Source organism: Humulus lupulus, chromosome 2, assembly GCF_963169125.1.
Source record: "Humulus lupulus chromosome 2, drHumLupu1.1, whole genome shotgun sequence".
NCBI classification, from domain to species: domain Eukaryota; kingdom Viridiplantae; phylum Streptophyta; class Magnoliopsida; order Rosales; family Cannabaceae; genus Humulus; species Humulus lupulus.
Window position 1 is genome coordinate 60,784,191 of NC_084794.1, and position 72,089 is coordinate 60,856,279.

Sequence of the window (72,089 nt, forward strand, 5' to 3'; positions counted from 1 at the left end):
GCTCACCAATTAACCTCTTAGGGAAGTCCTCCAGAATTCGGAGTCCTCCAAGAGACTCCTCAAATTAGCATTCAAACTCAGTAAGTCCAAAAAACATATCACCTGAGGACTACCATTAAGGGGCATTCATTGGTGGACTTCAACACGAAGTGTACAGGAACAAATGAAGTGCTCAAGGAGGCCCTACCCGTTGGGCCTATATAGAAGTTATATGTAGACGGGTTGTCCGACAAAAATGGGGCCAGAGCAGGTCTAATCTTGGTATCCTTCGAGGGACGCAAGATTCATAGTGCCTTGAGATTTGGATTCAACGCCTCAAATAATGAAGCTGAGTATGAAGCCCTTTTAGCTGAATTATGAGTTGCCCAAGATCTTAAAGCTGAGGGAATCGAAGTCTACAATGATTCTCAACTAGTTGTGAACCAGGTCCTCAGAGAGTACCAAGCTCGAGGAACCAAGATGGTTGCCTACCAGTCCAATGCCCATGAAATGCTACACAGCTTCAAGAAAGTTATCATCTGACAAGTTCCACGGAATCAAAACTCTAGCATCGATCCTCTAGCCAAGCTAGCCACTACAAGGATGTGGAGATGCTCAATGTGGTCCCGATTGACTACTTGGCTTCTCCAAGCATCATAAATCTTAGGGAAGTGCAAACAGTCCAGCCTTAGCACAGTTGGATGGAGCAAAATATCTTGTCTCCGAAGAACTACCGCATGATAGAAAAGTGGTTGAGAAGTTACTTTATCAAGCTCCTCGGTACGTGATCATGGACAAAAAATTATACAAGCGAGGATATTCATTGCCATTACTCTGGTGTGTGTCTGAGCAGGAAGCAAATGTCATCCTCCAAGAAGTGCATGAAGCCTTCTATGGGGATCACGTTGTGGGGCAAAGCCTTGCCAAAAAGATTCTGCAACAAGGATATTTCTGGCCTACGATGAACAGTGATTCGATGGATTATGTCGAGAGATGCGACAAATGCCAACAATATGCTAACATCCCCCAAGCTCCTCCTAATGAGCTCACTCAGATGATAAATTCGTGGCCTTTTGCGATATGGAGCATTGACCTGATAGGCTCCTTGCCCACGGGAAAGAGAGGAATGAAGTACGCAATTGTGGCAATCAACTACTTCACGAAATGGTCGAAGCTGAGCCTCTCGCTATTATCACCTCCAAATAGGCAATGGACTTCGTCATCAAGAATATAGTTTGCCGCTATGGGCTCCCAAGGAAGGCAATCTTCGACAACGGCCTACAATTCGACAGTGAATAATTCAGTGATTTTTGCAAAAGGCATGGAGTTGTCAAGAGCTTCTCCTCTATAGCCTATCCTAAAGCAAACGAACATGTGGAAGCTGTCAACAAGATGCTTAAGGTAAATTTAAAGAAAAGGCTAGAACAGGCGAAATGCGCTTGGCCCGATGAATTTCCTAGAGTACTATGGAGTATCGTATGACTGCTAGGACATCCACTGCCCATTCACCATTCTCCATGGCCTACGGGTATGAAGCTATGATCCTAGTCGAGGTTTCCATCTCCACACACTGATGAACTACATACGACACAATTACCTGTAACACCCTAAGTTGCTAATAAGGTTTAGGACCTTGATTAGCGTGCCTGGAGGGCAATAAGTGAATTAATATGACAATATATGAATTTAAAGGAATATGTGATTAGAATGCATGTTTAGGTGGTATAAATATGCATGTGGGCCCCGTTTGCATGATAGGGGTAAAGTGGTAATTTTAGCCCGTTGAGGGCATAAATGTGATAATTATATTATGTGGTTTGTACCATGTGGGTGTGGTGATATTAATGTGATGCACGTGCCGAGACGGTCTTAGAGAGCTAGATAACTCAGAAGTCACAACGGGATTTTATACCCGGCTCGGGAGGAGCCTAGGGGTACTTTGGGGAAATTTTGTGAGTTGAGTTGAGAAATTGTGGTTAATAGCTATTGGTGATTGAGTAACCTGGGTAACCGTTAGTAACTGTTGAGGGTAACAGATTTTAGGTGAGGAAAGTGGTAGATTTGCAAGGAATATGAAATGTCTAGGATGACCTTAAGGTTTAGTTAGAAGAAGAGTTAGAAGGAAGGGCAAGATGGTCTTTTGGCAGGAATATAGATTGTTTCAGCTGAAGGGATAATGATTCACGAAAAAACACTTAGCTAGAAATTGGGTTTATGCTGAATTTGGGAGAAAGGGCTAGAAAGGAAGGGAAGCAAGAAGGCAGGTGAATTCTTGAAACCTAGAAGGGAATTAAGGGAGTTTGAGGCAACCAAATTCAGATTTAAGCAAGGATTGATCAAACGTAAGAATTGTGCTCTGTCTTTGTTGAAATTAAGCTTGAATTTACAGAGATTATGTAACGCCCCAACTCTTGGGACCGTTACGGTGTGCCTTGTAAACAGTGCTAAACTCGCTAATCGAGTTGTTTGGCCAAAAACGTGAACTAAGTATGATTAGCGGTTTAGGGATTAAACATTTTGGTTAAGATGTAACGTTTCACTAGAACGTTTAATTTATACATTGGGATCCCGAAAATATAATTTCAGAGTTTATTACAGAAAATACTTACAACAGGACGTTCTAAGCGGCAAAACAGGGTTCAACCCTAGTTCCACTTTAAACCTCGGCCGTGGCAGACGAGCAGCTGCATATGTACACGTCATCACCTAAGCTCTCCAACTCAAGGATGGTCCAGCTTCCTCTTGCCTTTACCTACACCACGTGGCACCCGTGAGCCAAAGCCCAGCAAGAAAACACAATATAACATGATATAATATCAACTAGAACCATAGTAACCATTTGGAACCAATGGTCCATCCAGATAGGTGACAATAGCCAAAAGTCACAATAATGAGCATCGCTCCCTCTAGTCGCGTGACGATAGGGTCACCATGGCTCAACTGATAAGTGTTCCTTCATAAGCTTGGTTAGGATAGGTGCATGGTGATTAGTCACCAACATAACCCCCCTCACGACTCTAGAGTCGAAACTATGGACAACGTCCCTTAGCCATGTGACAAATGGTCACCGGGGTCATATACCTTGGCTATAGTCATCTGGTCGTAGACCAGGCAAGCGCTTATAGTTCTCATTGACCTTCCGGTCGGTCTAGCATTAATACCCCATATGAGTCATTCAATGCCGACCTCGATTAGATCCAATCTTTAATCGACTCGGCGCTCACAGCGCACTGCCATTTCTGACCCTCGGGTCGGTAAAACACGACCAGTGCTCAGCCCGTGGTGAACTCAACTAATAAGTCACAGCTTCACAGACGGATCTGACACCATTGTCGATTCTGACTAATAAGTCAGCGCCATACACAGGTAAGCCATGCCACCAAACATATATCACATGTCCAATGTCCATAAACAAGGTGTTTAGCATGCTTACTAACAGATACTAGTACAATTAGGACTATGCATTAACACAGAGGCTCAAGCTCTGAACGATATCACATCCAGTAAACAAAGCATGTCCTATTCACATGTTTCTTATGCATCATATGCAATATATTCAACCATCCAACATGCACCAATAACAGCCATGCATGTCACGTTTAATAGTCAACCAACATGCATCAAGAATAGCCATGCATGTCACGTTTAATAGTCAACCAACATGCATCAAGAATAGCCATGCATGTCACACATAATAATCAACCGACATGCATCAATGATAACCACGCATGTCATACTCAGTAATCAACCAACATGCATCATAATATCCATGCATGTCACGTTTACACAGGGTGCAGTTTTCTTACCTCAAAGTCGAGCTAGAACGATTTAAAGAACGACCCTTGAGAACGATCAACTTTTAGTCCTTTAGCGGTCACCTAGCCATAACCAAATATAAGGTATCATCAATAAAAACGATCAACATAAGTTCCCAAATCAATATCTAGCCTCCGGGACATCAATCCCCACTTAACCGGGTACTAGGTTTAACCCCGAGGCCTATGGCTTGAATCCCCAAGCTAAAAACATGTTTTTGGTCAAAATGGCCTTAAGGGCCGTGGCCCTCCCCTGCTGCGCCGCGGCGTGCCCTCAAACAGAAAGGCTCCCCCCTGCCAGACGCCAAGGGCCCCGGCGCACTACAGCTGCGCCGCGGCGCTCAGCCCAGACCAGGCAAAAAACCAGCACGCGAACTCAGAATTTGCCCCTACGTTTTCCCTTAGAACCACCCCCTCAAATTAGCCCAAAACCTCTTCCAAACACTCATTCAAACCTCTAGACATCACCCATAACCTCCCCTCATCAAAACCCAATCTTATCACCCATCAAAACCCCTTTAAATCCAAACTTCCAACAAGAAATCAAAGCTGAAAAACCAAAGAAGAAAACAGAGTATCACCTGAATTTAATGACTAAAACTCACCTCTAACACGGTTTTGAATCCCCTTCAATGGTTGAAACAAATCCCCTAGCTTCCACCTTTGATTTCCTAGCTCAAAACCCCAAGGTGGCTCTCAAAACTTGGAAGAGAGATGGAGGAGAGTTTGTACGGGAGAGAGAGGAAGAGAGGATGAGGATGGCTCTGTTTTTTATTCTGCCTTCTACAGCCTACTAAACCTCATGTATATCCAAGCCAAATGACCTAAATGCCCCTAGGTCATTTAAAGGCTTCTAAGCACTCCCAAGGGTAAAATCGTCCTTTACAACCTATACCGTTAATCATAATTAACGCTCTCCAATTCCCGCTATTCTCAATATTCTCAGACATCAATAAATCATATCTCATTACCCTTTAATTCCCGGTAATGCTCTAATCATTAAACTCACCCCGAGACTCACCCCGAGCCCCGAGCTTAAACCCGTTATGACTAGACCGAACACTTACATCTCATGATCGTCTCATGTCGAATAGCTCGAACCAACCCACCTTATAATGTGGCTATATTAATTAATCACAATCATGCACCCAGAATATACAATTACGCCCACAGTGGCCAAATTACCAAAATACCCTCACAATAATAAATTCTCCCATATGCATGCATTCACCATCATATAATAATATAATTTACGTAGATATGCATATAATCATTAAATACTATAATAGATCAGTTATGGCCCTCCCGGCCTCCTAATCAAGGTCCTAAACCTTATTAGGGAATTTGGGACATTACAGATTAAGTATGGGAACCTAAAAGAGATGTGGCTGGTTTTACTTGAAATTCAGTAGGATAATCAAAAGAAAAGGGGGGCTTGAAGTTGGAATTGAGAAGAGCTCAAGCTGAGTTTTGATTGAGGTAAGAGTTCTAACATGTTTACATTCTGTTTCTGATGTGGTTTAAGATGTTAGAGGCAAGGTGCATATTTTTCAAGCTATGGTTTAAGTCTTAGAAGCTATAGTTTAGGTTTCTGAAATTTGAAACCTAAGAGTGGATTTTTGGGTGTGATTGTGTGATTGAGTTTGCTTATGATGTTTATAGGTTGTTGAATGGTCTATTTGGGGTTTTGAATTGGTTTTGGGGCTTAGGTATGAGTTTGGGATGAATTGGGAGTGTTTTGGCTCGGGGAAATGCAGGGGAAAAACCCAGATTTCTGGGTTCGCGAAGGAGCGCCGCGGCCCTATTCTTGGGCGCTGCGGCGCGAGGCTGTTTCTGGGAAGGGGGAGTGCTCTCTGACTTGCTGGGCGCCGCGGCCCTCTAGGGCAGCGCTAGGCTATTTTCAGAACTTGGGATTTTGCAATTTTGAGCTTTTGCTCCGAGGGTTCGGGGGATGTTTCCGACGTATTGTTTAAGGAATTTGGGGATTCCAAGAGTGTGGGATCGGTCCCGGGAAGTGGTTTTGGATTGGTTAGTATTAAAGGATGTTTTATATGTGTTGTGACTAGGTCTTTGGAGAGGCTCGGGTTAGAAGACCGTGCTCGCGACCTTGGGGCATCAGAAAGCTTGGGATACAGGTAAGAAAACTGTAGCACCCGTAGAGCAGGGCTTGGGCCCATAGAATTGTTGCAGGGCGCGGCCCTAAATTGTATCATTGCTATGATGTAGCTTAAGATGAATAATTTTATATTTGATTATTATTTGAGAATGCTAAATGTGGTAAAAGCATAATGAACGGCGAAGGGTCGGGAACGGCAAAAGGCCGAGAATGGCAGCGGGGCCGGGAATACCACTTGGCACACGGAGTGCTCGTGGTTAGGGTGAGACCCCAATGGATACATGGGATATCCTTACGGTGTAGACTGAGATCCCAGGCTTTGGTGATGCCTCTGGGACGGCATGGCCGTATATGTGTTAGATTTCATGGACTGTCTGACTAGATATGAGCTATCTGCTATAGTGACTGTATATTATGCATATCTTATGTGCTGTTTGAGTTTTCTTGCTGGGCTTCGGCTCACGGGTGCTCTGTGTTGCAGGTAAGGGCAAAGATAAAGTCAACCAACCATGAGTACGGAGAACGTGGGGGCGGCGCGTACATGTTTGGCCTGCCCGACTGCTTTGGTTGGGGATATTTTTTAGAAATGGCTATACAACCCTAGTTTTGATGGTTAACTACTTATAAACTTGTTTTGAGTTGTAAATATTTTATAAACCGAGTTCTGGGATCCTGAATGTTAAACTCTTGAACTTTTAATGAAGTAGAGTACTTTTAAAGATTACAGCCTTATTTTTTTTGTTTAAATCACACTTTTGTTCTAAAAACCTCGCTTAGCGAGTTAATTGCACATTTTAAACTCACTTAGTAACGGCTCTAAGGTAGTAGGGCGTTACACTACCAATCACGCTTTACTTCAAGAATCATTGGACCTAGTTGAAGAGCTCCATGAAGTTGCTCAAATCTGAGTAGCTTCTTACCAACATAAGGTTGCCTAGTACTTTAATTATAAAGTGAAGGATAGAAATTTTGAGGTCGGGGACTTGGTGATGCGACGAGTTTTTCTCGCAACCTCATATCCAAGTGTTGGAGTGTTGGGCTCAAATTGAGAAGGTCCTTACCAAGTCGAAAGCACTATCTGTCCTAGGACATACAAATTGTGTTGACTGGATGGGGAGTTGATCCCTCACGCCTGGAATGTCAAGCACCTCTATCGGTATTACCAGTAATGCAAGCAGTTCTACACATTTTTGTATTTTATTACTCATGTAGCCCACAAAAAAATTAATGAAAATTATGTGCACAAAACACGATAGATGAAATTCAAGAAATATGCTTGTATTCATGTTTTATGTAAATCTTACCACTCGAGGATGCACTCGCTCACAGACCCGGACAAGTGAACGAAGACCTCAGTCTCTGATCACTTGGGGGGCATAAGGAAGGAGTGAAGTCACCCTGCGAGAATTGCTGCTCACAAAGTAAGACCTAGGGAACTAAATAAGAGGCACCTGCATGGGGTACCTTGGAGTAAACCTAGTGTCACAAAGCTTGTGAGAGTTCCCACGAAAAGTAAGACCTAGGGAACTTAGTGAGAGGAACCTATACGGAGTACCTTAGAATAAACCTAGTGTCACAAGGCTTACGAGGAGTAATAGACCTACAAAACTAATCAAAATGAACCTATATGGGGTACTTTAGAATAAGTCTAGTGCCATAAAATCCAAAAGACTAAGCCCGAGAACTCAGTTTACTTCCCAAGGACCAAGAGCCCAAGAAATAAAGCTAAGTTCCCAAGGACTAGAATAAGGACTGACAACTCCCAAGTTGTCTAAAACTTGGGCACACAAGTACCGAGTTGGCTGAAACTAGGGCCCACGAACATAGCGGATAAAAACAGGTTAAATAAAGTCGATTTGTTCGTGATAGTACATTACGAAAGGAAATTGATAAGACCTTGTACATTTCTAAGTCCAATTTGCATTATTACTAAATGATGTATGTAACGTGTAAGAGTAAAAAAGGCAAAAAAAGGTAAGCAAAGTAGAGCATAAAAGCCATTCAAAAAGAGAATATGCATAACACTACTCGGGGGCTCGAGCATTAAATTGTTTATACCCCAAAAAAGAGTGGCTTGCTAGCCTAAAAATAATAAGTTAACAAATCAGGAGACCAGCTTAGTCCTGCCCCAGGGGAACCTCCTCAACCATATCAATGGTTGGATTGGGATCGGAGAACCTGTCCACGATAATAGCAAGCAGCTGCAACTGTAACACCCAACATTTTCATAATACATTTTTTATATAAATAAGAGTTTTCAATACATAAAATGTACAACTTTACTAAGGTGTAAAGTTGTACATTTTATGTATTGAAAACTCTGATTTATATAAAAAATGTATTATGAAACTTCGCTGTCCTTAATTCCTAAGGTGGCCAATCCTTCTCGAGCTATTGATTATAGGCCAATTGCTTGCGGCACTACATTATATAAATGTATAGCTAAGCTTATTTTCTCTCGTTTGGCGTTGGTCCTCCCTGCGATTGTTCAGTCGAACCATGGGGCGTTTATTAGGGGTCGCTCAATAGCTCATAATATCATGATCTTTCAAGATCTTATTAAAAATTATGGTCGGGCTGTTACTTCTCCAATATGTGCCATAAAGATTGATTTTAGCAAGGCTTATAACACGGTAGATTGGCAATTCCTTGAGGACCTCTTAAATGCTCTTTGTTTTCCTATGAAGTTTATAGGTTGGATTATGAAGTGTTTGAGAAATACTTCTTATTCGTTACTCATGAATGGTCGGGTGCAAGGGAAATTCAAGGGTAAGAAGGGGCTGCGTCAGGGGGATCCAATGTCACCTCTATTATTTGTTCTTATCATGGAATATTTGACTCGGAGACTTCAACTTGCTGCTCTCGATCCTTCATTCAGATTTCACCCTATGTGCAAGAGTTTAAAGCTTATCAATCTCTGTTTTGCTGATGACTTGATCCTCTTTTGTAAGGGTACTCACTCGACTATTTTTACTCTCAAAGTTGCGCTTGATGATTTCAGTTCAGCCACTGGTTTGACCATAAATTCAGCCAAGTCTCAAATCTTTTTTGGCGGAGTTTCTTCTATTGTGAGAACCTTCATTTCTCAGGAGATGAATCTTATGGTAGGTTCCTTTCCGCTCAATTACCTTGGGGTTCCTATGAGGCCTACTAAATGGCGTCATGAGGACTGTGATATAATTTTGCAAAAAATCAGATTAAGGCTTAACTCTTGGTCTAGTAGACACCTCTCCTATGCAGGTCGGATGCAGCTTATCCATTCAGTTTTATTTGGCCTCCGTAACTATTGGATGAGTATCTTTGTTTTACCTCAAAGTGTGGTCAAGGAAATTGAGAAATTGTGTCGCAGCTTCCTTTGGGGTAGTGCTGGTCTGAGAAGTAAACCTCATCTAGCTTCTTGGAAGAAGGTTTGCCTTCCTAAAGCTTATGGCGGTCTTGGTTTCCGAGATGGTGCTCTTTGGAATAGAGCTATTCTTGCCAAGTATATTTGGGCTTTATCTGAGCAGCCTAAGATTTTATGGGTGAAATGGGTTAACTCTATATATTTGAAAGGTTTCAATTTTTGGAGTTATACTGTGAAATCTGATTGTAGCTGGTATTGGCGGAAGCTGTGTCGCATAAGGGAGAAGTTTGGTCTCTCTGAGATTCAGGCAGCTGGTAGATTTGGGAAGTTTCAGCCATCCAAGTTGTATAATTTGGCTCTAAACCAGCAGATTGTTAGTTACTGTTCGGCGGTCTGGTGTAAGCTCACTTTACCTAAGCATAGGTTCATGCTTTGGCAAGTGATTAATGAGCAGCTTCTCACTCGGGATAATCTTTTGAAGCTGCATATTATGGTGCCTGTTCATCTGTGTCCAGTTTGTGGTTGCTTTCCTGAAAGTCACCATCATCTGTTCTTCTCTTGTTGTCTCTCTAAACAGGTGCTTCAGCTTCTGTTTAACTGGTTTGGCTTCTCTGCCTGGCCGAGTGACTACACCAGTTGGAGTGCTTGGCTTGGTAGACCTCGGCGTGGTCTGTTGGCAGCAATCCTTAATCTTGCTGTTGCTGCAACTGTTTACAGCATTTGGAGGAATAGGAATAGAAGCTTATTTGATGACTATTCTTTGTCAGCTAACTGTCTTGTAAATGAGATTAAATGTGTAGTTAAATATAGAATTTACTTGGTTAATTTTAGAAATTTTTCAATCCCAGAGCAGTCCTTTTTAAGGCATTTACAATGTAATTAGAGTTGGGGTTGTGGTTCTGTTTTAATTTCGGTCTTGTAGTGCTTTGCACAGTGCTTGTACAGCTTGTTTGTTCAATGAAGCTCTTCCTTCTTGATCAAAAAAATGTACAACTTTACAAATATAAGAAATAGTAATGGGAAAATAATGTTTAAAGCGTGATTTTATGTTATTAACGAGATTAAAGAGAGAGGGGGAGACTTGAGTAGTCATGTATTGGACCCAAATTTCATATAATTTAAATTGGGAATTTTTATAAAAATAAGAAAGTTTTGCCAAATGGCTTATTTGAAAATAATTTTAATATTTTGGGTCCAAATGTAATTTCAAGAAAAAAAAAGACTTCAGCCTTATTTTTCCCGTAGCCTCTCTCTCTTTCTCCTTAAAAAAATTATTTTCTTTCTCTCTCCTTCTCTATCTTTTTCTTTCTCTCTTTTTCCTCTCTGGTGTGCTACTATTGCCAATGAAGAACGACCATTTTTCGACCACCACATATAGACACGCGCCTGACCAGAATGTACAAAATCCTCCGAACTATCGACCATGCAGGAATCTAGAACTCACTCTTCGGTTAAGCACCTCAACCAATTGATTTAAGTTCGGTCACCGCGCGACTTCAAAGTTGCGATCCGACCACCTCGAGCATCTGTTAGTTGATTCGTCACCACCATCGTGTTCCTCATGTTATAGGCTTCAAAACCCAATAAATTCTTCCCACTTTTATCATAATAGGGTGGCAGGCCCACCACGATCTACTGTTGACTTAAGGTCAAAACTTAATTTTTGAGGTTCCAGAGTTCGTTTTGAGCTTCAGAAATTATCGTTTAGCTTGTTTTGAAACTCCAATCATTGTGGTATAATTTCTTTGACCAATATATTGTGATTAATTAGAGTAATTGTTATTAGGTGTATTTATTATATATATATATATTCTTGATGCACTAGATATTTTCTATAATTATATTGGTTGTCAGGGATTCTATGTATTTTTTATACAGGCTTTGATTTTGGGATTGTCCATTTTATAGTCGTTGTGCTGCCAAATTTTCTAGAAAATAATAGGCGCTTAATATATTGGAAAAAGAGATATTTTATTGATTTTATATAAATATGGAAATTATTATGAATACTAAATTTTAATAATTTATTTTTATTATTTTGTTTGGTAAAACAAGAATATAATTTTTATATATGTAATGTGTGATTTATGGTTAAACTATTATTTAACAGTTATTATGATGTATTAATATTTTGGTTAACATTTGAATACAAAGATGATATAAAATATTATTTTCATACAATTATTAATATTTGTAAGAACATTGAATTTTGTAGAAATTATATTTATTTTATCAATGTGAGATTTTATGGCTAATAAATAGTAATATAAATATTTATATTTATATTTATATTGATCATTACAATTTTATGTAAAAAAAATATGATTTCTTTTAATAAAATGATTATTTGAATAAATTATTTTATGTTAAAAATATATACATTCACATACATATTGTTATTGAGGTATTTTGTTATTTATGTTATAATAGATGTGATGTAGAAAACTTATTAGCATTATAATGATAATAATAATTATTATCATTGATGTGGTTTCTGGTATTGTTAATATACACTATCAATAGTGTATATTTACGATTTTGATATAATTTAATAAATTATGTACCTTGAATAGGATTTGTATGGATTGTATTGATTGACTCTTGGTGAGGAGTTTTAAAATATGCTAAGGAACTAAGGTAAGTAAATTTCACCTTTTGTGCTTAAGTGTGAGATGCATGACTACATTGATTGTGTATGTCTGATGAGTTAAGTATGGGATGATGATTCATATGATGAGTATGTGATGAATGGTTATATGAGTTATGTGTTGTATGAATATCATAATGGATTGTATGATATATAATAGATGAATTTCGTGATATGTGAAAGTTGTCTTAGTTGGTTAAGTTTCATCTGAGTTATGTGCAAGTATGTGTTCTCATGTTATTGAATATGTGTATTACCTTCTATGCTCATGATTTTGTTACATGTTATGATATATGAAGCCTTTAAGTTTTTAGGCTGAAAACCTTAGACCTGAGTCATAGTTGTACGTTAAGGTATAACAACGCCACCAACCCAAAGGTTCATATATTATGACTAGAGATGTTTTGAGTCATATGAGATGTGATAGAGAGCCTTGATTGAATACCATCAAACATAAATCATGAACATTGGCATTTCAGCATCAGCATGTATGTCTGGCATGTACAGTTATGTGATACATTATTATGTGATATAAGACCATGCATAAGAATATGAGAAAAGTTATGAAATTCCTTGAAAAGTCTTATGTAAAGTTAAACATTCTAATGACAACAAGGCTTAAGCAAAGTGATAATAAGATGTTAAAAAGGGTGCCATTGTTTCGATGAAGCAATTAAGTAAGTTCAGTAAAGAAGACGGAGGTCTATAAGGCTTATAGTGGCAGCCTACTAGTGCGGGCTAGGTCAAAGTTGATCATTTAGATATGTTTGTCATGTTCTTGTCTTTCTCCTCCATTTGTATGTGTAATAAGTATGACATCTATGGCAACGATGAAATGAGTAATACAATGATCCCAGCTGCGATGATGGCTAGCCGGAGGAGAACCCATGGGATTTTATATTATATGTGTAACAAGTCCTGTAGGGATTGGCTAAATAATGGGCCCATAAAAATGTGAAAGTAAAAGAAAAAGCATAAAGTAAAGTTTGAAGGTGCATAATCAATAAATGAAATGCATAAGTATTATAAGTTAGCATATAAGTATATGTTCACTTCAAACTCACGACATTCATGTGTATATGTATGCATGAGATTTACTTACTGAGCGTTGGCTCATTTTGTTATTTTCCAAACTTTTTCCAGGTGTGGCTTTAGATGTTAGGCAACTTGTGGAGCACAGACTCAGTAGCAATGCAATAGTGGTTTAGGGTTTTTTTTTTTTATTGTTATATTTAAATGTAAAATATTCATATGTGTAATAGTTTCTATTAATAAGATTATATAAAAAAAAATTAATTTTTTATGTATTTCATAGTATCATTATATTTAATTCATTTGGTCAAGTGCTTAACATACTCTTAAACCACGGTATTACAAGTATGTGGCAGGTGTACCCTACCTTAGGGTCGTCACAGCAGCAGTCTGCGCCTGGATACGCTTCTCAAAAAGCACTCGAGCCTTGTCTGCATCACCCGTAAATCTGAGATCCATGTCCCAGTTGAAGGACCAACAAAGGAAAAACTAGTCTCTGCAGCGAAATTCATATTATCACCAAGAGCCTACTTTTCTTGTCGCAGAGTGATGGCCGCCTCCCCCGCTCGAGCGGCTTCACCTTGAGCTATGGCGGCCTCATCCTTAACCTTGGCAACATCCAGCTTGGCAATTTGGGCATCCTTCTTGACTATTTTTAGTTCCCTCACAACCTGTGTGGCTTCCTCTCGAGCCTTGGCCGCCATCTCTTCGTCTGCTCGAGCTTTTTCCAAGGCCTTAGCAGCCACCTCCTCGAATGCCCAAGCCTTCTTCTGAGCTTTGACCACCTCCTCTTCGGATAACCAAGCCTTCTCCTGGACCTTCTCCTCAAGCACCTGGGCCTTGTCTTTTTCCAAACAGGCCTCCTTCTTAAAGGCACTGGAAGTCTCCCCAAGCATTGAGGAGTGAACTTTCTCCTCATCTAAAGATGCCTGTAACCAGGCTACTTCCGCAATGGGCATGCTAGACTGAGCCTTCAGTATGGCTATCCTATCCTGGGCCCAGTGGAGTGTATATGATTTCTCCATCATGATGTTCCCCAGACATTGAAACATCATGGCTGCCTGAAAACGAGACAAGGTGTTAACCAAGGCAAAAACAAGATACATAACTTGAAAAGTGGAGAAAATGTGTAACGCCCTGGATAGCCAAGACCGTTACACTGTGTGTTTATAAAGTGCTAGACTTGTTAATCAAGCCATTTAATTAAAAAACGTGTTATTGAAACTATAAAGGCACTAGGGTCAAAAAAAATTGGTCTCAAAAGTCACATTTTTCATTAGGAAACGTTCCCTGTTTACACGGGATCCCAAAAATATTAAGATTAAAAACCATTTACAAAATACATAAGGTTTAAATACAATATCAAGCCATATTAAGGCAAAACAGACAGTTAGGCAATCCCTGTCCTGATCCACTCCTCGACCATGGCGATCGAACAGCTGGCTATGTACATTCAACCTCGCAGCTCTCCATCTCAGGATTGGTCCAACTTGCCCTTGCCTTTACATGCACCACGTAGCACCCATGAGCCAAGGCCCAGCAAGAAAACACAACAACAGAGCATAAACAATCAGCAGACAAATCAATATCTCATATTGCATCACACATTCTCAACCATATAATCATACAGTATAATCAAGTATTCAACACACTAGCACATTAACTCGTGTCATATAACAGTTCACAAATGATAACTAGAGCTAGCGCCCTCAGGCCGCTCCCTCCGTTATCCCACTGAATCTGGCCCGCTTAAACCGAGCTCAGTGAATAATAAGCTGTCCTCGGCTACCAGTGGCCAAGCCGCGCCTTGTGCGCAAATGTTATGTACAGCACCCTTAGGCCGCTATCACATGTCCCATGGCATAATACCATCATTGACATAATACAAATATCGGGAGCACTTAGTCCCATCACAAACATATAACCGGGTGCAGTTTTCTTACCTTTCAATTCGCTAGCTTTGATCACTCGACTCCTTGAGCACGATCCCTCTTGAGCCCTAGCGCTCACCTAAACACAACCATAGGCCAAAGTCATCATCAAACCTCAAGTCCAAAACCTAGCCTCGGGGCCAATCCCGAGCCCCCGGGAAGTCCTAGTTCCACTAAACAAGGTGGTGGAATCAAACCCCAAACCCTTGGTAAAAAACCCTTGCAAACAACCCTAAAATCCCCTTCTGAAAACAAGGCAGCGCTACAGCGCTCTTAGGAGGGTGCTACAGCGCTACAAACAGAAGAAAATCCCCTCAGCATGCATGGCCTAACGCTACAGTGCCCAAAGGCTAGCGCTGTAGCGCTAGTCACAGACAGACACCACCTCAGTTTTCCTTCCTGCGATTTCCTCGAACCAAACTCAACCAAAACTTCTCCAAACCTTCACCAAACTCAAAAACAACCTTATGAACATACGCCACTCATCCCAAGCACCCCAAATACCCAAAACCCAAATACATGCATCCCTAATCTCAAAATTCACCATAGCTGACCCTAAGTTCAGAAACCCAGCTGAAACCAGTCAAAACATCAGAGTTACAAGCTTAGAATTCATACCTTTAATGGGATTTTGATTTCAATACAACCTCTACACCTCCTTAGCTTGCTCTTCCTCAACCTTTGCCCTGAGTTCCCTAAAGTTCCCATCAAACTCGGCTTACACACTATAGTTCAAAAACCAAAACCAAAAACTGAAGAAACTACAAAACCTTACCTCAAGTGTTAGGGTGTTCTTGCTAAACCTCTGCCAATTCTCCAAGCCTAGCTTAGGATTCTTGATGCTCAGCCGAACTTAGCTCCTCCCTGAGCTTTGCCTCAAAAATACTCAAGAAACTGATGAAGAAAGCATAAACCGACCTTAGGAACTCTCTGTTTTCTCCCTTTCCTTTTTCTTCCTTTTCCTTCTTTTCTTTTCAAACTTCTATACTTTTCTACAACTTCCACTAACATAAAGCCTTAGTAACACTTAACTCCTGTAAGCCAAATTACTAGTATGCCCTCCCTTTTAATTCTAACCCTTTAATCCTCTTAGGGGCATTTTAGTCATTTTACCAAATTCCCGCTAACTCCTCGAGTGTCTCTAATATTCCCCGCTTAATTCCTGATACCTAATTAATCTCCAATTATATTCCTCGATGTCAAAATAGACTCCAATATACTCACTGAATTCCCACTTATACCCCCAAGGCTCACCCCAAGCCGGGTATAAATCCCCACCATGACTTTTTCGCTACTTTGCTCACTAGGATCGTCTCGAGTCACAGATCACAGATATATCCACATAATAATGTGGTCTCAACAATTATCACATATATCAATACAGTTATGCCCATAATGGCCAAAATTACGATTATGCCCTTCTAACCTAATCAGGGCCTACATACATACTAATACACATAGTCATGCATCTCAAATATTCAAATAGTCATATAACATACTTTAAATCATAATCATGCATTTACTCATCAAAGTTACTCATAATTCCCATTATGCCCTCTAGGCACACTAATCAAGGCCCTTAAGCCTTATTAGCGAATTTGGGTCGTTACAAAATGTTTCCTTAACAATGGCATGTTTGTAGGAGGAGATGAGTGAGGCCTCATTATCATTGCCTAGCTGGGTGAACCTTTAAGCGGTCAGTTTGCACATTGTGGAACTGACCCCCTAGAGAAGCTCTGTCGCCAAAAAAGCAACGAAAGAGTTGAGCTTCTCGGCAAATAGGCTTTCCAATTGAGCACGCCCAATTGGAGGTTCTCAAGGTTTCTCCTTTGGAGGCTTCATCTGGCAGATGTATGCGCCCATCTCGTGCACCAGGGCGTTAACCTCCTCCAACCAAGCCTGAAAATACGCCAACATGACGTTATACTCCTCGAGAAGCTCCCCCTCAAAGTGTTCTGGATAAACAAGAAAGCGGGGAGGTTTGCTCACCTCCATGGAGTTAACTGGTATGGAGCCTCACGAGCTTCAGCTGCTTGAGGAACCTCGGCACCGTGTGACTCTCCCGAAGATATCTCCAAGACCGGAGAATTTGTTGCTTCACGTGGTGGGAGATCGGATACAACCACTTGCTTCCTCTTCCGTGGTGGAGAATGTTATGCCACCTCTGAATACCTTTTCGCTTCCCCGGTCGAAGATTCTCCAGCTCCTGAGAGAATCTAGTTACCACCAACAATGAGGCGGCCAAAGTCCATTTGGTATGCAAAGAGAAGAAAAGGTGTTAGCATTCACGGAAAACCAAATAAAAACAAACATAATAATAATAATAACAATAAAAGATTGTCAAGAGCGTGTGGGCTTCTCGGGAAGCCCCACCGCTTAATGGCTCCTCCAGACGAAGCACCAAGTGTGCAAAGGCCCTCATTTGTAGCCCCCATCTCCCGAGTGGTGTTTGTCGCATACTGGAAAAACCATGATGGACAGAAAGATGTCACGTCGTTGAGAAGCATGAAGCCTCAAGGAGGCAAACGAATTTTTGGCTGGTAGAGGTAACAATCGATAAGGTATTGGTAATCTTGGTACCCCTTCTGAGTCCAGCAGCAATCTTGAGTGAGACCACAATGGATAAGTGAAGGAGAAACCCATACATGCTCAAGACTTACCTCATCCCTAACAAACCTAGCATTAAAAACAAGGATGGGAGATTTACCTTAATCCATGGAAGAGGACTCAATCCCTGCTTAGAGATCCTCCTCGATCTCATGATCAAGGCAAGCCTTTTAGGTTGCTTGGATCGCCCAAGAACTCTCACGACGTTTCTTTGCTAACTGTTTGTTGTACTGGGCCCGAGCCACCGCATCCACCCGATCAATGTGGATCGCAGCTTATGCTCGAGACCTTGTGGAGTTCAAGAACCTGGTCAAGTCCAGGTTATTGATGCGCTACCCCTCTTGGTGAAGCCCTACCCATATCAGTTCTCTACAGTTACTAATTGACTTAGCTCCAACTCCTCATCCAGAAGATCTTTCATCAGCTGCAGACGGTCCTAGTAGACCTGGAAGAGTGGTGTACGGAGGAAAGGGCCTAAATGGGGAAACGAAACTAAGTCTAAAAATTTCCACAATAATCAGCGAGGGAAAGCTTGAAGAGTAACAAGAAAACTTACCAACCCTAGAGAAGTCCAGGAGTAGGGTAGGGTTGGAGTGGAGCGGGAAACCACTGGTGAAAAAAAGTGGTCTTTGAAGTCCAGAGCGTGACTCTCATTTTGGTGAGAAGCCATATACTTGAACTAGGAGTACTTCATCAAAGTGTAGAACCTGTCCAAGTCACTTCCCTTCTTCTTAAGGTATGCTCGGAAGCTGTATAGATATAAAATTTATGTCAGAGAAAGGTCGAACCAATGCTGGCGCTAATACAATACATGCCCGTGAGGACCCTGTACCCATTGGGGATCAGCTGAGGAAAGGTGCAATCCCCACGTACTTCAAAAAATTAACGAAGTATTGGTTCAATGGAAGAGTTGCTCCCGCATGAAGGTGCGATCAACTCCAAGCCCCGAGCTCGTAAACGCTCCAGTGGGACCTCTCCGTCTCCTGACAAAGAAGGACAAGATATTCGTCAGCCAAAATCCCATAGTATGACCTGATGCTAGCGAGAGCATCCAGATTCTTCAATTTGATCGGGAACTGCTCCGTCTCAAATCCTGAGGCCTTGTATTGGGACACTTCGTTATGAATTGGAACAATGTTTGCCTCTGCCTCGGTTAATGTAGCATGCCAGGAGTGCAATAATTGATTTAACTATGTTATTACGTGGATTAAATGATTATGCGATTAGAAATGCATGTTTAGGTTAATTAAATATGAATGTTGGCCCATTTTGGTTAATAGGGGCATATTTGTAAGTTTAGCTCGTTGAGGGCATAATTATGATAATATGTGTGTTATGAATGGAACCACAGTATTGTGGAGATATATTTGTGATGTGTGATCCGAAACAGTTCTAGGGAGTGGAATAGCGGAATAGTCACATCGGAGTCGAATGCCCGGCTCAGGGTGAGCCTAGGGATATTTTGGGGATATAGTACGTGTTTGGGATTATCGGGTAGTGATTTGGCGATTATTTAAGTATGTCGGGGATTAAATGGGGAATTGTAGGAACACTCGAGGAATTAGCGGGATGCAGCAAAAGACAATTTTTCCCTTGGTGGTATTAGAAAGCCAGGATTGGTCTTGGGGACAAATTGGTGATTTCACAGTTGGGGGATAGACTTGGTTTGTCCTAGGATACTAGAACTAACCAGAAATAGAAGGCAGAAGAAAAACAAAAACTCTCTCAAGTTAATCTATCTCTCTCCCACATTCTCTTGCTCTATCTCTCCCCTTTGGTGTATGTGGGAACCTTGTGGAATTCTTTGGAAAACTAGTTGAAGGTTGGAGGAATTTGAAGCTTGTAGTGATTGGAATTAGCTCTGGTAGAATCATCAATTGAGGTAAGAATTTCTGGTACTGAATTATTAAGTTTCCTACTATGATTTTCAAGATTTGTTTAGGTTCAAACCATAAGTCTGATTCTGGATTTTGGGAATTCTAAGGGTTAGCTTTTCAGGTGTTTATGCTGATTAGGTTACCTTGATACGAATTCTAGGTTTAATTCTAGGTAGAGGGGCTTAATTGAGTGCGAATTAGTAAGTTTGGCTTAGGAAAACGTAGTGAAAATGCATGGAATTTCTGGGTTTTGGGCCTCGAGTCGCGACCCTGTTCTTCAGACGCCGCGGCTCAAATGGAGTGCATCGCGGCCCGTGTCCCCTAAAATAGAGCCCAAGGCTCTCTCACTGGTAGCACGCCGTGCCCTAATTGGTTGGGTCGTGGCTCAAAAATGGAATTATGGGCAAAACAGGGTTTTAAGCTCAGGAACCCAAATGTAAGGGCTCGGGAATGATTCTACTACCCAGTTTAGTAGAATTCGAGGTCCCGAAGGCTAGAATATTAATATGAAGTTCTTGATTGGTTAGGGCTTGATAGATGTATGTTTATTGATGTCTTGTGACTAGGTTTTACGTCAAGGCTCGGGTTTAGGGGATCGTGCTCAGGATCGCATTAATCAGTCAGCTCGGGACACGGGTAAGAAAATTGTTTGTACCCATAGAGCAGGGCATGGCCCTATTATTTGTGTTTAATGTGTGTGTGAATACCTGTAAATGTTATGCTATGATGTGCATGATTATGGATGAATGACAAAGGTCAGGAACGGCGAAGGCTGAGAACGGAAAAGACCAGGAATGGCGAAGGCCGGGGACAGCAAAGGCCAGGGACAGCAAAGGTCAGGATCGACATTAAGCATGTTGAATGCAGGCTGCTAGGGCAAGACCCTCTAAGGGTGTTGTACTCACCTGCTCGGTGAAGACCATGAACCCAGTGCCTAGTAAAGTACCTGGGTTGGCGTAGGCCGCTATATGTTTAATATGTTATCTGTTTAAGTTGTTTATTACTAGATTGAATTGTGATATGCTATGTGTTGAGTTTTTTTGTTGGGCCTCAGCTCACGGGTGCTCTATGGTGCAGGTAAGGGCAAAGGAAAGGTCGACCAACCATGAGTTGGAGAGCGTGGCGTGGCGTACCACAACCAGGGTTGTTTTGAGAAATATACTGTAAATGGTTTGTTTTGTCGCTTAAGTCGACTATATCTTAACCTTTGAATTGTAATACATTTTTGAAACAGTATTTTGGGATCTCGATGTATAACCTTTATGACTTTAATGAATGTCCAAATCTTTTATAATTAACGTTCGTCAAATGAGTCTTTATTTTGATTTAATCACACTTTTCAACCTAAAACCTCAATTAACGAGCTAATGACACATTTATAAATCACATGGTAATGGCTCTAAGGTAGTATGGCGTTACTATTAACCTGCACACTATTACCAATGGCATCTCCGCCACTAGAGCAACCTCCATCATAGCCTAGCGTTCTACTGCTCTGGCCTCCTCAGGGTCCTGACTTTGTTCTCGGGTCATCAACTCTAATTCTCTTGGAGTTGTCGAATGCATAAAAACCATGTTGGTGCAATTCTCGGAGCTCCTCGGACATCTAAAACAAAAACCTAGCATATAGCGCCCTGACCTAAGGAAAAATGGTCAAAAGACGAGAATATCCTAAGACACGAGAATATCAGGGGTAGAAAAAATAATGAAGAATTTCTAAAATAGGAGTGTCCCCGAAGCATCAAGGTGTCCCCGGAAACACCACCGAGACTCAAGAACACAGCCGATTAACGGCCAAAATCTGGAAATTTTCCAGAAAATCACATTTATGGCAAAAGTGTGAGAGACAGGACCACTTACGATTGGTCGTGACACCAAAACAGGCCAAAATGGCACAAAATAAGACGCAAATAGCCTACTCCTAGTTAGCTCATCATCCCAACACACGATAAAAAACTCAAAACCAATACCCAAAGAATCAAAGGAAGCAAACATAAAAATGGAAGTTTCAAGTGAATGCACTTACTCGATATGTACCAAAGATAGGTGTTAATTCAAGTGTGTACGTGAAGGTATGGCCTCTGATTAAACTAGAAATATCGGTGTCCCCTCCAACTATCCAGAATCGAAGAATAAGAAAAAAGGATTGTGAGTTGGTTCTTTGGGAAATGAGTTTTCAGCTCTCTGGAAGACGAAAGGTTTAAGTGAAAATGAAAGAGTGAAGGGAAAACTTTGGGAGGCAACATTTAAATTCAAACCCAAAACATGGGCAAAACTCTACTCAATGCCCAGTCATTGATCACCTAGGGAGTAGGTGCTCAAGCACGATCCAATGGTCACAAAAATCGAGGCAGAGATTGTACTCGAAAAGGGCGAAAAGACGTCTCGGGTATGGATAAGACCCTTCATTAAATGGCATCGATTGATGGACCCAATAGTAGGGAGACAACACATGGCACTCCCTTTTTTGGAAACGTCAGGCCTTAAGGATTCTCAACAATCACGACCCAAGGACGGATTCCACAGGAAATTTTCTGACTAAGTGTCCACTATCCCAAGAACGAGTGAAGACTTGGGGGAAAATGTTGTTCGTGTTTTCACCAAATGACATGTAGCACGAATCAAGAGTAATTGGGGCTTCCCGAAAGCTGGTTAATGTTCTACAGAGCCAATTTAAGGGTCCGCGAGAGTTAAGACCAATGCTCATCACGGTTCAACACCACCGAAGGAGTAAGTCCTCAAGTGAGCATTGCCTCCCGAGAACCTTGTCAAGGGACAACGCTCCAAGCCTCACAACAAGATTGCCAATTTTATTATCTCCCCTCCAGACATGTGAGAACCTTTCTCCGGACATAGATGATAGTTGCCAGGTGTCCAGCACAACGACCCTGGACCCGAGACAGCCTTCTAACACCCACTGTCACACGGATCGTGGTGTCAACTTTGTACAATCAGCAAAGAGGATGTCTCATGACGCCGCCTGACATGAGAAAACGTGCAACTACCACCCTAACACTGCCAGGGACGCCTTCCCTAATAAAGTAGTGGGCTAGAATTCCTCATATTGGGCCCACTGAGATATGCTGGGGCCCGCCAGCTTATTAAGTAGCAGAATGTGTATCTATTTCATAACTAAACTCCATTAAGGGAGAATTGTAATCAACTCCCATTAATGAGCTTAAATTCCCCAGCTGTCTATAAATAGGGCTAGGGTGCACATTGTAATGGATCTGATTCTAATTTTTAGAGTGAGCACAAATGCTGCTTGAAAACCTCCAAGAGAACTTGAAACTTGCAAGTTCTTCATCATCCTAATACAAGTGACTCATGAACTAGGGTTAATTAATAATCTGAACCACGTAAAGTATGTGTTCTTTCTTTTCTTTAAGCTTTTTTTGAATTAGTTGTTAGCGAAAAAGTCGGTCATCACTTTATATTTCAATATTCTTAATAGTTTTATAACACACTATCGATAATTCGAGCAAGTTGCACTCCAAGAGAGAGGAAAACTTAGCCCAACCATACTTGTTTTTCATCGGACAACCATTCTAGTAGAAGAAGTAACGAATCTAGTAGCTTTTTGGTTACCATTGGTAGTTTCAGTCAAAATATGTCCTACATTGATGATCAATCAGTGTGATCATGCAAGTTCAGTGATTACATTTTAATCAACCAAAAAAAAACTTCTTCTAGTTTGAAATAAAGTTCTCACAACTAAATTAAATAATAAAAGACTATTCTTAAAAAAAATCTAACAAAATACAAAAACATAATATAGAGTAACAAAAAAGTATCCAATCCTTTCTTAAAATAAGTATAAATACAAACACTATACAATATACTATCTAAAATCATTTTATTAAGCTAAAAACGTATCTAAAATTAGTACTGACAGTTCTCAAAACATATAACTAAACAACAGTCAGCAACTAATTCACTTACTAAACAAGTATCAACAACCAACCAATTTAAAAGCATTCATTAATATTCAACCCAAATAGTATACCAATACATTCCCAACAATATCTATTATATAATTTAACATCTAAATACTTAATTATCATTTTCAAAATTTTCTAGTAACTTTAAGATTGAAACAACTATCAAAGCAAAAGCAACAACAGAAGTAACAACAACATAAGATTACGTATTACTTCTCAAAACATGTCTTTTAATTTGGTTAACAATTTGCCAGGCAATTGCAAAAAATTAGCAGTAGCAATAGAAAGAGATGGAAAACAAAACCAAATTTGCATAAATAAATAAATAAAAGAATACTAGTTAAATATGTCACATCTATAACAAAAATAGAAGATAAAGATGATGACAACTATTGACGTGGTTTTTTGTTAGCTGAAAATTAAGAAATTTTAAAAGGAGAGAATTAGACTTGTGATAAACCGTAAATAATGAACATATGCTTTTACGTGGTTCAGTGGTTAAAATTCACCTAGTCCACGAGTCAGTATTATTATTGTATGTATCTCAAGAGAATTGTTTATGACAATTTCTCCAGAATTTCGGTATGCAAAAAGCTTTGTCCCTTCTCTTGTTCATTCACTCTCTATTTATAGGCAATGAATGAACAAGTTTGGGTAACTTACAAAATCAGTTAACTGCCCATTATTACATTGATTACATTAATCGTCTGATTTATTACATTTAATATGTGAAACTGTAATAATACATTTATGAATATAATTCCCGAATCTTCAGGGATTCGTATCTGCGCCTCTCTGTCTATCAGTCGCGAGCTGAAGTCTTATTGCGCGAGCTCAAACGTCCCCACCTCGTAACTTACAAAAATGTTTAATTGCTCATTATTACATTGATTACATTAATTGCCTCATTTATTACATTTAATATGTGAAACCCTAATAATACATTTATGGATATAAATCTCGAATCTTCAGGGATTCGTGTCTGGGCCTCTTTGTCTATCAATCGCGAGCTAAAGTCTTATTGCGAGAGCTCAAACGTTCCAGGATAGTTCAACCTACTTTCAAGGTTATACGATCTAGGTTTTGGTGACCTCAGGATCTACCTAAATGATCTCCTTGATTCATCGACGACTTTTGCTTGGGGCGACCTAAGCATTTGCACCATGATCATGGAGTTAAAGAAGGCCTTATTAAATGTTGCACAACTGTACCGCGAACAACACACGTCAGCTCGTATTTTTTAAGTACAACAACAATGAAATAAAATTATGAAGCCCATATTAGTGGCAAAAGAGGAGTTGTGTTACATTGACGAAGACAAAGAAAAAAATCATCAACAACGGAGAATTGTGGATCGACGACCATAGAAAGGAAGGAAGATAAGTGAGAGTGAGGTTTTTAAAAAATTAATAAGATATTCATGTTATAAAAAAAAATAGTATATTGTTTTGAAAAAAGATGTGAAACATATACATATTCCTTAATACATTAATCTTATAAGTATTAGTATATGTAAGTGTAATTTTTTCTATATTTAAACTCAATTAGAAATTTTGTTAATTTTTTAAATACCAATATTTTTAATATTTTACTATCTTGTTTTGAAAAATACACATGAATTTAAATAAAAAAAATTACACCAAATATGAGATTTTTTTTTAAAAAAATTAAAATATGGCAGTGTTTTTGCCTTAAGTATTTTATGGCATATTTTTTTTGTTTACATTTTTATGGGAGTTTTTTTCCCATATATTTGTAAAATTTTATTTGTATTCTATATTTTATCTTTTATACATCTTTAGTAGCTAGTTTTGAAATGTTTTGAGATCAATTTTTATAATTTTAATCTATTTGTATTATTTTTTTTATCATTCATATTTTATAAAATATTTTTTTTACATAATTCTTTGAAAAAAAAAAACTAAAACTTTTATCACCATACTTTTTATTCCCATTTCTTCATCTTTTCTTCCATTTTTTATCTTCTTCAATTAACATTTTATCTGCAATAATTGGTTACTACTATCAAAACAATTTTTTTTTTTTTTGTGATGGTAATCATATGACACTGTCAATTTTTTTAGTTATGTGTGGTAACTGGTTACAACTATAAAAATCAATTTTGTTTTTTAAGTGGTGTTGTAGTAACTGGTTACAACTATAAAAATAATTTTGATTTTTTTAGTAATGTACCATTATCAAAATACCAACTAAATTGTAACTGGTTATTTAGTGAGATTTGGAAGAAAAAAAAACTGATATGAAAAAAAAATTAAATTGATCATGAAGGTAACTGGTTACAACTAAGTCTGAAAAAAATATGAAAAAAAAACAAAATCAGATGCGATTGTAACCAATTAAAAAAATCAGATATAAATAAAATGAATCAGTCGTCATAGTATCTGGTTACTTAAATAGATTTGGAAAAAAAAACAGAAAAATCAAATATAAAATGCAAAATCAGATTTGAAATAGCAAAATCATATGTGAAAAAGAAGAAGAAGAAAGAAAGAAGAAGAACTTGAGAGGCGAGGTGCGTCGCCGTCGAGGGCAACAGCAGAAGCGGCATCACCAGCGAATGTCTGAGATGAGGGAACTGAATGGGGGAGGAGAGAGAGGAAGAAAGGAGGAGGTAGAGAGATATGATGAGGGAGAAAGGAGAGAGTGGGAGAGAGTACACAATTAGGTTTAATATAATTTATTTTTTTATATTTTATGAAATTACCCTATTGTAAACTTTTTTCAGAAAAAAAAAACTTATCATTTATAATTATTTTTTTCTCCTAAATATAAAAACTATATTTATTTTTTTCGTAAACTTCTCATTTAAATATTTATCATATTCAGGAATAGACCATGTACTAAAAAGTACAAAAGGGTCCTTGACCCCGCAAATTTTAAAAAATTAAAATTTTACGTGTAACTTTTATCATAATTTTTATTTGCCCCCTCTCAAAGCTCTATTTTTTTTTAAATCATTTTTTTTTATTTGGCCTCCCTCAATGTTTGGCTCTGGTTATCAATCTCCACAATTAAATCCACCCATTTGACTTTGTTTTTAAACTTTTGTTTGAAAAAAGAAAAAAAGAAAGACTTTGCTTAATGCTGACAAAGGTTTGAATGAAAAATAATAATAGTCATAATCACTCTCGGAAAGAGGAGGACAAAAACAAAAATAGTACTTAACAGTAGAAGGAAGAGAGTGAAAGGCATCATTGTTATGGCACACACAAACATGGACCATATTCCTTCAGCCTATATTAATTTGTATGGAAAAGTCAAAACTGTTAAAAACAGAGAAAATATATCTGACGACTCAGTTGGCTCTGAAGACTCAACTGGCTCTGGTTCATTTCTTTCAATCAAAACATCAAATATCTCCAAGGAGTCATGAATGATGATACATGACCATGATTTTTGACTGGCTTTCCACTAAAAAATATATATATAAAAATAATAATAGCATTATCTTAAACAACTTATAAATTACATTAAAATACAAAATTAGAAAACGTCATTAATTTCAACCGTACATGTTAGATAGAGGTTTAAAGATTTAATATTTGAAGACGAATAAGCAATAATTGGCGGAAAAGATTAGCTTGGCTAGAAAAGACTACAAAAACTAACTATTCTTTTTCCTCAACAAAAAAGTTTGTACCCTTTTAATCTTGTATAACCATACACTCCAATGTCAAGTTCTCCGTACTTTTCATTTTGACTTTTTTATATAGGCTAGAAGTAGATCTTTTCTTTGAAATTTCTTGGTCTTTTATCTATTCGAGTTTTGGTAAATTTTTCAGTTTTGTTTACTTCCAAGTTCCATCTCATTCTAAGATCCAAGACAATAAACCCATTTGTCAACCACACATATTTTTCTCCAAGTTCCAATTTTTGTCTGAGTACTAGAGCTTCTGTTCTGTTCTGGTCTGGTCTGGGTTTCTCTCTTCGAAACTAAAAGAGCTAGGTAGCTTTTCTTACCAATCCTTTCTGTTTCTGATATTATTGTTCTTTTTTTTCAATTTTTTTGGATTATTTTCTTCTACTTTTGTTTTATGTTTCTGGGTATTTATTGATTGACGCTTCTTTTTTCTTCTTCAATTGTTTTTCTTTATAGGGACAGGATTAGGATTCCATTGTATTATCAAGAGGGTCACCAAGTTTTGGGGATTTAATGCTTTTGGTTGTGCCATTAAAAATCTTTCTAGCTTGGCGGTGAAAGGTTTTGGAGGAGTGGTCTTCCTTTCACCAAAGAAAGGTTTTTTTTTGTCTTTGTGATTATTTTGTGGCTTTGCTTCTTCTATGGCTATGGCAGATGTTAAATCTGTGTTTCCGGAGTTTGAAGGGGAAGATAAATTAATTGCTGCGGCTAAACACATATCTAGGGAACTGAGCTCCAATAAGAGACTTACAGCTGAAGCTAGGAGAATTTTGATTAATCTTGGTGCCCAGTTGTCATCCATTTCCTTAACCGATGAGACAAAGAGTGAGAAGGTTTCTGAGATTAAAATGATTGAAAATCAACTTGATGCTGTTCAAGAGAAGGTTAGGAGTTGGGAAGCAGATCAATCTATGATATGGGATTCTGGGATGAATGAGTTTTATGAGTATCTAGATGCTGCTGAGGAAGCTAGAAAATTGACTGTAAGATTAGAGACGATGTCTTTGAATCTAGATGAGGGTGGTCATGAAAAGAATGAACTACAAAGAAAGTCTTATGATGTTCTTCAAACAGCAATGGATAGACTTGAGGAGGAGTTTAGATACATACTTGTTCAGAGTAACCAACCCTTTGAGCCTGAACACATGTCTTTTCGTTCTAGTGAGGAGGACACTCTGGATGAGAGCTCCATGAACTCTTTTGGGGATGATTCAATTGAGGAATCTCTTCAAAGAGATAGTCTCAGCAGAATGTCTGATGAATTCATTGTGGATCTGATTAATCCTGATGTGGTTCCTGAGCTTAGAAGTATTGTGAATTTGATGTTCAACTCGAAATACGATCATGAAAGCAGTCAAGCATATATTAGTGTCCGAAAGGATGCTCTGGATGAGTGCTTGTTCATCCTTGAGATGGAGAAACTGAGCATTGAGGATGTGATCAGAACTGAGTGGGGTAGTTTGAATTCTAAGATCAGGAGGTGGATTCGCGCTATGAAAATCTTTGTTCGGGTTTATCTAGCGAGTGAGAAATTGTTATGTGATCAGATTTTTGGGGAGCTTGGTCCCATCAGTTCAGTTTGTTTTGCTGAATTATCAAAGACCTCAATGTTGCAGCTTCTGAATTTTGCAGAAGCCATGTCTATTGGCCCTCAACAACCAGAGAAGTTACTTCGGATTATTGACATGTATGAGGTGCTTGCTGATCTTATTCCCGACATAGAAGCCTGTTACATGGGAGAAGCTGGTTCTTCCATAATCATGGAGTGTCATGAGGTTCTAAGCAGATTGGGGGACTGTGTGAAGGCGACTTTCATTGAATTCAAGAATGCCATTGCATCTAACCACTCTGCAAATCTTATATCAGGAGGGGGAATCCATCCTCTGACCAGATATGTCATGAACTACTTAAGGATGCTTACTGACTACAGTGACACCCTGAACTTGCTTTTTAGGAATATTGATGAAGAAGGTGATCACTTTACAATATCGTCTCCTGAAGGTAGTCCAACTTATAGAGAAGAGGAGAGTAAAACCAGACTTTCCCCATTGGCTCAGAACTTAATGTCAGTAAGTGAAGTTCTTGAACGCAACCTTGAATCCAGGTCCAAGTTATACAAGGATGTTTCGTTGCAACATTTGTTCTTAATGAACAACATCCATTATATGACTCAGAAGGTTAAAGGATCTGAACTAAGGCCTATATTTGGAGATGGTTGGATTAGAAATCACAACTGGAAATTCCAACACCATGAAATGGACTACCAGAGAACTAGTTGGGGTCCAATCCTTTCTTTGTTGAAGGATGAAGGAATACAAAATCCTGGTTTGAATTCCGTCTCAAAGGTTGTTATCAAGGAGAGGTTCAGGAGCTTTTATCTTGCTTTTGAGGAAATTTACAGGACTCAATCAGCATGGATTATTCCTGATGGTGAGCTTAGAGAAGACCTGCGAATCTCGGCATCTCTTAAAGTAATCCAGGCTTACAGGACATTCGAGGGAAGGCATGCTACTCACATAAGTGACAAGTACATCAAGTACAATGCTGATGATTTGGAGAAATATCTTTTGGATCTGTTTGAGGGATCACCTAAAACATTACACTGTCCAAGCAGAAGGTGATTTTGCTTGCATAATGAATACATAAACTTGTGCTGTTATTCAAATAGAGAAAAGGATTTTGTGTCCAGCTTTTGCTAGCTCTTGTTTGATAAATAAACAGGGTTAGGCTCAGTGTAGTCTTGTCACCCCCCAATTAAGAACAAGGGGGGATATGTTACCATATTAGTTCCATATACTTGATTTTGTATGGTTTAAAAATTTACTCTCATCATTTGTTTATTCATATTTGATCCATCCAATAATATTTGGGACTGTCTAACCGGCTTGGACAAGTTTATGAAATTTGCTTGTTCTTTGTTTCCTTGTTTTGTTTTGTTTTTTTTATTTGAGAAGCCAGCTTTAGTTACAAGAAAACATACAAAGGAGAATGTATGAAATGTCTGTCTAAACCAGGTATATAGATGCAATGACACCAAACTATTGGTATCACTCGACTTAGAGAAGGCAGGTTACAAGACTAAGTCAAAGACTAGGTTCAACGACCTAAATGCAAAAATCTATAGCCTCAAATTTTTGCTTTACTTTATGTAAAAGAAAAAATGCCTCAAAAAAATTTCCAAGATCTCAAAATGCTAATATAACTAAGCCCTTAGAAAATGTTAAGCCGGCCCTGGCTGTAGGGGACAAATTGAAGGCCACTTGGGTACAAATTGAAGCCAACTTGGTATTTGAACAATAAATGCACATACCCAAGTGGGTTTACTTACATGTGATCAAGTAGATACTTCATGTAGTTTTCAAAAGTCGTGACTACGGTAATAATAGTTACGTCCAAACCGAGGAAGGAGAGTGAAAAATAATCAACTAGTATTTGTAATTTTCATGTGGGTAAACACTCGACAAAAAAGGTAGTTTCTGTTTGGATAGCCATAAATGGACTGAAGATATATAATATATGCCTTGAACAATGAATTGGAGCTAAAAACTAGTCACGGTCTTGTGGCTGGGAGAGTCCCATCAGCATGGGACCTTAGAAGATGAGGTTGAGTTAACTTTCTTTATGGTGCACATGGCCTACAAAACCTACTTTTGCTTGCCTGCATTTATGTTTTTAAACCATGTAGATATCCGCAGTGCTCAGTCAAATTTTAATGGTCCAACATGTTGATTTGCCTCATTGAAAATGCCAAGAGGGCACCACAACTAACCAACTTGGACAAAGATAAGTCTGACTTTGGCGGATAGAAAATAAATAGATAAAAAATGAGATGACATGACAGTGGTTTCAGTGAGCTTTTAAACAATTCTTATGGTTTAAATATTTGGGAGACTAGTTTTTTTCAGCGTGGAGGAAAAATTGTGCCAATGAAAGTTTTGACTCTTCACGTGAAACGGACTTATTGCTAACCATTTAATTGGACCAAAAAGTTGGGAGGAAACATATTTTGATGTTGAACTTGAATTGAAAATTTTGTTTTCATTAGGCAACTTTGAGCTCCATTTCGTTTGATTGGCGTTTCAGCATCCAGAATATTGAAAATCTATAAGTAGAAATTTAAGCTAATAGAAAAGTATAATTTCAAAAGGAGTGTGAACAGGTTGTCATTACGTACCTTTAAAGCATTATACTAATATAATAGTATCGCATACATACACATGCATATACGTAATATATAATATGAAGAACAGAGTATTGACCCATGAAATGTAAGCTCAAAGCTAAACAAATATGCATGTCACAACTTTTTCTACACAAATGATAACGAAAGCTTACAGTGATGAAAAAAAAAAAAAAAACTACCCCTACATCACAGGACGTCTCCTTTCTCTTTTCCTGGATTTAACATAGAAGTTAGTAATTTACACGTACGGTCAAACTATTTCCCTCTCCTCTTCCCTACCAAATGAGAAAGAAAAAAAAAAGAGCTCCATCAGCATGTATTTCACAATCTTTATCACAGAATGAGTGGCAATGCAAAACCTCCTTTGATCGACAACAATCAACCAGTTCCAATTACTGACAGCTCATAAAGCCCAGAACGGTTTCCGAGCTGCCACAGAACCTGAATTTCCCCCAGAGGACTCTCTGCTGTTTTCCTCAGAGCCATCATCGTCATCATCATCATCATCGTCACCATATTCCAATAGCTTTACCAAAGTATCTGAAATAATTAAAAGTATAAGATAAATTTGCTGAAATACTTGAATCCACACACATTGGAATACAACCTGACATAAAGGACTCTTGTTATCCATCCAAGATTACCACACTTTATGCAATGTTAAACTAAACAACAAAAAAGAGTTACACACATACCGGGCACAGAATCAGATTTTGTTTTGTTTAGGATATTGGTCTTCTCTGGTGCTTTCACAGAAGATGATGAAGCAAATTTTGGTGGCGGAGGTGGAGGAGCCATGGTTCTTGATGGGGGAGGTGGCATCCCACATGATGCCGTCATTGATGCTAATATCTTTGGAGCTGGCATAGTTGACACATTTCTAACATCCACATCTGCTGACACTTGAGCTGATTTCGAAAATTCTGAACCCTGCAGAGTTAGAAGGAAAAAAAAGAAAAAAAAACACTGACTACCTTAAATTCTGTAGATAATAGAAGCTTTTACGTTGATTACATAACTTAAAATCTGAAGTTAATACGGAGCCACACTAGAAGAATTTTTTTTTATCAGAAATATGTACAAGTAAACACACACATGCATAGATAAATTTCATAAATCATAAGCTGAAGCTAAGCATATAGATACAACATGTAAGAGAAAATGGAACTGAAAAGAGTAACACATCATAAGTGCAATGCTTGAGTGAAATATAATATATATATATATCATCTCTCATCTGAACCCTAGTATTGTAATATCATACCAAAAAAGCACGCTGATTTTCTGTCAGTATGCGAGATAGCTAAATTTTCTAAAATAAACAGCTACATTTTTAAGAGTATTAAACCATCGAAGCTAGGAACTAAGAAATACTTCACTCTAGCAAAGGCTATGAGCTCATTTAGAAGCGCTTTCTTGACACTGCTTATGTGCATTTTTCAATATAAACTGTTCATATCTTCATGCACAGAACACTTTTGATTGTTAAAATACTTTTGGCAAAAGAGAAACTCCCCAACCTCACACACTAAAAAGTACTTCCTGTAACTTTCATGATTTTTTTTTTTTTGAAAGTAAGCTTCCCACCTAACCCTACAATATTTAGGGGCTAGGAAACTATAGCAATTGCTATGTGGATGTCCAAAAGGGACGCAAACCTCAAATCTTGTGGGAGCAAACTACATGCCTCTGACCATTTGAGCTACCCCTCGTAGGTCTATGAGAATAACTTTTTAAACATTGTCTAATCTTTAGAAAATGTTTCTCTTAAACTTTTTGTCAAACTAATTCGCAGAAGGTACTATCTTAGCAATGCCAAAAGAAGCTTTTTAATAGCTTTAATATTAATGGCGCTAGAATAACAAATGTGGCTGAGGATGACTACTCAAACATATCACTCATTTTGAAACCACCGAATTCTATGAAAATAATAAGAGGTAGCCCTTAACTGTGACAAAACCACTTGTCTGTCCATCCTATAGATGAGTTCCCCAACGTGTAAAATATGGATTGTGATTGCTCATCAAGAAAGCAAACGTTGGACACATAGCAAATGAGAGAATAGAGAATATACAATTTTACTAACAAATCACCAAACTAAAACAATCAGCATGAAAGCTATAATTAGCTGCTGATAAACACTTGAGTACTGCCTCTTCAGTGGCACCTCCAGAAATAAATACCCTGAAACAATACAAACCAATAGTCCAAAAGAGAGGTCCACTATCGGCAAGTTAGCTCGACAGAAGGTCAGAGAAAATACCTGGAATAGTGAGTACTGCAAGTCAGCACAAAACAATATTATAATAAATCAACAGGAAATACAGATTAAATTAATTAAAATTTAAGACACTAACAAGATAATATGTGGACTAAAGAGAAACTTATAAAATAATATGTGGACTTAATATTCATTATGTTGTAATAATAAATAACATGTATGCTGCTATGGATACTAAATTTGGGGTGATTAACCAGTAGGTCCCACTAATATTACCCAAAATAAAACTCCCGAAATTCAAAAATACTCTTTCTAGAAAATTCAATGCCAATTTGTCGTCATAAATTCAAATACCAAAAAATGCTACTTTAAGCAATGTAAGAAACAAGGTTTTCATTGACAAACTTTTAACCTGCATTATTTTAACGTCATTAGAGCACATAAACTATGACAGTAACCTAGCAAAGTAGACTGAATTAAAAAAATTATAAAGTTTAAGTTTTGAATCATCAATTCAACCTTTAAAAAATTGAGAATTCCACAAGTTTTTCCCTTTTAACTCTTTGTCCGTATTTTTCCTCTTAAGGTTATTTAAAATGTTAACACCTAAGCTTACATTTCATAGCTGCACTAAAAGACCCAGATACAGAAAATGGATAGGTACCTGAATGGGCTTTGCAGAACCTTTTGAACCAATCGGTAGTTCCTGAAACTTTCGCTTCTGGGGAAGTCGTTTCTCCTTGTCAGAGTTGGAAATGTGCAACATAGGTTCACTTGGTTCTGATGTTGTGGGGGTAGCAGTAGAACTAACAGGAGAAGTTGACTGTCTAAGTGCTAGGGCTACTTGTTGCAAAGGTGTGGCTTGAGGATATATCCCACCATATCCACTATAGCTTGTTCCTCCAGAAAATAAAGGCGGTGAATGGCTAACTGAGTCTACCTGAGACTGATCACAGTTTAACAACCCTCCAGATTGAGATGCCTTCCCTTGAGGAAAAACAGAAGAGATCCCAATGGTTCTAACTGAGGAAACTGGAGGTACTGGAGAAACAGCCATAGTTGAAGTTGTCAAACCAGCAGTTGAACTTGTACTTGCTTCTAAATTACTCATAGAATTCTGGACTCCAGCCAACAACTTCTGTGGTGGGGGAACAGCCCTATATACCTGCTGTGGGGGTGGAACAGCACTATAAACCTTAGAAGAAGAAACCCTATAACAGTAAGAAAATGGTCAAAAGTTATCTCCAATACACTATAAATGTACGGCAAAAACAAAATGATATCCATGAGCAATATCTACATAACACCCACAAGCCAGTGGATCCTTATAACAAAAATTTAGTACCCGGAGAAGAGTCACTCAGTGGGTGAACCAGATACTTGATAAAACTATTTGAAAGACAGCTAAATGCTTTATATAAATAAATACATTTAAAAAAAAAATTAAACCTAATATGCTCCATGTTAATGTTAAATGCACCTTACTCGGGAAAATATACATACCAAGCTTACCCATGCTATGATCAGAATACACCTAGGTATTACTCATTAGTAAAAGATGCTAACCTGGAAACACCACATTCTACACTGATGGTATCCAAAAGGTTTTCTGACAAACGCCTAGCATCTTCAAGACTTTTAGAACTGTGGCTTGACAAGAACAAATGCAGCTGTGGCTCTTCTGAAAAAAAAAACCAAAGAAAGCACACTAGTTACACCAAATATAATACGCTCCACAGCAATAGTACAAATTAAAGTCATATTGCATGAGTTAGTACCTTCAACAAGCAGGCTTTCAGTACTTCCCGAACCTCGACCTCTGAGGATGACCGTAGCTCCTGTTTCATTCATAATGTGATTTATATATTGGTCCTGTATGTACAAAACCAAACCACCACCAACACAAAAACAATCCTCCCAATTGTATGGAGATGTCAGAGAAAGCTCCAAAGATTAGAATCTCTTATCTTCATCATGTACATTAAAACTATAAAATTAATTTAAAACATAATACCAAGTAAAAATGCAGGAAATACTAAATGTTATAAATAGCCTTATGGCAGAGATCTCAAACAGTATGTCTGAAGAGAACCTGTACTGATAGGATGTATTACAGTAGAGTATATGAAAAAGGTAATTTATTTCTATTACAACTTTTAGAAACAGAGGGGGGAACCATAGCCAATATGCTAATAATGGAGAAGAAACTGCCAAATCCATCAAATTATGGTCAAAATATTATAGGAATTGGAAAATGAAGGGAGGAAAGGGAACTCACATTTGGGCCACGAATACGAGCAGCAATGTTCAATGAAGGGTCCGCATCAAAACCCAAAAATATGGACATGCTCAGTGCATGAGTGCCCTGATTCAAAGAGAAGAATATTAATCATCATTACACCTTAGCATATAGAAGCTGTTAAGGTGATGCAAACGTACCTTTGTTCCATTGCTCAATGGATGAAGGGTGGAACTTACTGCCTGTACATTTTGATCCGGTTTCAGCATTTCTTCCACCATGGCAGCTGCACGATCAACAGCTAAAATTCGCTCAGCCGTGTCTTTTAACTGCAAAAGACATCATTGTAACAAAACCAAAAGCATTTTCATTTCATTATCAGTATTAAAAAATAAAATTTTAAACCATATGTTGTTGCTGAAACATGAAACAGTGGTTCATGTACTGATATCTTTCACTCTGGTAGATAGAAGGTATGATCATATCCAATTATAGACTAATAAAATAACTTACAGAGGTCATCCCATCAGAAGCTTAAACAATTTCTACTATGTACAACATTGTGGTCAATCATAAACAAGCACAGCTGCCATAAAAAGATGAATAAAAATAAAAAGTATTTTCAGAGTGATAAACCCATACATGAGCCCCAGCAGAGATGTGAAGATATAATGGCTTTTCACCATCACTAGGTGCATTTGGCAGACGATACTTGCCCCTGCAAAGGCAATTAAGTGGATGAATTACCCGCAAGATACATGACCATGAAAGCATGAGAGTTCCCTCGGACTTTTAAGAAACTACAAACCTGGTTATCACCACAGCACCAGTGCACCTCTGAATCTGCAAGTCAAGTATCATGATCCATTAATGTCTAACAAATACACTGAATTGAATTAAAAGAGCACCTATTAATGGTGAATAAATTAATCTCTAAAAAAGCTTGAAATAATCACCTCCTCTTGTGTCTGGCGTTTAGTGAGCTTGTAGCGAACAGTAGACTCTGCGTCATTTATTACAATTTCTCGTGCTATTAACTCATCTTGGATCTTTGGCTGAATAGAAAACATTTAAAACATATAAATATTTAATAAACAAATGTAGAATACAAACAAAAACAATGCTAAAAGTTTCGAATAAGAAAATATGTAATACGGTACAAAAAGATCAGCACAGCATTTGCAAACATGAAATTTGCTCAACATAAATATATATATATATATATTTATGTGTGTGTGTGTTTCATTCAAATAATAACTGGTGAAAATGAACTGATTTGACATATGCAATACGGTACAAATAGAAAATAAGAAGGTAAAATCCAAAGAAGTCACTTAACCAGAATACTATCATCATGATACCTAGAAAGTTCAAAACATGCACAACTAAGAAAGTAAATCACACACAGGATTCAACTAGAATAACAAGGCCAAGATTCTGCTAAATGCACATGAAAAAAAAGAACATATTTAATAATCCCTAGTTTCCTACAGCTATAATCTCATCCACTATCCAATAAATCCCAACATACCCAAATTCCTAAAAAAACTACTTTTCTGGGTAAAATTAATCACTGTTAAGTGTTACCTATTGCCAAAATTTACATGCATAATCAACCAATGAAAACACTAAAAGGCTTAAACTATCTAGGATTTTCCACAGCAAGAACTATATTACAAATAGCGAATTTAAAAAGTGAAATGCCGAACATAAAATCGCGTCTCTAAAGGAAAATCTGGGATCTTACTTGAACTATCTTTGGGACCATAGCAGCAATATGTTGCTGTATCAAAGGCGGTGGAATCACCTGGGACACATTACTACAGCTAGCCACAAGTGGGTTCACCAATAGAGCAGATGAAACAGGAGTTGCGCCAGGAATTGTAACCCCACCGCCCAGAGATCCAACGGCACCCAATGGGAGAATCCCAGGCACTGCAAACCCAGCAGAAACCAACGACTCTGCAGGCTGATCCCATTTCCTTTTCTTTCTGTAACAATTGCTTGATATTAGAATATTGTGGCAAAACTCTTAAATCAACTTCAATCACTTACAGATTAAACATGCCCAACCAAGATACTAAAGAAATCAAGAATATTTTTCTCTTGTATAAGCTTTGAAACTTAGGGCTTCACAATTGAACGGGTATTAAGGGTACATACCTTTGCCTTGTTTGTGATGCTTCGTCCGAAGTAACTGTGGAGGCCTTTTCCTCTGTCATTGTTGATGACAATAGCGAGTGTGTTTTCCGAAATTTCTTGTTTGGATACCGAGGAAATTGTTGCAAAATTATTTTGACAAAGTAATTTTATTGCATTAATTTAGTTTGTTTAAAATAAACAGTAAGAACAAGCAGCTGGAATAGCTCAGTTGGTTAGAGCGTATGGCTGTTAACCATAAGGTCGGAGGTTCAACCCCTCCTTCTAGCGTTGTTCTTATTTTAACTTATTAATCCTTGCAAAATTTAATATAAAATAAAAAAAATTAAATAAATATCCGGGGGCATTCCGAGAATTGAACTCGGGACCTCTCGCACCCTAAGCGAGAATCATACCACTAGACCAAATGCCCTTTCATGTTCAAACAGATTTTACTTTAACACCTTACTACATTTTATACAAATAGCAATTGTTTTTAGTCAATACCTACAAATAATTTTTGTATTTTTTTTTTAATAGATAAATTACAATTCTATTTTTTTATACGATGATATATAATGTAATTATTAGTGATTTTTCATAAATTTCTAATAAATTCTTAATAATTTAAGATATCAAAATTAAGATTCAAACATCCTACTACACGTGCGTATAAAAATCGAAACAAGCACGAATGCAATAGACTATTTAAATGTATCCTAAATTATTCAAAATTTCTTAAAAATTTGAAGGATATTTCATATAACTATATTTTATATTTTTCATATAAAAAAATTAACTTACAATTTATTCATGTACCAAAAATACTAAAAAAAAGTATATATATATAGAGGGATTAAAATCAATCACCACCCATTAATTTTTCCATGTATATATAATTTTTTTTTTGGACAAAATATTTATTTTCATATTTTTTTTTTCACGAAAACTTCTTTTCATGTCTGATAATTTAATATTTTACTGAGTTATTGTAGAAATCTAAATTATAAAGTCAATTTAATTCAAGAACTTGTAACATATGGAGCTATCTTACATTTATTTTATGGGTTTTTTCAGAGTAATTGGTAAAAATGCACCCCAATTATTGTAACGCCCTATTTACTTAGAGTCATTACTAAGTGAGTTTTAAACGTGCAATTAACTTGTTAATCGATGTTTTAGGTTAAAAGTGTAGATCAACTGTAATAAAAATCATATAATTTGAAAATGTAACCATTCATTGAAATTATAAAGCGTTATACATTTGGGATCCCAAAATACTGTTTCGAAATATTTACAACTCAAAATATGATTAAAGTCGACTAAACGACAAAATTAAGTTTAATGCAAAACATCTCCCAAAAATACCCCTGGCCGTGGCAGTCAGGCAGGCCGAACATGCACACGCCACTTCACACTCTCTGTACTCATGGTTGATCGATATTTCCCTTACCTTTACCCGCACCATAGAGCACCCGTGAGCCGAAGCCCAACAAGAAAACTCCACACAAGCAATCAACATATGCATAACTATCAATCAGCATATAACAAAGCCGCCAACAGGCTAAACACATATTGGCCATGTCGTCACAGGCGCTTTACCAGGCCCTGGTTCGCGGTCTACACCATGAGGATGTCCCAGGCATTCGTGAAGGGTCTCACCCTAACCACTTGCACTGTGTATGCTTAGCGCCGCTCTCGACCCCTTGTCGTACTCGGCCTTGCCACTCTCGGCCTTCGTCGTTCCCGGCCCTTGCCGTTCTTGCCGTTCCCGGCCCTTGCCGTACATTTACAGATATGCAACACATAGCATAAACTTAACAAATAATTAAGCAAATACAAACATAATTAATAGGGCTTCGCCCTGCAACACAATCACATTGGGTCATGCCCTGCAATACAAACTATAGGGCAACGCCCTGCTCTATGGGTACAATAATTTTCTTACCTATGTCCCAAGCTTCCCGAGCCCCGATATCCCGAGCACAGTCCTCTAGTCAGAGCCTCGCTGAAAACCTAGTCACAGCGTATCAACAATATCCATCCATCAAGTTCTAATCCATTAAATAACTTTGGGTTAAATTCTAATCTCCGGGACCTTGAATTCTATCAATCCGGGTGATAAAATCCATCCCGAGCCTTAACTTTTGGATTCCCGAGCCTAAAACCTTCTCGGGGTCCAGAAACCCACTAAGCGTCGCGGCCCCAAGGCCTTATGCCGCGGCCCGCCTCAACCAGAAACCCAACCTCCCTTTTTAGCCTATGTGCGCCGCGACCCGCCCCTCTTCCTGGCCTCCCAAACGTTCTAGAGGGTCGTGGCTCACCAAGAACAATGTTGCGGCCTGACCCTTCGAACCCAGAAAAATCTCCCATTTTCACAACCAAAACCCAGCCAATTTACCCCAAAATCAATCCCACATCTCAATTTAATCATTACAATAATTCTAGAATGATCCCAGCAGCAAAACCTAACAAAACTAATCTCAAAACTCATCTAAATAATCGAGAGTGATCCATCATTCAACTTACATGCAAAAACTTGTAACTTTAGCAAAACTCAACATAAACTCAGATGATTTTAATACTAAACCTCTTACCTCAAAGATGAATTCAGGCCACACTTGCTCTTCAACTTCCCAAGCTTACTCCTCCCACAATCCAAGCCTTAAATTTTTGAATTCCTAGCTCAATTCCCCTAGAACTTTCCTTAGCCTTCAAGCTCCCAAAGAGAGAGAGAGAGAGAGAAACCGAGTGATAGGGAGAGGGTCAGTTTATGCCAAGCTTCTGAATGTTTCTTATGTTTTGTCTTACTTATCCTAGGTCACTTAAGTGACCTCCAAGGCTCGAGGTACCAAAAACGTCCATGAGGGAAAAATGGTAAATTTTCCTGATATTCCCTCCTAAACGTCCTAACTTCAAATATATCTCCAATTATTTATTTTCATAACTCGATAACCCAGTAAAATTTCTAATTCTCAAAATACCCCTTGACTCACCTCGAGTCGGGTATTCGACCCTGTTGTGACTTTCTAGCTAAACCGCTCCCTAGGACTGTCTCGGATCGTGCATCACAAATATATCACCACTCACACGTGGTGACAATCACAATATACACAAATATTGCATTTATGCCCTCAATGGGCTAAAATTACAAACATGCCCCTAATAACCAAATGGGGCCCACATGCATATTTAATTCACCTAAACATGCATTTCTAATCACATACTCATCAGATTCACATATTAAAATAATAAATCACTTATTGCCCTCCAGGCACACTGATCAAGGCCCTAAGCCTTATTAGCAAATTTGGGACGCTACAACTATCCCCTCCTTACAGAAATTTCATCCTCGAAATTACCTGAATAACTCGGGATACTGCTCCCGCATATCTGATTCAAGTTCCCACGTCGCCTCCTCAACCTTGTTGTTCCTCCACAACACTTTCACCAAGGCGATGGTCTTGCTCCGTAAAACATTATCCTTTCGGTAAAGAACCTTAACCGGCTTCTCCTCATATGATAAATCCTGGTCTAGCTCCAAGTTCTCATAACTCAATACATGTGTCGAATCTGATACATGCTTTCGGAGCATGGATACGTGAAAGACATCATGAACCTCTGATAGAGCTGGAGGCATCGCCAATCTGTAAGCTACCTCTCCAACCCGTTCCAGAATCTCAAAGGGGCCAACAAACTTAGGGCTCAGCTTGCCCCGAACACCAAACCGTTTCAATCCTCTCAAAAGTGAAACCCTAAGGAACACATGGTCACCGACTTGAAACTCTACGCTCCTGTGTTTCAAGTCCGAATAACTCTTCTGGTGACTCTGGGAGGCGAGCATTCGAGCTCTAATCTTTTCAATCGCCTCATTGGTCTTTTGAACCATCTCAGGACCCAAGTACCTCCTCTCACCCGTCTTATCCCAATGGATAGGTGATCTGCACTTCCTCCCATATAACATCTCATACGGAGCCACTCTGATAGTCGTCTGGTAATTATTATTTTACAAAAGCTCAATCAAAGGGAGATACTTACTCCAAGATACCCCAAAATCCAACACACAGGCTCGTAGCATATCTTCCAGCATCTGAATTGTCTTCTCAGACTGTCCATTCGTCTGAGGATGATAAGCAGTACTAAACTACAACTGCGTGCCCATAGCCTTTTGCAGACTCTCCCAAAACTTGGAGGTGAAGGTGGGGTCCCTGCCGGGTACTATCGACCTCGGAGCCCCATGAAATCGAACAATTTCCTTCACATACAGGTTGGCATACTGCTCCACAGTATTATCGTCCTGACAAGTAGAAAGTGGGCGAACTTGGTATACCTATCCATAATCACCCATACCGAATCATGTTGTCCCACGGTCTTCGGAAAACCAACCACGAAGTCCATGGTGATCCCACTTCCACTCTGGAATCCCTAGAGGCTGCAATAACCCTGCTGGTCTCTGATATTCAGCCTTTACCTGCTGACAAGTTAAGCACTTAGCCACATAATCCACCACGTTCCTCTTTATTCCTGACCACCAATACAAGGCTCTCAAATCTTGGTACATCTTCTTCGTACCTGGATGTAAAGAATAGGGAGTGGTATGTGATTCATCCAAAATCTCTCGCCGGATATCAGAATCCATCGGAACACATATCCGACCCTTGTACTTCAGTAATCTCATCTCCGAAATAGAGAAGTCCTTAGCCGCTTCAACTAAGACCCTCTCTCTGTGCCCTCTCAATTGGGGATCCTCCCCCTGCGCTTCCTTGATCCTCTCAAGAAGTGTAGAAGGAAGAGTGATGTTGGCTAACTGACCAACCACCAACTCTATACCCGCTCTAGTCATCTCCTCAGCTAACTTATCAGATATCTGCCTTGAACTGAATAGTTGTCCTGGGCCCTTCCGACTCAATGCATCAACCTCTACATTAGCCTTCCCAGGATGGTATAGGATATCAAAATCATAGTTCTTTACCAATTCCAGCCACCGTCTCTGGCGTATATTCAGATCCTTCTGATAAAGAAGTACTTCAAACTCTTATGGTCGGTGTATATCTCGCACTTCTCACCATATAGATAATGTCTCCAAACCTTGAGTGCAAATACCACCGCTGCCAACTCCAGATCATGCGTGGGATATCTCTGCTCGTACTCCTTTAGCTGTCTCGATGCATAGGCTATCACCTTTCCGACTTGCATCAGCACACACCCTAAACCTTGTCTGGAAGCATCACAGTAAACCACAAACTTCTCATTGTCTGTCAGCAAACTTAACATTGGAGCGGTGATCAGTCGCCGCTTCAATTCCTTGAAACTATTCTCATACCTGTCTGTCCACACATACTTAGTCTTCTTCCTCATCAATTCAGTCAACGGTGTGGCTATCCTGGAGAACCCCTCAACAAACCGCCGATAATACCCCGCCAATCCCAGAAAGCTCATAACTTCTGGTACACTGCTCAGTCTAGGCCAATCCCTCACTACATCAATCTTACTTGGGTCAACCAGAATCCCCTCCTTACTGACAATATGGCCCAGAAACGTGACTTGCGGTAGCCAAAACTCACAACTCCAAGTGGATTAGGCTATTACCAATAAATTGGGGCTGAACCACTATAAAATTATTGGTGTCGTATTTTCTATTCAAGGCTTATTGTCATTTTAACGTCTACTCGTCGTTGGCCAAAATCGTGGTCAATATATAATGTAAAATTGATATTTTTTATCTATCTCAACCTTAATAAGGTACTAATAAAATGATAAATTAATCTAATTGTAGCAATTCACAATATTATATTTTATCAACACTTTGTAGTTGTTAATTATACATTTTTGACACACCATCTGAAATTTCTATTGCCTGTCTATTTTGTCGACAATATGTTTAAAATTTTGAAAATGTACAAAAAAAAGCTCCAATAACACTTTATAGTCCCACATTCAGATAACCAGACAAATAGATACAGATGCAGATAAGCATAATTCAGACAATATAAGTATGCATAGTTATAAATCGTGGTATCTTAACCAATCAAACACATACATAGTTATAACCATGTTCATTAACGGGGTCGAGCCCTACCTATGCAAACAAGGCAAGCATTCATTAAACAATTATTTAGATACAGATCATTCAAGCATAACCTAATTCACGTTCATTCTCAGGGGTCGAGCCCTATTCATAGTTATAATCAACAATCGGGCCAAGCCCTAATCACATATATCATGTATTGGGTGCAGTTTTCTTACCTTAGGTCCGAGTGCAACGTGTATTCAGAATGACCCTCGAGCACGATCCTGGTCCTGAGCCCCTAGCAATAACTTAATTACAACCAATAGAGAATCTTGTCAAAACGAGTGAATAAAGGCTTCCAAACCGAGTCCCAGCCTTCGGGACGTTGAATTCTACTAAATCGGGTAGTAGGATCGACCCCGAGCCCTTAGGTTTGAGTTCCCTCACTCAAAAACCCTCTTGGGGCTTAAAACCCTTCAAGCGCTGCAGCTCAAAACAAAGGAGTCGCAACCCGCCCCAAGTTAGAGAGCCTAAGCTTTCCTCTGCTTCAACAGGCGTCGCAGTGCGCCCTAATAGGCGCCGCGACTCAAATGGCCCAAAGGCACCTGCTTCTCCCAGCGTTCAAGAGAGTCCGACGCCCCAAAGAACAGGACCGCAGCTCGACATGAAAACTCTATTTTTTTTTTATCCATTTTTCTCAAGCCAAATCCCTCCAAAAACCTATCCCAACATAGCTAAAACTCAAAAGTAAAGTCCCCAATCAATTCAGTAGCCCAAAACCATCAAAACCCAAGCAAAAGTTTGACCAAAACCCCATAAAATTCCCAACTCAGAACTAAGTTTCTAAAACTCCAAGAACTTAACTAAAAACCAAAAACACACAGAGATTTAGGGCTAGAAATCATTACCTCTATTGCCCTAATCAATGGTAAGTCTTTCCCCAAGCAAACCCGAGCCTAAGCTAGTCTCGATTCTCCTTAAACCGTAATAATTCCCAAGGAATTTGAGAGAGAGAGTGTGTAGCCGAGAGAGAGAGAGAAAGGGAATGTGTGTTTTTTTCTTCTGTTTGAGTGTTTGTGAGGTTTACTTAGGCGTTAAGTAACCTTAAGCAAATCTCGAGGCTCGGGGTACCAAAAACGTCCTCGAGGGAAAAATGGTCAAAACTCCTGGAATTCCCTCATAATCTCACTAACTCCAAATATATCCATGAATATTCATTCTCGTTACCCGATAACCCGATAATGTACTAGATATCCAAAATACCCCTTGACTCACCCCGAGTCGGGTATTAGGTCTCGTTGTGACTTTCCCGTTAACTTACTCCCTAGGATCGTCTTGTGCCGAGGAACCCAAATATATCCACAGAATAATGTGATCTCACACATATATCACATATGTAACGCCCTGGTTACCCCAGAACAGTTACGGTGAACCAAAAATTTAATTCGTTACTCAAGTTCTTTGGTTAAAAATGTGCTTCTAGGTATTATTAACAGGCTAAGGTGGAAAACCAATCAAAAGGAAAGGATATATTTTATTTTAAACATAAAACTGTTCATGGGCCCATAAAAAACATTTACAAGTTATTTACAACTCAAAATGGTCATTAGTGTTTTCAAATATACAAACCCGTCGACCTAAGCGGAAAAAATAGGGTAAACCCCTTAGTTCCTCTGAGAACTCCTTGGCTATGGTGGTCAAGCGGCCGCATATGTATACAGCACCACCTAAGCTCTCCACTCAAGGCTGGGTGAGCTTTTCCTTCCCTTTACCTGCACCACATAGCACCCATGAGCCAAAGCCCAGCAAGAAAACACAATATAGCATGAATATAATATCAGCAATGATCATAATAATCATTCAGAACTTTCAGTCCAAAACAGATGAGTGACAGTCGCAAAAGTCACTAAGATGGGTTCTGTTCCCATTAGCCATGTGACGATAGGGTCACCGGGGCTTTACAAATAAGTGACCCTTTCACTAGCTTAAACAGGATAGGTGCTTGATGTCTAGTCATCAAGATAACCTACCTCGTGACCATAGAGTCACAACCATGAGATTCCGCTCCCTAGCCATGTGACAACTGTCACCTAGGCCTTTGGCCCTGGCTCTGAGTAACTAGTCTTAGACTAGTCAAGCGCTTATAAGTTTCACCTACCTTAGGGTCAGTCCAGCATTAATGTCCCTAGAGTCATTTTAACGCTGATATCAATTAGATCTAATCTTTTATCGGGCCTGCGTTCATGACGCTATGCCGTTCCTGACTCTCAGGTCAGTAATACGTGACCAGTGCCGAATCTGAATAGTCAGTGCCATACATAAGTAAGCAAGCTCTGCTAAGCATTTAATATGCAATCAATGTCCACATTTAATAACCAACATGCCTCTGTAACAATCACGCATATCATATACACAGGGTGCAATTTTCTTACCTCTGATTCGAGCAAGAATGAATAAAAGAACGACCCTTGAGAACGATCTGACTTTTAGTCCTTTAGCAGTCACTTAGTCATAACCAAATATAGGACACCATCAATAAAATGAATAACAAAGGTTCTCGAACCAAGATCTAGCCTCCGGAACATCAATCCCCACTAATCCGGGTAGTAGGAACGATCCCGAGGCCTAAAACCAAGTTCCCGAGGTCAAAACACTCAAACGGCCTCAAAACCCTGCCTGATCCGCGGCCCCCAGCCACACCAGGAGCAAGGGCCGCGGCGCCCACTACCCAGGGTCGTGGTACCCAGCATGCCCAAAAGCCTCTAGCTACTTCTTTGAGCTTGGGCTGCGGTGCCCAAGAATAGGGCCACGACCCCCCACCCAAAAGCAGCCATCCCAAACCTTCCAAAAACATACCTAAAAACTCCCAAATCCAAAAATCAAAGTTCCCAAACTTCCCAATGATCCAAAACCATCAAATCCCGAGGCTCAAATGAACCAAAAACTCAAAATTTAAAACCTTTGATTGGGTTGTTTCTCGTCAAATCATTCGATCAAGAAGCTTCTAATCTTTCCTAGGATCACTATGCCTCGATCCTCGCTTGATTCCGACTCCTAGAACTCGAGATTTCTTCGAAATTGCCTCGAGCGGTAAAATGAACTAACGGGAAAAGAGAAAGTGTTTTCTAACATACGGTTCTATCTAACAAGCTACTTCAAGCTTAAGTAACCTAAAAAAAAACCTAGTGCTCGGGGTCCCGAAAACACCCCCGGGAACATTATAGTCAAAACTTCCAAAATTTCCTCCTGATCTCAATAACTCCCAATTTATCATCAAATAAACATTCCCATTACTCAATATCCTAATAAAAGACCCCGTTATGACAAAACTGCTAATTTGAAATATAAGACCGTCTCATGCCGAATAGCTCGAATATATCTCCATAATAATGAGATCTCATCCATAAATCACAATATGCACCCAAAATACACAAATATGCCCTCAGCGAACCAAATTACCAAAATTCTATAATAATCAAATGTGGACCCACATGCATGCATATAACATCATATTATAATATAATTCACATGAACATGCATATTATCAGTTAATGGCATAATTAAGCAATTATGGTCCTCCCGGCCTACTAATCCAGCCATTAAACCGCATTAGGGATTTCGGGGCATTTCAACATATATGCACATATACTCAAAATATACTCATAACGGGCCAAATTACGAAAATTGCCCTTCTAATAAGAAACAGGCCCACATGCATATTTAATTCACCTAAACATGCATATCTAGTTATATTATCGTATAACTCACATAATCACATAATTACACACATATTTCACATAAACACATAACTTCCATAAATTGTCATTCTGGCCCCATAATCAAGGCCCTAAGCTTTATTAGATAATTTGGGACCTTACAACTTGTCTACTAATTTTGACAGTCTGTCTACTATTTCAGACAATCCGTCTGTTAATTTCGACAAGTCATCTATTAATTCGATAGCTTATCTAAAATATTGAAAAACAAACAAAAAAAAGCTCCAATAACACTCTATAGTCCCACATATGGTAATTATCAAAACATTACTTATCAAACCAAGTCCAAAATAAAGAAAAAGTAATAATTTCTTACATGTGGTTTTGTTGATCGTGAGCCAATTGAAATCCATTTCCATAAGTCTTCATTCTTTTTTCACAATCCATTATATAATATTACAATTTTGTTATGATATCTGCAAAAAAATACAACAAACAAATATAAATTATTAGTTTTAATTAAATTATAAAATTATATAAAAAATGAAATTCATATTGAAAATTAAAAAAAATTGGAAATTTGACAACCTGTGTGGAAATTTGATTGTAGAATTTCAAAATAGTACCATGAGCCCGATTTTGGTCAAACAATTTTTCAATATGACCAAAATACCCATTCTTTTATATTTTAATATAAATAAAATAAATAAAAAAGAAAATACATTAAATAAATTAAAATATTATAATAATTTATTATCTTTCCTCCTTTTCTCTCTCTCTCTCGTGTTCATCTCTCTCATCTTTTTTTTCTTCTTCTCTTTCCCATATTCACCTCTCTCTCATCTCTTTCTCTTTCTTTTTCCCAACAGGTGGCTAGGTTCCCTTGTTCCCAACAACAACTTTATCTCCTTCTCGATGTCATTCAGAGTTTTGTGGTTCTATGTCACTGTTCATGACTTAGGAGGGCTACGACGTCATTCGTGGATGGGGAGGTACCTAAAGAGGGATGGGTTCGTGGATCTGAGGCCTAGGTTCGTGAATTAGAAGGTTATGAGAGTTGGGTTCTTATATTTGAGTACTGGATTTGTTGTCTGTGGCTAGGGAGGGATGGGTTTGTGGATTCGAGGGCTTGGTTGTGGTTGATTTGATTTTGTGAGATTTGTAAACATAGTTAGGTGTGGGATGATTTTTGTTTTATTTTTTATTTTTGTTAATTTGAGATATGGTGTTTAATGGTGATGTTTCAAGTTTTAGGATTGAGGTTTGATTTTGAATTGATGAAATGTGGGTTTGATAGTGATGAAGACGATGACACAAAAAGTTGAAGAAAAAAAGAATTAAAGAAAGTTTAATTTTTTTTTGTTTTGATTTAGGAATTAAGATAGAGGTGTAAGCTTTTAATTTTGATTTTGTTTTTGGTTTTTTTTAAATTTACTTATAATTTTTAACATTTAGAAATTCGTCATTTAATAAAAACGTGGGTGTATTTTGGTCTTATTGAAAAATATTTTGACTAAAATTGGGCTCATGGTACTATTTTGATCCGTCTTGTAAAAAATTGAGTTTGAATTGTCATTTAACAAACTACTAGTGTTGATTGCGTACTTTGGTAAAACAATGAGTCAAACTGGTATTCTCCCAATAAAGTTGCCATGAAATGGAGCACCCATCATTTTTTTTTAATGTTTTAATGATTGAAAATCTAATTCAAAACTTAAACCAAAGAATATATTCACTTAAGACACTAATTTATGGATTTTAAACATTTTTGTACAAGATTTTTTTGGTTTTTTCTTTTTTACTTTTTTTTCAAGATCTATAAATATGAAATTAGTAGAATTTCAAGCAAAAACGATGCAAAATCAATGGTACTGCGATGGTCCCATGAAAACATGATATTAGAGACTTAAAACGATACAAATTGACGGCTGGAGGTGCTCAATGATGGTTCTGTAATGGTGAGAACTTGATTTTAGAAGTTTAAAATGATACAAAATCAATGGTTACCAGTGCCTAATGATGGTCTCATGAAAACTTGATTTTAGAGGCTTAAAACAATACAAATCAATGTTTAGTGATGCTTAACGATAGTCCGACAATGTTCATATGGAAACTTGATTTAAGAGGCTTAAAAAGAAGTGAAAATGATTCCCAATGATGGTTTGCAATGGTATTTTGATGGTTTTTTTGGGCATGGTGCTCTTAAAGCAATAAAAGTAGTTCGTCATTTATAAAATTTATATATATAAAAAATATTTATATATAATCAATGTTTATTATCATTGAATAATATTTAGGTAAATATTAGGAAATTCATAATTTATTTATGTAGCTATAATTTTGTATGTGTACGAGAGGATTAAGATTATATATAATGAATTTAATAATTTGCATTTTATATCAAAGTTATCAAAATATTTAATCAAACACTGCTAGTACATTCCACTGGTATTATAAATATATATGATCTATATTCGAATCACTGATGTAGATAGACATCTCAGTAAAGGTGCTTTACATAATAATGATCATATAAGATTGGGACTTGATATGTTTTTAACTCTTTACTAAATACCGTTATTGTCATATCAACTATTGACATGCAAAACTATAAAGAGTTATGACCATATCACTTGATGATTATATGTAGATCAATATGAATCCTGAAGTGATCATGAAATTTTGTTTATGTCATTTGGACCTTTTGATTCATTCGTCGCAGTTTGTTTACAAAACAGGCTTAAGACTTTTGTTTTGGAGATTCATTGACATAGATGGTTGGGGACATCATTTACATATTTGGAATCCAAACTTTCTTCATAAGAATTTGAATAATTGTTCCCTTAAGTGTTACTTCTAGAATTGAACAATTTGAGACCTCTAATTTATAAAAAGGTTTATAAATTAACCATTCTCTAGTTAACTAATGGTACTTAAGGATAAAAATGTACTTAAATGGGTATAACGGTAATTTAACCTAGCTCTATTGGAGGATTTATGTGATGTCGTAGATAGCCAAGACTGTTACATTGTGTATTTTAAACATTGGTAGACTCTCTAAATGAGTCACTTAGCCATTACATGTGACTAAACCTGATTAACGGTTTAGGGTTAAAATTTTTGGTCAAAAGGAATAACCATTTCATTAAAACGTTTAATTTCATACATGGGATCCCAAAATAAACATTTAAAAGTTTATTTACAACTCAAAAGTTACAAAAAGCTGACCTAAGCGGCAAAATAGGGTTCGACCCTAGTTCCTCTGAGAAACCCCGTGTAACACCCCACGTCACTATGGCTGCTTCCTGGAATGACGACTGGCCCTACAAACCAACACGAGTCTTACCAACGTGCTTTGTCCTCACTCGCACGCTTCCTGGGAAAACTTCCTAGGAGGTCACCCATCATCAGATTGCTCCAGGTCAAGCATGCTTAACTTTGGAGTTCTCAAGTGATGGGCTACCGAAAAGAAGATGCATCTTGTTGGCATAAGTAGTACCCATCAATCCATTTAAGCCATCTTCAACTGTGTAGTCCCATACGTACACAGTCTTAGAATCATCACACTTGACCTTCCCCAGGCAGTGTGGGATTGCACAGCTTCACCCCGTCTTTCCCCTTACGGATCACGGGATTCTGACTGTCACAATCACCCCCCTTACGAGCCCGACGTCCCCGTCGGCCACACTTCCGGCTGGGTCAAGGCTCTGATACCATTTGTAATGCCCCACGTCACTATGGCTGCTTCTTGGAATGACGACTGGCCCTACAAACCAACACGAGTCTTACCAGCGTGCTTTGTCCTCACTCGCACGCTTCCTGGAAAAACTTACCAAGAGGTCACCCATCATCAGATTGCTCCAAGTCAAGCACGCTTAACTTTGGAGTTCTCAAGTGATGGACTACCAAAAAGAAGATGCATCTTGTTGGCATAGGTAGTACCTATCAATCCATTTAAGCTCTCTTCAACTGTGTAGTCCCATACCTACACAGTCTTAGAATCATCACACTTGACCTTCCCCAGACGGTGTGGGATTGCACAACTTTTCTTGGTCTTTCCCCTTACGGATCATGGGATTCTAACTGTCACACCCCAGTCGTGGTGGTCAAGCAGTCGCATATGCACACGCTGCCACCAAAGCTCTCCAACTTATGGCTGGTCCAACTTCCCTTTCCCCTTACCTGCACCATAAAGCACCCGTGAGCCAAGGCTCAGCAAGAAAACCTCACAAGGTATAACAATATACTCAAATATTCAAAAGAACTAAACACATGCTTCACAGATATCAGATACATTCATTCCCATCATATAACCTGTAAACGCATTCCACAACTTACAAATAAAATATTAATTTAAATAATACAAATGATTATTCAACCCAAGATATCATTCATGCCGAGCGGCTCAACCGAGCGAGGTGCATACTCAAGCATCCAGCCTACGGTTCATGCTAAGTAATGGGGACCGCACCCTCATAATGGATTTGTTCTCAGTCACACAGTCCAGGAAACAATCCTGCCGAACAGCCCAGCCTAGTGAGTGCGTACTCAGGCGCTCAACTCTTAGCTTGTGCCAGGTAAGTGGGGACCACACCTTTAGATTACGCTTGCCTTTTGGCCTGCGTTCCACACGCATTGTCGAGTGGCCTAACTGAGTGACATGAGTACTCAGGCATTCATCTCGCAGTTCTTGCCGGGCGAGTAGGGACTGCACCCTTATCCAGGACTTGTCTTTCGACCAACGCTCAATGCGCTATTGTCGTCCTTGACTTATAAGTCAACCCTTTCAACCAACGCTCAACGCCCTATTGCTGTTCTTGACTTATGAGTCAAGCCTTTCTTAATCAGATAATGTAAATAAGCATACATCATTTAACAATTATCCAGATACAGAGCATTCAAACATGCTTAATCAAACAATCACAAGCATAATCATAATCACGCTCATTCACATGGGTCTGAGCCCTAATCATAACTATGTTTAACAATCGGGCCAAATCCTAATCACATATTTCACGTATTGGGTGCAGTTTTATTACCTCTGCTCCAAGCACTGGATAGATAAAAATGACCCTCGAGCACGATCTTGTCCCGAGCTCTAGCGGTAACCTAGTCACAATTATAAATAATATCCTCATTATGATTCAATCCCAAAAACAAAATTCGGCACCAATCCCGTGCTGTCGGGACTTCCAATCCCACCCAACGGGGTGGTGGAACCATCCCCCAAGCCCCCAAGTTCTTCCCAAGATTTAAAAATGGGGTTTGCTGAAATTGACATAGGGCAGGGGCGCCAAACCAAGTCAGAGAGCCCCCAGAACTTCCCTTGCATAGCGCAGGGGCGCCCAACACAATGGCAGGAGCACCTAAGCCAAAAAGAGAGCCCCCAAAGCCCTCTTTTGCATAGCATAGGGGCGCCCAAACCCAGGGTAGGGGTGCCACCTCGCAAACCCATAATTTATGGGTTTCTACCTGCATTTTCTCTGGACTCCACTCATCACAGTTGTAATGACCCAAATTTCCTAATAAGGTTTAGGACCTTGATTAGGAGGCCGGGAGGGCCATAATTGATTTATTATGTTATTAAATGATTGTATGCATGTTTATGTGAATTATATTATTATACGATGATAAATGCATGCATATGGGTCCATTTTTCATTATAAGGGCATTTTGGTAATTTGGCCCATTAATGACACATTTGTATATTTTCGTGCATGTTGGTGAATTTTGAATAAGACCACATCATAATGTGGATTTGTTCGAGCCATTTGGCATGAGACGATCTTTGAATGCAAGTTATCGGTTTGGTCATAACGGGATTAATTTTGGGGCTCGGGGTGAGTCTCGGGGTAGTTTGTTGATTAAAACATTAGCGGGAATTAAAGGGTAATGAGATATGATTTATTGGCATTTGAGAATATTGGGGGAATTGGAGGGTGTTAATTATGATTAACGAGATAGGCAAGAAAGGACGATTTTTCCCTTGGTGGCTGTTTAGGGTTTATTTAAGCTTGGGGGCATTTTGGTCTTTTGACCTAAAGGATATATATGAACCATTAAGGCTATAGAAAATAGAAACCAAAACAGAGCATTCATCTTCTTCATCCGTTCATCTTTTTCTCTCATTTTCTCTTTGAATTTTTTAGCTCTATTTGAGGAACCAAGCTAGGAAGTTGAGCCTTGATGAGCTAGGGTCATGTTATACCCTTGAAGAGGGTGTGATCCTGAGATTGAGGTGAGTTTCTAGCCATTAAAACTCTAGTTTTGCTCTATTTTTCTTATTGAGTTTCAGTTGGGATTTTGAAGTTGAAATGGAGAATTGATGGGAGTTTTTGGCAAAGTTTGGTTAGGTTATGATGCCTAGGACATGTGGAGTAGATATTTGGGTTCATTTGGGGGTTTGGATGGAGTTTGGGATCATGTTTTGAAGGTTGGAAATGGAAAACTCGAAGGATGAAGAACTAGGGATGGTTCAACCTGGTTCTAGCGTTGTAGCGCCTAAGGGAGGGCGCTACAACGCTAGCCAAGGCAAACCAGTTCTGGTTGTAGCACTGGGGCACTAGGGGGGCAGCGCTGTTGTAACGACCCAAATTCGCTAATAAGGCTTAAGGGCCTTGATTAGCATGCCTGGAGGGCATAATGGAGATTACGTGTGATTTTAGTGATTTAGATGTATAATTATGATTTAAAGCATGTTATATGATTACTTGAGTACTTGAGATGCATGACTATGCGTGTTTGTATGCATATAGGCCCAGATTAGGTTAGAAGGGCATAATCGTAATTTTAGCCATTATGGGCATAACTGCTTTGATATATGTGATAATTGTTGAGACCACATTATTATGTGGATATGTCTGTGATCTGTGGCTCGAGACGATCCTAGTGAGCAAAGTGGCGTAAAAGTCATAGCGGGGATTTATACCCGGCTCGGGGTGAGCTCAGGGGTGTAAATGGGAATTTAGTGGATAAGTTGGAGATTATTGTAACATTGAGGAATGCTATTGGTGATTAATTAGGTATCGGGAATTAAGCGGGAAATAATAGAGACATTCGAGGAAGTAGCGGAAATTAGGCAAAATGACTAAAATACCCTTAAGTGGACTAAAGGATTAGAGTTAATTGTGAGGGCATAAAGGTCATTTGACTTTTAAGGATGGGTATTACTGAGGTTTTAAGATAGTGGAATTTATAGAATATCAAAAGGGTCTGAAAAAGAAGGGAAAAGAAGGAGGGAAAACAGAGAGAGCTTCTCTAAGTCGGTTTACACTTTCCTTCACCTGTTTCTTGTGAATTTCTGGAGTAAAGCTTAGGGGAGAGCTGGGATAACTAAACCTCAAGGACTTTGATCTAAGGCTAAGGAATTGACAGAGGTTTAACAGGGTTTCACCAATACTTGAGGTAAGATTTTAGAGTTCATCCATTTCTGTTTCTGTTTTTTTTTAAGTTGTGGTACTTGAGCTGAATTGAATGGAACTTTGGGGAATTCAGGCTTAAGGCTGAGGAGTAGCAAGCCAAGGGAGCCTAGGGTTAGCTTGTGGCCGAAATTCTATCAAAGGTATGAATTCTAAGCTCTAATTCTGATGTTCAGCTGGTTTATGTTGGGTTCTGAAGTTTGGAGGTGGCTATGGTGAATTTTGAGTTTGTGATTGCATGTGCTTGGAGTTTAGAGGTTTAGGGTGCTTGGGATGAGTGGAGTGTGGTCATGAGGTTGTTTTTAAGTTTGGGTAAGAGTTGGGAGAGGTTTGGTTGAGTTTGGCTCGAGAAAATCGCACAAGGGAAATTTTGGTGTCGGGCTGTCTGTGACTAGCGCTACAGCGCTAGCCTTTGGGCGCTGTAGCGCTAGGCCATCTTGCTGAGGGGATTTGGTTTCTGTCTGTAGCGCTATAGCGCCCTCCCAAGAGCGCTGTAGCGCTACCCTGCCTTCTGAAGGGGATTTTAGGGTATTTTGCAAGGGTTTTTGACCTAAGGTTTGGGGTTTGGTTCCACCACCTTGTTTGGTGGAACTAGGACATCCCGGGGGCTCGGGATTGGCCCCGGGGCTAGGTTTTGAACTTAAGGGTTGATGTTGACTCTGGCCATGATTGTGTTTAGGTGAGCGCTAGGGCTCGAGTGGGATCGTGCTCAAGGTGTCGAGGGATTAAAGCTATTGAATTGAAAGGTAAGAAAACTGCACCCAAATGTATGGTTGTGAATGGGACTAAGTGCTCCCGAAAGTTGTATTGTGTCATCGTTGGTATTATGCCAAGGGACACGTATAAGCGGTCTAAGAGTACCGTTCATGAGTTTAGCGCACGGGGCGCGAATTGGCCATTGAGTGCCGGAAATAATAGGATAACAGAGGGAGCTGCCTGTGAGCGCTAGCCCTGGTTATCGTCTATGCATTATGTGTTTGAGCTGAGATGCTTAGTATACGAAATACTTGATTGATGATACACTTGAGTTGATGAGATGCTATATGTGTAATTGATTTGTTGCTAGTTGTTCATGTTCTATTGTTTCTGTGTTTTCTTGCTGGGCCTTGGCTCACGGGTGCTTCGTGGTGCAGGTAAGGGCAAGGGCAAGTTGGACCAGGCCTGAGGTGGAGAGCTCCGAGGTGGAATGTACATAGCCAGCCGTTCGATCACCACGGTCGAGGAGTGTGTCAGGACAGAGATTACCTAACAGCTCGCTTTTGCCTTAGTATGGCCAGTCGGTGTATCTAAACGTTGTAACTTTTGTAAATGGCTTTTAAACTGTCAATTTTGGGATCCCATGTTCGTAAACAATGTTTAGTAATGAAAACGTACTTTTGAGACCAAAACACTTTTAATCCTAGTTCCTCTACTATTTCAGTACACGCTTTTACTTTAATGACTTGATTAGCAAGTCTGGCAATTTATAAACACACAGTGTAGCGGTCTTGGCTATCCTGGGCGTTACAACTTGGTATCAGAGCGTCCTAGGTTTATGGGTCCTGAAGACTGGCTGGGTATGTACATTCGCTGCGGGAGACAAGCTCAACTCAGGGTTTGGAAACCTTATATGCATGATTATGTGTTTAAATGATTTGAGTGAGATATGAATGTTGGTATCTGTCTGATGAATAGGGAGCATGAGATTCTGATAGGGCCTGGCCCTTGACTGTTGCATGGTGTTATTGAGGCGTGCTTATTAGCATTGCTGTGCATGTGAATGAATATCTGGATAAATTGCTGTATTTGATTGTTTGTGAATGATTGGAGTTCCAGAGATGGATTATGAGAGAATTATTACCCTGTCATCATAGCCTAATTGTCGAGTCGTTGATTGCAGATTGACTTGAATAGATATGCGTTCAAGGAAATCCACACGACAAGCCGGCAGGTCTGGGGCTAGAGAGGATGACCAGGGCCCAACCCCTCCGCCAGTCCCTGAGAACTGGCAGCAGTTAATGGCAGAAATGCAAGCTAGGCTTCAGAGCCAAGATGAACTGATCAGAATTCTGCAGCAGGCTCCATCTGGGAGTGTTGCCCCTGCTGGGCCACCGGCACTGGTACCTGTGGTACAGCCCGTTGATGTTGGTAACAAAGTGGAACCGTTGTATGAGCGGTTCAGGAAACAGCAGCCCCCGATCTTTGAGGGTGGACCAGATCCACTAAAAGCTGAGCAGTGGATGACCTTGATCACCACTATACTTGATTATATGAAAGTAGAGGGACATGATAGGGTGGCCTGTGCCACTTATATGTTGAGAGAGGATGCCCTAATCTGGTGGGAGGTGGCGTCACAGACTAGACATGTTGCTGCAATGACATGGGAGGAGTTTAAAGATTTGTTCAATCAGAAGTACTATAATGTTGCCGTCAGGGCAGCAAAGGTGAATGAGTTTGTGGGCCTTGTTCAGGGCAGTTTGACTGTTATGAAGTATGCCTTGAAATTTGATAGACTTGCAAAGTTTGCACCAGATCTTGTTCCTACCGATGCGACCAGGTTAGACAGATTTGTTAGAGGGCTAAATGTCATGATAGCCCGGGATGTAAGGATTACTACGGTTCCTGGAGTGACCACCTATGCTCAGGCTGTGGAGAGGGCTTTGACTGCTGAGGAAGCAGAGAATAGGATATGGAGGGATAGTGCAGCAAGAAGGGAGGGCCGTAGGCCAGTGCCTCCATATTCAGGTTCTAGTAGAGGTGGAGGTGTCAGTGATTTGAAGAGGAAGGCTCCTGATGCCCCAATTGCTCCTAGGTTTGATAGAGGAGGTCGGGGTACTCATGGTGGCCGTCGGGGAGGCGGTGATTCATGGAGGACTTACCCAGAATGCCCGAGGTGCAGGAGACGTCATCTGGGCGAGTGTCAGGCTAAGGCCTGTTATGTATGCGGGGTGGTGGGACACCTCAGGAAAGATTGCCCAACAGTGAAGAAGGGCGAGGCAGGGAAGGTAGACAGCTTGACTCCAGCTCGAGTGTTCACTTTGACGCAGGCAGAGGCCGAGGCTAGTCCCTCGGTAGTGACAGGTCAGCTTTCTAGTGCTGGCACTTCTTTTACTGTTTTGATTGATTCTGGTGCTACGCATTCATTTGTGTTTGATAGGGTGATTGATAGATTGTGTAGACCTAGTGAGTTTAGTGCCTCAGGGTTTGGGACTATTTTGCCTACGGGAGAGTTGGTGGTGTCTAGGAGATGGGTTAGGGCACTGCCAGTGTTAGTTGATGGTAGAGAGTTGTCAGTGGACTTGATTGAGTTGGGTATGGAGGACTTTGACATGATCTTAGGTATGGATTGGCTGGTTAGATATGGAGCTACCATTGACTGTAGGAAGAAAATGGTGACTTTTGAGCCAGAGGGTGAGGATCCCTTCGTCTTTGTGGGAGCGGTGCGTGGACCCCGTGTACCCAGGATATCTGCATTGAGAGCCAGAGATTTGATACAGGGTGGATGTATAGGCTTTTTGGCTAGTGTGGTGGATACCATCAAAGTTTCACCAGTTGGACCGAAGGAGACCAGACTGGTTTGTGAGTTCTTGGATGTGTTCCCTGAGGATTTGCCAGGGCTGCCGCCGCGTAGGGAGATTGAGTTTGTTATTGAGTTGGCACCGGGGACAGAGCCAGTGTCGAGGGCACCATACAGGATGGCACCAGCAGAACTGAAAGAGTTAAAGATACAACTGCAGGAACTTCTGGATATAGGGTTCATCAGACCTAGCTATTCGCCATGGGGTGCACCAGTTTTGTTTGTTAAGAAGAAGGACGGGACTCTGAGAATGTGTATTGACTATCGGGAATTGAACAAGTTAACTATTAAGAATAAGTATCCCCTACCGAGGATTGATGACTTGTTCGATCAGCTGCAGGGTAAGACGGTGTTCTCAAAGATAGATCTTCGATCTGGTTATCACCAGCTGAGGATCAAGGATGAGGACATACCTAAGACAGCCTTTCGGACGCGGTATGGGCACTATGAGTTCTTGGTCATGTCTTTTGGTTTGACCAATGCCCCAGCAGCTTTTATGGATTTAATGAACAGGGTATTCAAAGATTTTCTGGATCAGTTTGTTATAGTTTTCATTGATGACATCCTGGTGTATTCCAGTTCAGAGGCAGAACACGAGTTTCATCTTCGACTGGTTCTTCAGAGGTTGAGGGAGCATCAGTTATATGCTAAGTTTAAGAAGTGTGAGTTCTGGTTACCTGAAGTGACATTCCTTGGACACATTGTAGGTGCAGATGGGATTAAAGTAGATCCGTCTAAAATAGAAGCAGTTAGAGATTGGCCGAGGCCAAGGAACGCCTCAGAAGTGCGGAGTTTTCTTGGCTTGGCAGGCTACTACAGGCGGTTTGTAGAGGGCTTCTCGAAGATAGCAGCACCAATGACAGAATTGACAAGAAAGAATCTAAAGTTCGTTTGGTCAGATAAGTGTGAAGGTAGCTTCCAAGAATTGAAGCGACGACTTATTACAGCGCCAGTGTTGAGTTTACCTTTGGAGGAAGGGAAGTTTGTTGTTTATTGTGATGCATCGAGGTTGGGCTTAGGCTGCGTGCTGATGCAGAATGAGAAAGTGATAGCTTATGCATCGCGACAGCTGAAGGAGTATGAGCAGCGGTATCCTACTCATGATTTGGAGCTGGCAGCGGTGGTCTTTGCACTGAAGATTTGGCGGCATTATCTTTATGGGGAGAAGTGCGAGGTATACACTGACCATAAGAGCCTGAAGTATTTCTTTACACAGAAGGATCTAAACATGAGACAGAGGCGTTGGCTAGAGTTGGTAAAGGACTATGATTGTGATATTCTCTATCATCCGGGGAAAGCCAATGTGGTGGCTGATGCATTGAGCCGCCGAGGTCCAGGTCAGTTGTATAGCTCTGTTCAGGTCTCAAGGGAGTTAGCTGATGAGATGGTTAGAGCGGGGATAGAATTAGTTGTGGGCCGATTGGCTAATATTACTCTGCAGTCGACCCTGCTAGAGCGGATCAGAGAAGGGCAGTTGGTAGACACTCTGTTACAGGGGATTAGAGATGATGTCTTGGCGGGGGTAGCTAAGGACTATTCTGTTTCTGAGGTTGGTTTACTTCGGTATCAGGAACGAATTTGTGTTCCAGCTGATGAGGGGATCAGACGAGAAATATTGGATGAGGCTCATACGACACCGTACTCGCTTCATCCGGGTACCACGAAGATGTATCAGGATCTACGGACTTTGTATTGGTGGCCCGGGATGAAGAGGGATGTGGTAGAGTACGTTGCCAGATGCTTAACCTGTCAACAGGTGAAAGCTAAACATCAGCGACCAGCAGGGTTGCTTCAGCCTTTGGGTATTCCTGAGTGGAAATGGGAGGATATTACTATGGATTTTGTAGGAGGTCTACCCAGGACGGTAGGGTTTCATGACTCAATATGGGTTATAGTGGATAGATACACCAAGTCAGCCCATTTCCTTCCAGTGAGGTCAACTTATACTGTGGATCAGTACGCTGAGTTGTACGTGAAAGAGATCGTACGTCTCCATGGGGTTCCTAAGTCGATTGTGTCAGACCGAGATCCTATTTTCACTTCCAAGTTTTGGGGAGGTCTGCAGGAAGCTTTGGGGACTCAGTTGAAGTTTAGTACAGCTTTTCATCCTCAGACTGATGGACAGTCTGAGAGGACGATTCAGGTATTGGAGGATATGCTCAGAGCCTGTGTGATTGATTTTGAGGGTTCATGGAGTAAGTACCTTCCGTTGATTGAGTTCTCATACAATAATAGTTATCAGTCAACAATTGGAGTGGCTCCCTACGAGATGTTATATGGAAGGAAATGTAGATCACCCATTCATTGGGATGAGATGGGTGAGAGGAGATACTTGGGGCCAGATATCGTTCAGAGGACAGGTGAGGCTATAGAGAAGATCCGGGCTAGGATGCTCGCATCTCAGAGTAGGCAGAAAAGCTACGCGGATCCTAAGCGTAGGGACGTGGAGTTCCAGGTTGGTAACCACGTTTTTCTTCGAGTTTTGCCTCTGCGAGGGGTGAGGAGGTTTGGTAAGAAGGGAAAGCTAAGCCCTAGGTTCATTGGACCATTTGAGATCCTGGAAAGGATTGGTCAGGTGGCTTATAGATTAGCTTTGCTGCCATCATTGTCTGGAGTTCATGACGTGTTCCATGTCTCCATGCTTCGGAAGTATGTCTCAGATGTGACTCATGTATTGAGGCATGAAGATTTGGAATTACAGGCAGATTTGGCTTATGATGAGAGACCAGTTCAGATCTTGGACCGGAAAGACAAGGTGTTGCGAAATAAGACGATTCCTCTAGTTAAGGTGCTGTGGAGAAACAGTAAGGTCGAGGAGGCGACCTGGGAGCTTGAGACAGCTATGCGGGATCAGTATCCGGAGTTGTTCAGGTAAATTTCGAGGACGAAATTCTCATTAGGAGGGGATAGTTGTAACGACCCAAATTCGCTAATAAGGCTTAAGGGCCTTGATTAGCATGCCTGGAGGGCATAATGGAGATTACGTGTGATTTTAGTGATTTAGATGTATAATTATGATTTAAAGCATGTTATATGATTACTTGAGTACTTGAGATGCATGACTATGCGTGTTTGTATGCATATAGGCCCAGATTAGGTTAGAAGGGCATAATCGTAATTTTAGCCATTATGGGCATAACTGCTTTGATATATGTGATAATTGTTGAGACCACATTATTATGTGGATATGTCTGTGATCTGTGGCTCGAGACGATCCTAGTGAGCAAAGTGGCGTAAAAGTCATAGCGGGGATTTATACCCGGCTCGGGGTGAGCTCAGGGGTGTAAATGGGAATTTAGTGGATAAGTTGGAGATTATTGTAACATTGAGGAATGCTATTGGTGATTAATTAGGTATCGGGAATTAAGCGGGAAATAATAGAGACATTCGAGGAAGTAGCGGAAATTAGGCAAAATGACTAAAATACCCTTAAGTGGACTAAAGGATTAGAGTTAATTGTGAGGGCATAAAGGTCATTTGACTTTTAAGGATGGGTATTACTGAGGTTTTAAGATAGTGGAATTTATAGAATATCAAAAGGGTCTGAAAAAGAAGGGAAAAGAAGGAGGGAAAACAGAGAGAGCTTCTCTAAGTCGGTTTACACTTTCCTTCACCTGTTTCTTGTGAATTTCTGGAGTAAAGCTTAGGGGAGAGCTGGGATAACTAAACCTCAAGGACTTTGATCTAAGGCTAAGGAATTGACAGAGGTTTAACAGGGTTTCACCAATACTTGAGGTAAGATTTTAGAGTTCATCCATTTCTGTTTCTGTTTTTTTTTAAGTTGTGGTACTTGAGCTGAATTGAATGGAACTTTGGGGAATTCAGGCTTAAGGCTGAGGAGTAGCAAGCCAAGGGAGCCTAGGGTTAGCTTGTGGCCGAAATTCTATCAAAGGTATGAATTCTAAGCTCTAATTCTGATGTTCAGCTGGTTTATGTTGGGTTCTGAAGTTTGGAGGTGGCTATGGTGAATTTTGAGTTTGTGATTGCATGTGCTTGGAGTTTAGAGGTTTAGGGTGCTTGGGATGAGTGGAGTGTGGTCATGAGGTTGTTTTTAAGTTTGGGTAAGAGTTGGGAGAGGTTTGGTTGAGTTTGGCTCGAGAAAATCGCACAAGGGAAATTTTGGTGTCGGGCTGTCTGTGACTAGCGCTACAGCGCTAGCCTTTGGGCGCTGTAGCGCTAGGCCATCTTGCTGAGGGGATTTGGTTTCTGTCTGTAGCGCTATAGCGCCCTCCCAAGAGCGCTGTAGCGCTACCCTGCCTTCTGAAGGGGATTTTAGGGTATTTTGCAAGGGTTTTTGACCTAAGGTTTGGGGTTTGGTTCCACCACCTTGTTTGGTGGAACTAGGACATCCCGGGGGCTCGGGATTGGCCCCGGGGCTAGGTTTTGAACTTAAGGGTTGATGTTGACTCTGGCCATGATTGTGTTTAGGTGAGCGCTAGGGCTCGAGTGGGATCGTGCTCAAGGTGTCGAGGGATTAAAGCTATTGAATTGAAAGGTAAGAAAACTGCACCCAAATGTATGGTTGTGAATGGGACTAAGTGCTCCCGAAAGTTGTATTGTGTCATCGTTGGTATTATGCCAAGGGACACGTATAAGCGGTCTAAGAGTACCGTTCATGAGTTTAGCACACGGGGCGCGAATTGGCCATTGAGTGCCGGAAATAATAGGATAACAGAGGGAGCTGCCTGTGAGCGCTAGCCCTGGTTATCGTCTATGCATTATGTGTTTGAGCTGAGATGCTTAGTATACGAAATACTTGATTGATGATACACTTGAGTTGATGAGATGCTATATGTGTAATTGATTTGTTGCTAGTTGTTCATGTTCTATTGTTTCTGTGTTTTCTTGCTGGGCCTTGGCTCACGGGTGCTTCGTGGTGCAGGTAAGGGCAAGGGCAAGTTGGACCAGGCCTGAGGTGGAGAGCTCCGAGGTGGAATGTACATAGCCAGCCGTTCGATCACCACGGTCGAGGAGTGTGTCAGGACAGAGATTACCTAACAGCTCGCTTTTGCCTTAGTATGGCCAGTCGGTGTATCTAAACGTTGTAACTTTTGTAAATGGCTTTTAAACTGTCAATTTTGGGATCCCATGTTCGTAAACAATGTTTAGTAATGAAAACGTACTTTTGAGACCAAAACACTTTTAATCCTAGTTCCTCTACTATTTCAGTACACGCTTTTACTTTAATGACTTGATTAGCAAGTCTGGCAATTTATAAACACACGGTGTAGCGGTCTTGGCTATCCAGGGCGTTACAGCTGTAGTGCTACCCTGTTTTTCATGATGCATATTTTGGGCACTTTTGAGGGTTTTTGACTCGGTGTTTCAATTCCTAAGGCTCGGGATCGAATCTACTCACCGTTTGGGTACGATTCGGGGTTCCGGGAGTGAGGTTTAGGTCAAGAACCTTTTATTGTTGATTTCATTAATTGGATTCCATATTTGGTTATAACTAGGTGACCGCTAAGGGATTAAATGATTGATCGTTCTCAAGGGTCGTTCATTTGTTATTTCTCGCTCAAACCAGAGGTAAGAAAACTGCACCCAATATGTGATGCATGAGAAACATGTGATTAGGGCATGACATGAATATTGAATATGAGATTGATCAGAGCTTGAGTCTCTGTGTTTGTGCATGATCATAATTATGCTAGTGATTGTTAAGTAAGCATGCTGAATGCCCTACATTTGGATATTTGACATATGATATATTTACTGGTTACATTGCTTACTTACGTGTGGCACTGACCTATGAGTCAGAAATCGGCACGAGTTGTATGGTATTGGCTTAAGAGTCAAGAATGACACTGATGTGTTCAACACAAGCCGAAAAGATTAGGTCTAATCAACATAAGCATTGAATGACTCATCATGAGCATTAATTCCTGACCAACCTCAAGTTCGATGAAAACTAAAAGCGCTTGTCTAGCCTAATGGCTAGTCACTTAGAGCCAGGGCCAGAAGGCCCAGGTGACTGCATCGTCACATGGCTATGGGTGCTGAGCCCACGTTAGTGACTTACTCATCAGTCACTCATCTAGTTTACGTTAGTGACTCACTCATCAGTCACTCATCTGATTAGGGCTACACGCCCCAACATGATTATCAGAATCTCAAAATGTTAATCACTCATCTGATTAGGGCTACAAGCCCCAGCATGGTTATCAGAACCTCAAAGTGTTAATCACTCATCTGATTAGGATTGACTTGATAGTCATCCATTCATGAGGGCAGGATCCCTCATCATTATTTGGACTTATTTACATGCATGAATAGGACTATTATTGCTAGGCATGCACATTATGATTTAGTAACATGTTATTATTGTTCATGAGCATATTAAGTTTTCTTGCTGAGCTTCAACTCACGGGTGCTATGTGGTGCAGGTAAAGGCAAAAGAAAGCTGGACCATCTTTGAGTTGGAGAGCTTAGGTGACGATGTGTACATATGCGGCTGCTCGATCACCACGGCCGAGGGTTGAAAGATGAATTAGGGTTAAACCCTATTTTGCTGCTTAGGTTGGCTGGTTGTAAATATTTTATTGTAATTAACCTTTAAATTATATTTTGGGATCTCAATGTATACAGTAAACGTTTTAGTGAAATGTTATATCTTAACCAAATTTTTTTAACCCTAAACTGCTAATCATACTTAGTTACACGATTATGGCCAAATGACTCGATTAGCGAGTTTAACACTGCTTAAAATGCACACCATAACGGTCCCTGGGTAGTTGGGCGTTACAAAAACTCACCCTAAGGGCCAGCCCCAACAAGAATTGAGTCCCGAAATCACAATAATACAACCCAAGAAACATAAAAACACCCAAGGTTCAACCAAAAACACTTTGAACCTCAAACTCACCCTTTGAGTTCCAAGAACCCAACCCCTCTTCAAAATCTGAAATTTAGACCATAGAACACAACTTCCCAGCTACATACAGACCTCCCAAACCAGTTCAAATAAGTTAACAGCCTCAAAACATCAAATTAGACTCCCTAGACTCAAGAATTCCAACCATCATATTACACTTCAACCTTCCTCAAGAACACCATAACATTAGGAATAACTCAAGAATAACTTTAGAAAATCAGAGGAGAATTCCTTACCTCAGTTGTTTAATTCAACCCCTAAGCTGCTCCCAACTAGATCCCCAGCTTCAAGCTTTCAATTCCCAAGCAAATCTCCTCTAAAAAGTCAAAGACTCCCCAAGAGATCAAGAGAGAATGAGAGAAACAACACATAGAGAGAGAAAGAAAGAGCTGCTATTTGTTGTTTTCTACCAATTTCTAAGAGTTTCCACTCAGTTAAGTCACCCCAAAGCCCAAAAAAGACCAAACTACCCTTTGGTCAAACTTAAGTCATTTAATGCCCTTATTGGCAAAATGGTCTATTGCCACCATTTCTCACTAATCTTCAAATTACCTCATAATTTCTCAATTAATTCTAATATCCCAAAATAATCACCAAATAAATTTCCATTACCCGATAATACCTAATGTACTAAATTACCAAAATACCCCTGGGCTCACCACAAGCCAAATATTTGTCCCCGTTGTGACTAAAACACTACTTTGCTCGCTAAGATCGCCTCGTGCCCAACAACTCAAATATATCCACATAATAATATGGTCTAAATCAATACACACACACACACACACACATATATATATATGTATACAAGTATGCCCTCAACATGCTAAAATTACGAAAATACCCTTCTAATTAGAAATGGGCCCACATGCTTGCTTCATACACCTAAACATGCAAACATAGTCATATTATAATATAACTCACATAATTCATATAATCATGCATTGTAATCATAAACATGCACATAATATTCAATTATTGCCATCTTGGCCCCTTAATCAAGGTATTAAGCCTTATTAGGGAAATTTGAACATTACAATTGAATTGAATGTACTCATTATATCAAAGGACTATCTGAAAGTACTCAGTAAATTATTCTATAATTTCAAGGGTTAAATCTTATATTTTTAGTAGAATAATATTAGGATTAATAAATAAAGATTTATTATATTAATGAGTTTAATTAATAATTTAATTTATTGGAGCTTAAAATTATAGGTTCACAGGTTCCTGACCAGCTCTATAAACATTGTATAGGGTAAAAATAATAATAGGGTATATTTGTCTATAAAAAATAGTTTTCATGCAAATATGTAACTATAAGATAATTGAAAAAATAAATATTATTATTTATTTAATGTAATTTTCATAATTATTAATTAAGATAATAAAATAATTAATTTTGAATTAACTATCTCATCTTATTTTAAATTAGTCTTAAAAATTAATTTAATATTCTAATTTTGGAAATTTGAACTCAGGTGTGATTCTAAATCAGTTATCATATCTTATTTGTAATTAATATTAAGATTTTAATTTAATATTTAAATATTATTAATTTAATATTTAAATATGATAAATTTGTTATGGGTTCTCAAGATCAACTTTAATTCAATTAATAGATATTATTTGAATATTATAATAAACAATATATATTTTAATTGAATTAAATTAAAAAAAAATTGGGAAATATCTCTTGGAATTGTATAAGAGTTACACACTAGTCACTGTCTAGCGCAAGCTATAGTGCCAAGGATACTGTGATATTTTTCCTATCTTATTTTATTATTATTAATAAAAATTATTTTAATTAAAGAAACATGTAAAATTCATATTTGGCAATTTGAATTTTGACAAATATTTTTTATTTATTGTGTTTATTTTATGTTGACTATGTTAAGGAAATTATTTTTGATTTTATTGCTTTTAAATTCTGAAAATTCTCCTTTATTGGTTTTGTATTTTTTGTAAGTTTTACAAATAAAGTCTTCTTGTTTACATATCTTTTTTTATTTTATTTTCTTTCCAAATTTAACTAATTTTTTCTCTGTTTTATTGTTAATCGAATATATCTCTAGAAAACTCACAATCGGCCAAGAATGTGTAACTTCTCAAAGTTAGTCAAAGAGAGAATTTGACCATGATCAAGTCTAGATTCAAGTCGTTTTGCAGCTACAAAATGTCGGTCTGTTCCCACAATTTCAGCTGCATTGATTGTGAATGAAAGTTTATTTTTGTAAACTTTCCTTGTGTGTGATGTGCATCTAGAATTGTGTAAAGCTGACTTTGGGTAAGTATTTTGTGTATAAATACGAACCAAAGCATCAGCCCTAGGTCACCTCTTATTCTCCTTAATTTCTTATACTTTTAGAAGAGTGTGTTTCTTTTGTAAATGATAGTTGTTCTGCTATTCCTTGGTTATTTTGTGTGTCTTTGTAATTGCTTATGTGTTAACCAAAATCCCAAAGAGAAGAACGTGAAGAACAACATTCGGGAGAAGGTTCATCAAAGTCTCGCATCAGGAGGAATCAAGCATTCATTAAGAAATTTGAAGGGAGTTCAAAACTTAGTGTCTTAAGGAGATTCATTTAGCAAATAGAGAGTACATCAAGCTTGCGGCAAAACCATTAGAGGGAGTCTAAGTTTTGTTTAAGTCAATTACTTTGTACTTGTGAAATTTGACTAATGAATCTTATTTCTGAGCGTGGCCTCGTGGACTAGTAATATCCGAAAGGATACTGAAACCACGTATAAAAACTCTGTTTGTCATTTTATTATTCAGTCAATTCTATTTTATCACACTGGTTTAATATTCTGTAGTGACAAGAACTTGGTTTGTAGCTACAAAATACTGGTTTGTTGTACCAACTTGTTTGTTCCGCATTTAATTAAATAAAAAGTTGGTAATCATAAATTACATAATTTTAATTAGTATCAGAGCAGGTCACTAAAACTCTTAGTGAGATCTTGTGATTATTTTTCTGTTTCATTTATTTTGCGTGATATGTCGTTTTCGCATAAGGAAGCTCCATAACCCGACCACCCTTACTCAATGACTCTAACTATCCTTATTGAAAAGTGAAGATGAAGGCTTTCATCAAGTCTCAAGATGAAATAGCATGAAGATCTATTTTATCTGGTTGGTCTTCACTGGTCGAAAAAGATAAGGAAGGTAATACAAATGTAAAATCTAAACTTGAATGGTCCACTAAGGATGAGAAGTTGTGTGGATAAATAAGGCCTTACATGCTATTTTTAATGGTGTTGGTGAATGTTTTATCAAACTAATTTCTTCATGTGATTTAGCAAAAGAAGCTTGGCTAATTCTTCAAACTCAGTTTGAAGGAACTGTTGATGTCAAGTGAACTCGGTTTACAATGCTTTAAACTAAATTTTATGAACTTAGAATGTTAGATCAAAAACTCTCTCTGAATTTTATGAAAAATTGTCTGACATTGCTAATGAATTTTTTGCTTTGGGTGAGAAACTTGATGAATCTGTGTTGGTTAGGAAAATTGTTTAACTGAAAAAAATAATGAGCTTGAAATTAGTAACATAAATTTTGAGTCTAGTCTTGTGGTTGAAAATGAAGAAAATAACTAATTGAAAAAAGAACTTGAAAGCATAAAAAGATATGTAAAAATGTTAAATCCAGGTTCTTCAGTTTTTTAGGATATTCAGAACATTGGACAGAGGAGTCATGTTTGTTTGGGATACACTAGATCTCAAACTAATGACAAAACTCAGTTTGTTAAAGCTGGGAAATTTTATACTGGTTGTTCTGATGGTGTTTTGCAGGTGTCTGATGCTACAAAAAGGTCATCTGGACAAACATAAATTAGACCTTCATTTAAAAATTTCCAGGCCTATGAAAGGGTAAAAAAAATTATACCTATCTGTCATTTTTGTGGTATTAAAGGCCATATACGTCTCAAATGTTTTACCTTGCAAAACATGTTTAATTTCAAATATTTTGAGAAATTTAAAAGACCTGAAAAGACACAATCTACTGTTAAACAAGTTTGGGTAAAAAAGAATGTGTGTTTTGCTGGTTTTGAAGAAAGATCTATTGTGTCTAATCTGTGGTACTTTATAGTGGTTGTTCCGGGCACATGACAGGTGATAGAACAATACTCACGAACATCAGACTAATGCAATGTGGGTCTGTGACATTTGGAAATGGTGTGTCTGGTAATGTGATTTGTATGGGAACCTTGAAATATCAAGGGTTACCACATCTTAAGAACATTATGCTTGTAGAATGACTTAAAGCTAACTTACTTAGCATAAGTCAGATTTGTGATCAAGGTTACATTGTTAACTTTGATAGAGAAAATTGTTCTGTTTTGGATTCAGATGGTGATTGTATTCTTTAAGGTTTTAGATCTAATGATAATTGTTATACGCTTATGACATCTGTTATGTGTTATACAACTATAGGTAACAATACTCACATGTGGCATGAGAATTTGGGCCACATAAATTTAAAAACCTTGAAAAAATTGTCTTCTGCAGGTATTGTTCATGTTTCACCTAGATTAGGTAAAGAATCAGTGGGTAAGTGTGAGTCTTGCCAACTTGGTAACCAATTGAAAACAAAATATAAGAGTGTTTATGATATTAATATTACTAGGGTGCTTGAATTGCTACATATGGATCTTATGGGTCCTATCCAAGTAGAGGGTATTAATGGGAAGAGGTACATTTTTTTGTTTGTGTTGATTATTTTTCTCGTTTTACTTGGGTTGATTTTTTGAGAGAAAAATCCAATACATTTGATTTTTTGTTAAAACTCTTTGTTTGAAATTGAGAGTGGAAAAAGATTTCAACATAGGTAAGATTGTTCAAATTCGCAGTGATCATGGTAAATAATTTGAAAATTCTGTGTATGGTGATATTTGTAAATCTTATGGTATCAGTCATGAGTTTTCAGCTCCTAAAACCCCAGAACAAAATGGGGTGGTGGAAAAGAAGAATCGTACCTGGCAAGAAATGGCTAGAGTCATGTTGAATAGCAAGAAATTGACAAAACGCTTGTGGGAAAAAGCTATTAATACTGCTTGTTATACCATTAATCGTGTTTTTCCTAGGCCAGGTACTTTAAGACTCCCTATGAGATTTGGAAAGGTAAGAAACCAAATGTAAGTTATTTTCACATTTTTTTGTTGCACGTGCTACATCTTAAGGGATTGTGACAACATTGGCAAATTTGATGCCAAGAGTGATGTTGAAGTTTTTATTGGTTACTCAACTAATAGTAGAGCCTATTGTGTATACAACATGAGAACTCAAACTGTTTTAGAGTCAACTAATGTTGTAATTGATGATACAAAAGATTTTTCTGAATTTTCAACAGAAGAAGAAATCAGGAGCTTTCTAGAGGAACATTTTGTTGCTACAAATGATGATTTTGTGACACTAGGAGTTGAAACTATAGAGATAGTAGCAGAGGATGAAGAAACATAATCAGATTCTCATCAGGCTGAAGATGAGCAGTCAAAGGAAAAACATCCAGATATCATTACTGATTCCATTCAAAGGGAACCCTCCACTAGGGTCAAGAAAAATCACCTAGCAGATCTAATTCTTGGAGATCTTGAGGAAAGCATGGTTACAAGGAGAAGGTATGTCAATCTTGTATTTAAATGCTTTACTTCTTCTATTGAGCCAAGAAATATGAAAGAGGCCTTGGCCGATGAATCATGGATAAATGCTATACAAGAGGAATCATAACAATTTTCTAGGAATGATGTTTGGACACTTGTGGAAAGACCATATCATACTAATGTAATTGACACTAAATGGATTTTCAAAAACAAAAATTATGAATTTGGAACAATAATAAGAAATAAAGCACACCTAGTTGCACAAGGTTACATGAAAATTGAAGGTGTTATTTATTGTGTTTATTTTTGGTTGACTATGTTAAGGAAATTATCTTTGATTTTATTGCTTTTAAATTATGATAATTCTCCTTTATTGGTTATTGTATTTTTGGTAAGTTTATACAAATAAAGTCTTCTTGTTTACATATCTTTTTTGACTTTATTTTCTTTCCAAATTTAACTAATTGTTTTTCTGTTTTATTGTTAACCGAATATATCTCTAGATAGCTCACAATCAGCCAAAAGTGGGTAACTTCTCAAAGTTAGTCAAAGAGAGAATCTGACCATGATCAAGTCCATATTCAAGCCGTTTTGCAGCTACAAAATCTCGGTATGTTCCCACAATTTCGGCTGCATTGATTGTGAATGAAAGTTTATTTTTGGAAACTTTCCATGTGTGTGTTGTGCGTCTAGAATTGTGTAAAGCTGACTTTGGGCAAGTATTTTGTGTATAAATACGAACCAAAGCATCAACCCTAGGTCACCTCTTCTTCTCCTTAATTTCCTATACTTTTAGAAGAATGTGTTTCTTTTGTAAAGGATAGTTGTTCTGCTATTCCTTGGTTATTTTGTGTGTCTTTGTGATTGCTTATGTGCTAAGCAAAATCTCAAAGAGAAGAACGTGAAGAACAAATTTCGGAAGAAGGTTCATCAAAGTCTTGCATTAGGAGGAAGCAAGCATTCATCAAGCAATTTGAAGGGAGTTCAAACCTTGGTGTCTTAAGGAGATTCATTAAGCAAAGAGAGAGTACATCAAGCTTGCGAAAAAAACCATTAGAGGGAGTCTAAGTTTTGTTTAAGTCAATTACTTTGTACTTGTGAAATTTGACTAATGAATCTTATATCTGGGCGTGGCCCTGTGGACTAGTAATATCCAAAAGGATATTGAAACCACATAT

At 38.9% G+C, this 72,089-nt stretch overlaps 2 protein-coding genes and 2 non-coding genes across 9 annotated transcripts; 2 read left to right on the plus strand and 2 right to left on the minus strand.

Annotated features, from left to right (window-relative positions):
- Positions 1–26,897: 26,897 nt before the first annotated feature.
- On the plus strand, positions 26,898–29,869 carry LOC133817889 (exocyst complex component EXO70E2). The gene is made up of 2 exons (XM_062250512.1): positions 26,898–27,255; positions 27,406–29,869. Exon 2 carries the CDS (start codon positions 27,591–27,593, stop codon positions 29,568–29,570), a length of 1,980 nt encoding a protein of 659 aa, XP_062106496.1. The 5' UTR covers positions 26,898–27,255; positions 27,406–27,590; the 3' UTR covers positions 29,571–29,869.
- Positions 29,870–31,120: 1,251 nt separating this feature from the next.
- Positions 31,121–38,004, minus strand: LOC133817890 (protein RIK). Of its 6 annotated transcripts, none has more exons than XM_062250514.1 (13): positions 37,756–38,000; positions 37,340–37,583; positions 36,549–36,647; positions 36,401–36,435; positions 36,235–36,310; positions 35,793–35,921; positions 35,632–35,718; positions 35,132–35,267; positions 34,920–35,031; positions 34,018–34,564; positions 33,396–33,410; positions 31,828–32,062; positions 31,121–31,672 (listed from the first exon to the last, which is right to left on the minus strand). In XM_062250514.1, exons 1-13 carry the CDS (start codon positions 37,812–37,814, stop codon positions 31,536–31,538), a joined length of 1,911 nt encoding a protein of 636 aa, XP_062106498.1. In that variant the 5' UTR covers positions 37,815–38,000; the 3' UTR covers positions 31,121–31,535. The 6 variants fall into 6 exon arrangements, with proteins under 6 accessions (XP_062106498.1, XP_062106501.1, XP_062106497.1 ...); XM_062250517.1 differs by having other exon boundaries at positions 35,132–35,225; positions 37,756–37,999; XM_062250513.1 differs by having other exon boundaries at positions 34,920–35,034; positions 37,756–37,999.
- TRNAN-GUU (transfer RNA asparagine (anticodon GUU)) lies at positions 37,949–38,022 on the plus strand. The gene has a single exon. It is a non-coding gene; the product is annotated as a tRNA-Asn (tRNA).
- Positions 38,023–38,092: 70 nt separating this feature from the next.
- Positions 38,093–38,164, minus strand: TRNAP-AGG (transfer RNA proline (anticodon AGG)). Its single transcript has one exon. It is a non-coding gene; the product is annotated as a tRNA-Pro (tRNA).
- Between the last annotated feature and the right edge of the window lie 33,925 nt (positions 38,165–72,089).

What these genes read in the sequence shown, in the direction of transcription:
- LOC133817889 (XM_062250512.1), top strand. Translation starts at nt 27,591, where the DNA reads ATGGCTATGGCAGATGTTAAATCTGTGTTTCCGGAGTTTGAAGGGGAA.
- LOC133817890 (XM_062250513.1), bottom strand. Translation starts at nt 37,814, where the DNA reads ATGACAGAGGAAAAGGCCTCCACAGTTACTTCGGACGAAGCATCACAA. An exon ending in ACATCTCTGCTGGGGCTCAT is followed by an intron (nt 35,922 to 36,234) that starts GTATGGGTTTAT and finishes TGTCTTTTGCAG; the next exon opens with TTAAAAGACACGGCTGAGCG. An exon ending in TGAAAGCCTGCTTGTTGAAG is followed by an intron (nt 35,035 to 35,131) that starts GTACTAACTCAT and finishes TTTTTTTTTCAG; the next exon opens with AAGAGCCACAGCTGCATTTG.